The following is a 72,089-nucleotide window of genomic DNA, read 5'->3' as shown; positions in this document are numbered from 1 at the left end:
AACCATGAGAGTATGTTCAATATGAGATCACAGGGAAGGAATGGCAATGGTGGCGCCGACTCATCTCTTTTCTCTCTCGTCATAGCTATCTCAACCCTAACACATATACTATACAAATATATGTGTATTATTGTTTGTGTGTGTATTATTGTATATATAATCCGTACTACGCAAATCTAGCTGTTAAAATTTTGAGACTGTTTCAGGAATATGAAACCCTAATATATCCTTGGAGAAAAAAAAAAAAAAAAAAAAAGTTTCCTATTTGGTTAATCCGTGAATATCAGTGTTATATGTGTATCGTTTAACAAATTTGAAATCCTGATAAATTAGGAAATCTCGAGCGCACCGATTTGGGATTTAAAATAGATTAAAAATAAATAGTTTATCAGGATTACAAATTTGTTGGGATTGAAAATAAATAAAAAGGCCGTTATATAAAGTTCCTGAAAGGGTGGCCCTTACGCTCTGTTTGGAACCAAATCCTTCGGGATTTGGATTTAAAATTGGAAAAGGAATTGGATTGAAATTAAAATGGAATTTCATTTATGTGTTTGGGATAAATTGGAATTTTAACTAAATGAATTACCTTTTTATGTTTGGATACAAAAAAAAAAGAATTGGAATGGAAATATTATTTTTTACCATTTTATCCTTATAGAGAGATGTGTGTACGTATATTTGCATGACATATTGGTACTTAAACCATAATTTTTATTTATAATAATTTTGGCAACTTAAACCACATACTATGAAACGATATTTTAATATACTTCTTTTACTCTTAAATTTTTTATTACTACTATAAATATACATAAATATATACTATAAATATACAAACAATAATATGTTACCATGTATATAAATATTTAAAAAGAGTGAAATAAGCCAATTTGGTCAAATATTCTAAAACATTATGGTCAAACATTATTTGAATTATTAATCAATACTAATAACAAATAAAATATCTAAATGAACTAAAGTATTTTATTTTTCTCTTTGAATTAGCTTCAGCGATTGAACAAAAATAAATAAAATAAAACAAACTAAAAAAAAAAATCCATTCAAGACTTCATAGTCATTTTCCGTAACAACCAATCTTTATGCATATGAACTAGGTATCCAAAAAATCCTTCAACTACTCGATCCGAAATAAGAAAATCATAATTAGCAATAAAAAACTTTTGTCATAATATGTGGTTTAAGTAAAAGAAGATGATATTTTGGTAAAATGAAGATATTTTGAAAAAGAGGATGATATTTTGGTAACTCTAAAAAAAAACTTCTTCTCCCGAATAAAATCATCGTCAAAAAAAGAGGAAAGAGGATGATATTTTGGTAAAATGAAGATATTTTGAAAAAGTTGTTACTCACATCATCACAAATCCCATTAAATTTTACCAATTTTTCCCGGATTTGTTACAACTACGATATTTTCTATCAATTCCGATAAAATCCAATTCCTATTAGAATTCATTCCTTTCCAAACAACATAAATTTAATTCTAAAATCAAATCCCGTGGAATCCTATCATTCCAAACAAAGCCTAAGAGTTTGATGATTGATGATTGGGCTTGAAAGTATACCTGAACCCTTAGGCCCTTTAGAGTCTTAAGATTTTATTTTATTTTTTATTTTTAAACTCAATTTACAAATTCAATGTTGATAATATATTAAAATATATATATATATTTATTTTTTTATTTTCTTGTTTTCTTTTTTTTCTTAGTAGAGATAAGAATTTGTTGCAAGACAACTCACAATTGAGAAGAATCACTAATGACTTCTAAGACAATAGAAGATGAGATGGCCTCCAAAATCAAAAGGCCCTTCTTATGTGTCCCATTTCGAACCCTCAAACACCAATGCATTCCAGGCTTTCCAAATGTACCAACCCAAAAAGCTGATCTTTTTCGCTTTCCCCATGACATAGATTATTCATATTTTTCAAACAAACAACCCAACAGCTATAAATCATTTTTCAAATAAAAAGTGCGCAGAGTAACTTATTTGTATTTTTTTTTTTGAATTTTATGAACTGAAATGCACCTTTTAAAAAAAAAGAAAAATGCAATCTGCACATAACATATATTACACAGGTTTTTCTGCACTTAACCCATATTTATATACCATAATGTATGAGGCTTCATCTAATGATGGCAGAGAAGTTTTGAAGATGAAATCATATTTGAAGCTAGTCACATCAAACTTCAACATCTCCATCGTTGATTTCACAGATGTAATATGTGGTAATCTAATGGAGATCGAGTTGTCGATTTTTTGTCCACTTCGTCTTGGATGCTTGGTTTTCATTTTCATCTTCCATATTCCGAACACTCTTATTGGTCGAAGACTTAGACAACATTGTAGGAAATAGGGGCATTAAAAACATAAACTTTGGATGAGGTTTGGAATAGATTCCGCTAATAATTTTTTGCGGATCTCTAGATGAGCGCGTTTCTCTCCACAAAGAGATGAACGTGGTATATTTACTTTCTCAAATCCGTTTCCAGGTGAATAAAAAATTAGCTCCAAAGTGTGGTGTTTTGATAAACCTAAATGGGTATGCAAAATGTGGGAAGTGTTTCTCCCACATGGAAAAAATGTTGAAACTAATTGAAATTTAAATAAGCCAAACTTGGGCTTGGGCTTGGGCTTGGGCTTGGGCTTGGGATTAGGCCTAATTGTAAAGTTCAATTATTCTTTTTACTAAATGGAATCTTGGATTAGGCCTTTAATTTTGGGCTGGGCTTATTTAAATGGGTAGTTAGTTTTTGAATTTAAATTAAAAGTTAGTTTTTTTTCCCAAAGGATTGCATCTATTTCTAAAGGGTAGCATCTGTTTTTCAAAGAGTTGCATCTGTTTCTAAAGGGTTGCAACTCAAAACCAACAGACATAATTATTCATGTGAACCATTGCAACATATTGGAATGGATGTGTCTATTGGGGAACAGACACCATGTGAACCATTACAACCTATTGGAGTGGATGTGTCTATTGGTGAACAGACACCATGTGAACCTTTGCAACCAATTGGAGTGGATGTGTCCAGTGTGAAGAGACACATATAAATGGTTGTGTCCAATGATGAAGAGATACACCCAATCCGAAAAGGCACATTAATTAAAAACTACTTTTTAGTTTTTTTTCCAAAGGGTTGCACCCAATCCAAAAAGACACCTTGTTGCCTATAAATACCCTCCTTTGGATCATTTGCAAATCATTCATTTTCATTTTCTTCTATCTCCCTCTCTAGACTTGAACCCAACCCAAGTGGGTTCAAACCATAGGTTAAGTGGTCCGAACCACTTAGACCTTAATCCAATTTCATCGAACCATATTAAGATTGGTCCAAACCATTTGGTTCGGATTGCACCCAATTCAGCATTTATATAGTATAGATGCATTTTTGAGTCAGAGAGAGTATTATACGGAGGAGGTTCACCGTATCCACGAGTTTGTAGTGCTGCTACTGGTGGATATAGACCGTTGTATCCTAGGAGATAGACGCCACTGAGTCCGTTAGCACCATAGCGGGGCGAATCTATCTTAAGGACATAGTATCAAATACTAGCCTCGGTCCAGGTTCTTTATTTATCATTATTATTTTATTACTTTATTTTGCATATTTAATTAAATATAGAGTTGCATATTTAATTAATGATTTCTTAGCATGTTGTTAATTATCTCATGACATATTAGTATAAGGTTTATTATATCTTAAATGTCACATGAAGCATATATTTACCAACAATCTTAAGACAGAATCATTCCTTGCGTAGATTTTATTATATGTTTGTATTTAAGATATAAACAAGTAGATATTATACTAATAGTTGAGATATAATAAAATAATGTTTTATACATTATTATATGATAATATGCTAAATATTGATGTGTTCAATATTATATGAAATTGAAGCATGTTATATAAGTAGGATATTGAATTATTTATATAATTCAAAATTAGTTTAATTATATTAATTTTGTAATATGATGTAGTATATTATATTATCTTAAATTTGTATAAACAAGAGTTCGAAAAGGGTACTTCGTTAGTTTTACCAATGATTGCATAAGATACTGTTATGTATATTTGCTATGAAGCAAATATAAAGCCTTAGAAATGTTTTAAACATTACAAAAATGAAGTTAAGAATCAACTTAGCAAAATGATCAAACACTTGTGCTAATATTTGTTCAGAACATGATATCATTTATGAAGACATGATGAATGCTATTTTGATAAATTTTGGTTTAACTCAGAATTTGTGGGGGGAAGTTTTGCTTTGCACAAATTATGTTCTCAATAAAACACCTTAAAACTAATGTGACACCATATGAATTATGGAAAGTTCAAAAACCTTCCGATAAATTCTTAAAAGTGTGGGGGTGTTTAACTAAGGTTGCAATTTCTGCTCCTAAGAAAGTTAAAGTGAGACCTAAAATGTAGCAACCTTATGGGTGGGTGCAAAAGGCACCGACAGGCTACCACACCGGGCGAGCTATAGGTGCACAGTCCCATATCGCATAGGTAAGGGAAATGTGAAGTGCTTTTATGTGGTAGAGTTATCTTCAATTGGTATAAGGTCTCGTGTCCAGAGCAGACAATATCATATCATGTGGTGAAGTGGATTGTTGCATAAAACCTTTGATAGGTTATACTCATAACATCTGTGCATATCATTTTCTTGTGCATAAATAATACAATGAAAATAAGGATGAGCTTAGACGTAACAAGAGGGTTAGAACGTCTAAATCTTTTGGTTCTGGTTTTCTAGCATGTTTATTGGAGAATGAGTCACAAAGGTTTAAGGAAGCAAAGTATTCTCATGAATATTATTATTTCCTAGATTAATTATGTGATATAATTAATCATGTGATATAATTTTGAACTATATAGTTGAATTACTTAGTGTGCATAATAATCAAATTTTACAATATAGTTTATTTAATGTGTGAAATTATTAACTTTGTATATGAGTTCATGACTGGTTTATGTATTTAATACAACAAACAAAAATTGACTAGTCCAACTATGTTAATTCTCCTGATAGTCAAGGGAAAAAGATCTATACTAGTCTCTAAGGCACGTATAACTGTGAATGGGTTGAATAAGAGAAGATTTTTCAATAACTCTAAAGAGTTTAATGGAAAATGTTATGGATACACTAAACAAGTACACTGAGACAAGCTAAATCAAGCTAGTTAGATATAATGTACAATTTAGCTAAAAGTTAAAATGTTACTGAGTTGCAAACTAGTTAGCTTAGCTATAAGCTAACATGATTAATGAGGTGCACAGAACCTAAGAGGAAGATGAAAATCTGTTAGTTGGTTCTTGCTCTCTACTTGGTAGTAAAAAACACGAGAACACGAGAACACGAGGGTGATGAGTAGCCATTTTAACAATAAGCTATTTGAGCTATACATCATATCTGCTCATGTAGGAGTGAATAATACTACTTGTAAAGTAGTAGTTTTTGAAGAATATTCTTCAAAACAAATTACTCTATTAGCAAGGTAAACTACTTATATAAGTGTGTACTAAAGTTAAGAGCTACTAGAATTGATAATTGAGCAAACTTAACTTCAAGCTAATGGTAATAACAGAGAAGTGGGTGCTCATTATAAACTAGTAGTAATTAATGAGAATAGTGTGCTTAACCTAAGCTAGTAATGAGAGCTTAAAAACTCACTTTTAATTAGTAATGAAAGTTGAGAAGTGATTGTTCACTATGTGGTGATATATCCAAAGCTTAAACAATAAGTGAGTTATTTGTTTAAATGATTTTGTGATGTGTGATACATGAAAGGCTATGACATGTTAATATGACTGACCTAACATGAACCTAAACATGAATAACTCAATTCATAAATACAAGAGATGTAGAAGCAAATATTAATTAAAGCCCATTGTAATTAATATCTCTAGTATTAATTCACAGTAATGTCTGCGACATATTATAAGAACAAGCTAGAGATAAAGTGAATACATATACACTAGAGACTGTTATACATGTTTATTGAGAAGCGAATATAGAACCTTGGAAAGGTAGATGGGATGAAATATTTAATATATAGTATTTCATGTATTGGAAAACCATAAGAAATATATCATATATAAATAATTTCAGGATTATCCTAAAGTTGTGGGGGGATATTGTCCATAGATGAAATTTGATACGAGTTACCTCATCAGATAAGAAATACTTATAAATGTGGGGGTTCTTAATCCTAAGAGATTTTGGATAAAACCAAAAATCATTTATAGTATTATAACAATAGTGCATATTATTTCCTACGAGGAAAATATTATGGAATAAGTAGAAGGGTTATTTTTCCAGCTGAAGAGCTAAGTTATTTGTTCTAGTTGAAGAGTCAAATGTGCAAGCTTATAAGTCCTTGAATGGATTAAAGCTACTACCGAGACAATGACATAAATGTGATGCATAAGTCATTATATGCCTTAAAAAATAAATGATATACTAATTGGTATATTTGAAATGAAAGATTTAACATCTGATAACATAATATATTCTCAATAGAGTGAGATTGAGATAATACTAGTTATGATAGCAAAAGTCTAGCTAACTTTTGTAAATGTAAATCTCAAATATAAATACTAGTCAAAGTATATCCTTGGTTGAGATTGCAAGGCATCTTAATAACTGTGTTTAATTACACATTTTCAATTCAGGATCGGATCACTGAAAAATAATAAATTAGGTAGTTAAGATATACCCTAAATCCAATATTACATATATGGGATATTAAATTGGAGGTGTAACAGTGATGCAATCTGGATATGGGATATTAAAGACTTCAAATCCAAGAATGGATACGTCTTTTATATTAAAGGTGTAATTATATTTTCTTAATATAACTCAAAGTTAGAAACTTTGAATAAATCAAATAGGAAAGTCAATAGACTTCACCTAGAAGACATTTCAAAGTAAGTCTACACCTGTGCCACTAAAGAAAATAATTTTAGGGCATAAAGTATACAGTTGCTCTCAACTGGAGAAATCTCTACAGAGTGTAATATTTCTAAACACAACCTTGTGGCCACATATAAAATTGAGGTTGTACTAAAGAGCAATTGTACAGATCATCGAGGGGAATAAGATTAAAAGCCGAAAGCTAACGAGTCACCTTAATGGAAACCCAACCTAGTTGACTGGAGATCCCAAGATCTAGGTTCAAAGGGACAACAGAAATTCTGAGTGACTCACCAGAAGCACTGGGAAGATATAAATCTTCTGCCCATATCTATGATGAGACAGTGCTACCTATAGCGAAGATTAGGATAAACTACACTTTTAATGACTCTTATACCTTGAAAATTCAAGTGGGGTATGGTAAGATACTCTTAATAAGAAGTCACCTATATGAGTGTGAAGTGGGGCCACTTTTATGAGAACTGTAAAGGCTAAGTTTTCTGGAGCACTCATTGAATACCAAGAGTTGTTCAAGGCCAAAATGAACACAACAATGAGAACCAACTTTGTGAGGAAAGGTACTGTGTGTTTGTTATTGTCTTGGTTTACACAAACGGCTGAACAGTTCAAGACATCGCATTCACTGGTTAGCTAGTAAATTCGATAGCAATACACTAGGGAAGGTTCAAAGCCAAAAACTACCTATCCTGATGCAGTAACTTTCCAACTATACTCTCTCTAGTGTTTACACGATCATCTTTTGCATTTTACGCAAATTTCCATTCATGTGGGGGATTGTAGGAAACAGGGGCATTAAAAACATAAACTTTTGATGAGGTTTGGAATAGATTCCGCTAATAATTTTTTGTGGATCTCTAGATGAGCGCGTTTCTCTCCACAAAGAGATGAACGTGGTATATTTACTTTCTCAAATCCGTTTCCAGGTGAATGAAAAACTAGCTCCAAAGTGTGGTGTTTTGATAAGCCTAAATGGGTATGCAAAATGTGAGAAGTGTTTGTCCCACATGGGAAAAATGTTGAAACTAATTGAAATTTAAATAAGCCAAATTTGGGCTTGGGCTTGGGCTTGGGCTTAGGCTTAGGCTTAGGCCTAATTGTAAAGTTCAATTATTCTTTTTACTAAATGGAATCTTGGATTAGACCTTTAATTTTGGGCAGGGCTTATTTAAATAGGTAGTTAGTTTTTGAATTTAAATTAAAAGTTAGTTTTTTTTCCCAAAGGGTTGCATCTATTTCTAAAGGGTTGCATCTATTTTTCAAAGAGTTGCATTTGTTTCTAAAGGGTTGCAACTCAAAACCAACAGACATAACTATTCATGTGAACCATTGTAACCTATTGGAATGGATGTGTCTATTGGTGAACAGACACCATATGAGCCATTGCAACCTATTTGAGTGGATGTGTCTATTGGTGAACAAACACCATATGAACCATTACAACCAATTGGAGTGGATGTGTCTAGTGTGAAGAGACACATATAAATGGTTGTGTACAATGATGAAGAGACACACCCAATCCGAAAAGGCACATTAATTAAAAACTACTTTTTAGTTTTTTTCTAAAGGGTTACACCCAATCCGAAAAGGCACATTAATTAAAAACTACTTTTATTTTTTTTCCAAAGGGTTACACCCAATTCGAAAAGGCACCTTGTTGCCTATAAATACCCCCCTTTGGATCATTTACAAATCATTCATTTTTATTTTCTTCCATCTCCCTCTCTAGACTTGAACCCAACCCAAGTGGGTTCAAACTATAGGTTAAGTGGTCCAAACCACTGAGACCCTAATCCAATTTCATCGAACCATATTAAGATTGGTCCGAACCATTTGGTTCGGATTGCACCCAATTCAGCATTTATATAGTATAGATGCATTTTTGAGTCAGAGAGAGTATTACACGGAGGAGATTCGCCGTATCCACGAGTTTGTAGTGCTACTACTGGTGGATAAAGACCGTTGTATCCTGGGAGATAGACGCCACTGAGTCCGTTAGCACCATAGCAAGGTGAATCTGTCTTAAGGACATAGTATCCAAAACTAGCCTCGGTCCAGGTTCTTTATTTATCATTATTATTTTATTACTTTATTTTGCATATTTAATTAAATATAAAGTTGCATATTTAATTAATAAATTCTTAGCTTGTTGTTAATTATCTCATGATATATTAGTATAAGGTTTATTATATCTTAAATGTCACATAAAGCATATATTTACCAACAAACATCTCCTTGAGCATCTCTTCAATGAGGGAGGCGATGGTGTTTGGCTTGGTTTCTCTGATCTTGTTTAGGTAAATGGCACTAACTATGTAGAGCTGAGGAAACAAAGCTGGTGGTCAAGGAAGGGTTAGGAGTGACTGGCTGTAGCGTCGGCGGAGGTTGGGGAAGATATGATTGCTATTAGGGTTTTCGGCATTAGAGATTTGCTTTAGAAATGGATTTTTTTGTAAACCTGTTTTTACCGGGTTCAATTCATATTCTATTTTATTAATATTTGAAGATACATGTCAACATTTCATTTGGCCAATATCATGTGGAGAAGGAAATTCCTTCTGATGGGGTAGGAGGCAAGTATTTTCCATTTCAAAATAAGAACAACTTGTTTACACTTTAGAAGCATATGCGCTAAAGTTTCAGCATCTACACCACACAAAGGGCAAATGGGATCGATCCACTTGCATACGTCTACAAAAAAGATTTTGTGAGCAGCTACACTATTGTGACAACAACGCCATATGTAATGCTTGATTTTCTCTATTTTGTACCAAAGTAGTTTATCAGGAATATATGTGTTAGGGGAAGGTAGTAGATTAGTTATTGTGAGTTGTGGAATGATGTTGGTAATGGTGGAAGGTGTGATACCCCTCAACTCCGAGACATGAGTTGATCAGGCCCAAGCCCGACCCAAGGGAATATCAAACAATTAAGTAATAAACAAGCATTGAGTACAAAATGAAATAAGAATAAATAAATAAGTCGAAAGAAAACTAAATAATAAATCCTTAAATAAATAATTAAATAATCCTTCAAATGAAAAATCCAAAACCTCTGATATCATTACAACTCGGGAATCCATCTAGTAGACTCTATAAATATCCCAACTAACAATAACTGAACTAAAATCAAATCCAAAACTAAAATAAGAAGAAGAGTCCTACATTATCAGAAAAGTGAATAACTGTCTCTGCTCATCACGAACAAGTTCTAAGATTGGAACTATCAAACACCTGAAAAATAATAGTGAGTTAGACCCACGAACAAGTTCTACTCTACTACAATCCAAACAGAGACTCGATACACGTATACATCCTAGTCAATCCAACAATAACTACATAGTCCGTATATATATATAGGTACACACTAAAAAGGGTCTTACTAGCTATAGAGCAACCTCAACCTAAATAGTTGGTAACATGCAAAACGCACATATAGTGGGCATAAATACATAGACCTACCAGGGTACATAGCGATCCACTATATCTATATAGTCATCCCATGCAATATACGCACCTTAACCATGATCCTGAGACTCAAACTCATATCATGGCACATATCCATATATATATATAATCCATCCTATCTACCGCATAAAATAAAATCCAGTATGTCATGCAATTAATTTAGTGGCCTGACATAAGAATAAGTAGGATTTAACTTTCGAGTTAATCCATTCCCTTATAAATTCGAATAGGTAGGACTTAACCTTTTTAGTAAATCTGTCTCTAAAATGCGACCATCCCATATTGGTGCATTATATCTATAAAATCAAATAATTGATGAAAGAAATAAAACAATACATCAATTAATTCCAAAAGTAAGCATAATAAAAATCAGATAACAGCATGATCATATTATACTGTCAATGCATGATTAAAATCATATAACATCCATTGAGATTGCTAGAATAATGCTAGGCAATTAAACCATCCATTAACATGTAAATTTAATTAAAATTCCATATTATTTATCCATAGCATATAATTATCGATTATGCATTCTAGGTATTTAACATGCTCATTGTAGTCATTTAAAACACCCAAAATAACCTACACAGCCTTGGAATATCCTAAACCTCAAAACAGTAGCCAAAAATCCCAAAATTTCAAAGTACCAGCAATGGAGCATGCTCACCTTTTTAGGGAGCAGGCTTTGCCCACAAGGGAGTCGGCTCTCCCCAAGAGGGAACCGACTCTTGGCCTAAGGGAGCCGGCTCTCTTCACCATGGAGCTGGCTCTCTCCTCTGAGAGCCGTGCCGAAAATAAAAGGGAGCCAGCTCTCAACCTACTGCAACCTTTCTTCTTCATCTCCGGTGACATCCAATCCCTCCATTCTCCACCGCTAAGGTTCCTAATGGTCTGAAACTATATCCCGAATCATCCCAGTAATCTATATAAATTAATTATGCATCATTAACAACAATCAAAACAAATATTCATGTCATAAATTAAAAGATCAATTAATTACAAATAAATTCATCTAACATTATTTTAAATCAGAATTAACATGTATAACTGATCAATTTAAAGTCTAATTAATTATTTTGGAATTAACCTAGTCCTGTATAGAACACGAAGTCTAAGGGAAGGAGTAAGAGAAGAACTTGCCTCAAGTTTTAGATTAAAACTTAATATTCTTCTTCCTAGACTTTTCGGCGACCTCTGATTGCCGTCAAGCCTCTTACTGCTCTAGTTCTAACCCCCGAACAACCCCAACCTTCCTCCTCCTTGGTTTAGCCTGTTTCTCTTAGCTGAACTCTTCCTCTTTTTCTCTCTATTTCCCCTCTTTTTCCCTCTTTGTTATCTCTCATTCTCTAATATATATCACGTAATATATAATATAGCCCCCTCTCATAGACCTATACTTATATATATATAGGCAATATATTGTAACCCTAATCCCAATTTTAGCACAAGTCTGACTACAAGGAAAAATAAAAGAAAAGGTAAAAATATAAAAAGGTAACTAAAATTTATACGTACATATAATCTTATATTTATCTATTATTATATAAATATATATATCAGATTATTCCATATTATTCATATTAATATAAATGTTAAAAAATAACATTAATAATAAATTACTATCCTTGTATATATATATATATATATATATATATACACACACACACATACAACTATCCATGGGTAATTATCCGTACCCAGTAAGACTCCTACCCAAGTAGTCCATGCGACCTAACTAGTTGGTCCATTACTACTATCCATATCCATATTATTTAAAATAAAATAAAACATTTGAAGCTAACAAATAAGTTCACACAATGCACATCATTAAACAAATCAGTTAAATCATTTAGATTCAAATTAATCAAATAAGCACACAAAATACATTTAAACCCTAATTAAATTAAACACCTAAACAAATAGCTAATTAATCACTTAAATAATTAAAAATGCAAATAAAATATTAAATAAATACCGAGAATATCCTTTTAAAATTAGGGGTATTACAAAAGGGAATGACCATGAAGATCCACATATGAATGTACTGAAGTCTTGCTGTCAAATATTGATAAATTGAACTTGTGACTTGACACCTTGAGGTGCAAATGGACAAGGTATCACCAGTTGTCAAACCAAAAATTGGAATTCATTCCATTATCAATTCCTAGTTTGAAAAAAGGTTTAATAGCATGCTTGAGTTGTAGTAACTTTCTGTAAGTCCATCAACATTGGCTAGGGGTACCAATCTCCTATATGCTCCTGTCTTTCAGTAAGTATGTGTTAACCCAAGTGATTCATAACATACCCTTTTTAACCTTTATAATGTTCCATAGATACTTCATAATTGCAGCTCTATTCCAATAGTGAAGTGCAAGTAGTCCAAGCCCTCTAACTCTCTTTGATAGACACACAGATGACCATGCAACTTTTGCACCATGTTTCTTGAGTTCAGGTCCTGTCCGTATAAGAATGCTCTGAAGAAACATGTGAGTTCATTAATGGCACTCATTGGGAGAATGAACTTAGTACTCTAATAGATTTGTGTATTGTGGAGGATGGACCTAATTACTTGTAACCTTCCTGCAAAGGATAACAACTTACTAGACCAGTGCCTAATCCTTCTTGAAATTTTATCAATGAGTGGCTTGCAATCCTCAACTTTCAGCATGGTTGACATCAAAGGTATACCAAGGTATCTTATTGGAAGACTACCATTTAGAAATCTAGCAAGCTCAAGAATTGCATGCTCAGTATGAGGTGTCGCACCAGAGAGAAATATTTGACTTTTGGTGTTATTGATATGCAACCCAGAGATGGTAGAGAATATATTAGTAGCCTTGAGAAGAGTTTAGACTAAAAGTACACTACCATGGAAAAATAACATCACATCATCTGCAAAGATCAAATGTGTAAGGCCAATTCTTTACTTCTTCAGACGAACTTGAATGAATTTGAGGTAGTTATCTTGTATAGGATAGAGGAGAGTACTTGCGTAGCGCACAATAACAAACAAAGATGGTGATAGGGGACCACCTTGCTTAAGCCCCTGAGAAGCCATGAAACGCCTCATTTAAAGAAATAGTGTCTCAGACCCCTCGGATCCGAGACACGGGTTGATCAGGCCCAGGCCCAAACCCGAGGGAATATCAAACAATTAATATTTAACGAACACAGAATAAAAAATGGATTAATAAGAAATAAATAATAAATGGCTGAAAAGAATTCTAATTGAAAATCCTTAAAATATAATTGTTCAAATCCATTAATCCAAAACTCCAAATTATTTAACAACTCGGGAATCCATCTAGCGGACCCCCAATAAAAAATCCCAACTGTAAAATAAAATAACTGTAATCAAAATCCAAAGCTAATAAGGAAGCAGTCCTACGTAGTCAGTGGAATGGAAGTCTGTATCTGCTCTGCACGACCAAGCTCTAACTCTGGAACTGACGAGCACCTGAAAAATAAGAGAGTGGGTCAAGCCCACATCCAAGTCCTGCTCTGCTACAATCCAAACGGGAATCCGATACGCAGATACATCCTAGATAGACTCAACAATATCTAGAGTAGTCCATCTATGTATAAGTACACACTATAGGACGCTCACTAGTCCAATAGGTCTGTCTCAGCCTGAGTAAAGATACCATGCAAATCGCACATAATGTGATCATGTGTACCTAGACCTACCAGGGAACAGCAACTACTGTCCAGCTATGCATCCTAGGCGATATACGCACCTTAACCACGGTCCTGAGACTCAAGCTCATACCATGGTACCATATCATATATATATAAAGTCCGGGTCCTCCTAAGACAAAATATCACCCCTCCAGTATATTGCTTTGATATATGTATAACAATCAATCCCAGAAACCAAATTATGTCATTCAGTTATTTACTGACCTGACACCAATAAGAGTTGGACTTAACCTTTATGGTTAATCCACACCTTAATCCATTTTAGGTAGGACTTAGTGTTGAACTAATCCATACCTAGTATGCCACCATCCCATACCGGTGCATACTAACCTCAAGCTAACATAGTTGACAAAACAGTATAAATATTTATCAACCACATCCCAAAATAAGCATAAATACAGTTTAACATGTGTATAACTAAATTATGCATCCAATAAAAGATTTAGAATCCCAACTCCAGTCCATTAAATTGATAAAGCAAGATTATGCAATTTACCTCTTCAAAAGTACCATAACTGATGCAATACGTAGTAGATTTATTACACCAGTTAATTCCATCAAAGCATACATATACTTAAATAACTATATGCTTATAACATAGTTGAAAACATGATTCATATTTTAGGATCATGCAGAGAAATCAAATTGCTAAAATAATAGGCAATATGAGTCAATTATCCAATCATCCACATACGGGTTCTTTGTTTAAACTTATGTTAATTCTGGCCTTTAAATCTAAATGTAAACATGCTTCCCAACATTTTTATAAGTCTTAAGCAATGAATTACACCATCCAGTAGCTTTTAAACAGCTTTAGAAAAACCCAGTTCAGCCAAACAGACCCTAAAAACAAGTTTTAATGTAATTTAAAGGAGAGAGCAGGCTCTTAAACTTGAGAGCCTGCTCTGTTACAAGGAGAGCCGGCTCCTCAACCTTGGGAGCCGGCTCTAGGCTGTTAAGAGCTGGCTCTCAAACCTAGAGAGCCGGCTCTAGCTTTGTGGGAGTAGGCTCCCTCCCTTTTTGGAGCCTACTCTCACCCCTAAGAGCCGTAGTCCATTCTTTCTCCGTCTTCTTCAACTCCGGTGATTTCCAAGCCTCTGTAGTAATTTTTATTACATGTTTTAAGGTCTATCCCAGTTCCAAATTGATCATAAGACAATAATATACAACCAAGACTTGAATTTAAAACACAAGTTGTTAAGCATCGGCAGCAAGATTACAGGTTGAACTTTTAAAACAACTAAGAACAGATTAGTTCTATGGAAACACATAACGATTAAACAAGCATAAAATATGTATTTAAGCTTTATTTTAATCCCTGGAGTCTACCTAAGCATGCACAAAACACAGATTAAAGAGAAAGAGTATAATAGAGACTTGCCATGAGTTTTAGTTTTGAAACTCTAATCCACCGTCTCTGAATTTTTCGATGAAATCCTCGACTGATGTTCCACCTCTGTTGCTCTTGGTTTCATCTACGAACAACCTCTCTTTCCTCCTCCTTGGTCTAACCTTAGTCTAGACCAAAACCTAGCCTTCCTCTCCTATTTCTCTCTGTGTTGCTCTGTATCTCACTGTCTCTCTGTTTTTTAGAATTACGCCTACTTTTCTAAAACCCTAACCACCGTAATAACTATATTTATAGGCTTAAAACACTATACCCTAATCCTTGTTTAATTAGAGCCAGAGCCCTAATGTAAAATCCTAGTCGGCCCATCCGTGTATTCTAAAGAAAAGAAACCCTAATGTTTACCATTACACTGTTTCTAGTTCAATTCAATTACACCCGTGAGAAATTCCAATAAAATAACAGTGCAACTAACTTCAAATTAAAAACAGAACATTTAATTCATTTAACAAAAATAAAATAAAAAAATACCATTAATTCCATTTAATTAAAAGAAATAATATTAAATAATAAATACACTTAAACCAGTAAACAAACGAAATTAACAATTACCACAATTAAACAAGTATGAAACAATGAAAACAATTAAACAAGCATTAAATACTTAATCAAGAAATTACTCAAATAATCACACAAAAAATAAAATAAACAATAAATAAAATACCGAGACTATCCTTTTAAAATTAGGGGTATTACATTCTTCCCCCCTAACAAAAGGAATTCCGTCCTCGGAATTCGCTCTTACCTTCTTCCAATATTTCAGGGAATTGCAAGCGAATGACATCCTCCCATTCCCAAGTAGACTCTGCCTCATTGTGATGACTCCACTGAACACGTACCAAAGGGATAACCTTTTTACGAAGATTTGATCCCGACAGTCGACAATACGACATGGTGGCTCCAAATAGGTTGCATCCGGTTGTAACTCAATCTCTCCAACATCGATATACTGATACCGATCTTCATCTCATAGAAACTTCCACAACATGGAAGCATGGAACACATTACGATCCAAATTATCCGGAAGTGCCAACCGATAAACGACAGCTCCAACTCGATCCGTAATCATGAATGGACCGACAAACTGCGGTGACAACTTCCCTTTCTTCCCAAAACGCATTACACCCTTCATAGGTGACACTTTGAGTAGAACCTGATCCCCAACTTGAAACTCCAAAGCATGTGTGCGACAATCTGCATAACTCTTCTGCTTACTCTGGGCAGTGCGCATGCGATCCCTAATAAGAGCTATCTTCTCAGAAGTATCCTTGATGAACTCAGAACCCAAGAATCTGTTCTCACCAACCTCCAACAAACAAATAGGTGAACGACACGGTCAGCAATACAATGCCTCAACTGGTGCCATCCCAATAGTCTTCTGAAAACTATTGTTATACGCAAACTCCACAAGTGGCAAATAATCCTCCCAGTGGCCCTTCAAATCCAGAACACACGATCGAAGCATATCTTCCATGATCTAATTAACCCTCTCAGTCTGTCCATCAGTCTGAGGATGATAAACAGTGCTAAGATGCAACTCTGTACCCAAAGCCTGTTGAAAACTCTTCCAGAACCCTAACACAAAGCTCAAATCCCTGTCCGATATAATAGATAATGGAATTCCATGCAACTTCACAATCTCAGTAATATAAAGTCTCGCCAACTGCTTCGAAGTGAAGTCAATGCGAATAGGCAGGAAATGAGCTGTTTTCGTCAATCTATCCACGATGACCCAAATGGAATTGTGATCCTTGAAGGAATTTGGCAACCCTTCCACAAAATCCATAGAAATGTTCTCCCATTTCCACTCCGGTATTGGCAGTGGCTGTAGAGCTCCTAACGGCCTCTAATGATCAATCTTGACCATCTGACAAGTACTACACTGCGAAACAAAAAGAGCAATGTCTTTCTTCATACCTACCTACCAAAATTGCTACTTCATATCCTGATACATCTTGTTTCCTCCGAGATGAACAGAAAACTCAGAGCGGTGAGTCTAAGTCATCACATCCTTCCTCAACTCATCAGCAGAAGGTACCACTAACCATCCCTTGTACCGCAAACCTCCATCAACCCCAATATAGTAGAATGGAACCTTTTCGGAAGCTATCTCTGCAACTTTGTCAATGCACTGCTGATCCGTGAGTTGTGCCTTCAAAACCTTATGAATAATAGAAGGTGTAACCACCATGCAAGCCATGAAAGCATCCGACAACTCATCCACCATCTTCAAAGCATTCCAATTAGTAGTGAATACAGCAGAAAGACTACCAACAGGTCGACGACTGAGTGCGTCTACCACCACATTCACTTTCCCTGGATGGTACTGTATAGAAAAGTTATAGTCTTTTACAAACTCTAACCATTTGTGCTGTCTCATATTTAGTTCCTGTTAAGTGAACAAATACTGCAGACTCTTATGATCGCTGAATAATCTCAAGGACTCACCCAACAGATAATTCCTCCAAATACGTAAGGCAAATACCACAGCTACCAACTTTAAATCACGCGTTGGATAATTAAGCTCGTGAGGCTTAAGCTTACGAGATCCATACGAAATTGGTCGCTCCTTCTGCATCAAAACACATGCAAGACCCTGTAAAGAAGCATCCGTGTAGACAAGATACTCTATTCCGCTCTATGGGGTAGACAAAGTTGGTACAAAAGTCAACTTAGTCTTCAACTCATTAAAATCTTTCTGACAATGTTCATCCCACACGAACCATACACCCTTCTTAGTCAGATGTGAGAACCCCTCGATGAACCTCCCATAATATGCTGCCAAACCGAACTTCGAATCTCAGTAGGTGATGTAGGCTGTCCCCACTCAACCACCGCTGAAACTTTGGCTGGATCCACTGCTATTCCTCTTTCTGACACCACGTGACCTAGAAGCTTCATCTCCCACTGCCAAAATTCACATTTCTCGAACTTGGCATACAACTGGTGCTTACGAAGTGTCTACAAGACTTTCCGAAGTTGTTTAGCATGATCGTCCTCTAACCTTGAGTAAATCAAAATGTCATCTGTGAAGACAATGACAAATTGACCCAAGTAAGCCCTGAAGACTCTGTTCATTAAATCCATGAAAACCGCTGGTTCATTAGTCAACCCGAACGGCATCACCCGAAACTTATAAGATCTATATCTAGTGAGAAATGCCGTCCTCGGAACATCCTGCTCCCGAACCTGAAGTTGATGATATCCAGACCGCATATCAATCTTAGAGAAGTACGTAGCTCCCTTCAATTGATAAAAAAGATCATCTCCTGGGTAACGGATACTTGTTCCGAATAGTAACCTTATTCAACTCCCTGTAATCTATACACAGCCGAAGTGAACTATCATTCTTCTTCACAAACAGAACTGGTGCTCCCCAGGGCGAAGTACTCCTACGAATAAAACCCTGCCTAAGTAATTGTTGAATCTGATCCCTTAGCTCTTGCATCTCCACTGGTGCCCTAGCAATAGGCATAGTGCCTGGAGCTAAGTTTATCACAAAGTCAATCTCGTGACTAGGCAGCAAGCCTAGAATCTCCTGAAATACATCCAGGAAATCCTATACAATTGGTAAGTTATCCAATGCTACAGTAGTCCCTTCCTCCATTTCCTCCTCCACATGGAACAAATAGGTATTAGTGTAACGACCCGGTCATTTGCCTTCCTTTCCTTTTTTCTTGAAATTTTACAAATGAATTTTTTTCGTTTAATTTTCTTTTCTGAGCTCTGTTTCGTGTCGCTTAGTGTCATCTCGAGTGCTCAGAATTGGTTTCTGAGACTCTTTCATGTGAATTGACAACTTCCTTTGAGGACCGAGTCATTTTCGCATTTTTCGTTTTTCGGACACTATGCACTATTTCGTCTTTTCCCTATTCTGTCATTTTTCCTATTTTGTCTTATCTCCGTTTGTCAGTTTTTGGCACAACCTCACTTTTCAAGCTCGGAGTTGGTTTTTGACTTAACGTATCCTTATCGTAAGTGGTTTCCACGAAATACGTATCTTTACTTTTGCAAGAAAGTACTCTGGTTGCTCCCGATGCCCATTGGGGCATGGATGCATAAATCTTTGGAATTAATTTCATTTCTTGGGGTGTTTTTCATAAATATCTTTTGAAGATATTTTATTTCAGGGGCATCTAAGAAAATATCTTTTGGAAGATATTTTCATTCTGGGGCAGTTTTGCAGTTAACCTTTTTTGTAGGGGCCATTGTGCAATTAACGAAAGTTATTGCAAAATGTCTCATCTAGAGCCTGGATCCTCGTATGGGATTCATTTTCACTTTTTGTTGACTTGTAAATTCATAGAATTCTGTTCTGGTCATTTTTCTCTAGTTTCAGAGTTTTTGGACCTAGTTGCTGCCGAACTTGTTCGGGACATAACTTTCTGCTCGGGACTCAGTTTTTGATGTCATTTCTTCCGTTATTCATATTTTCTTATTTTAAATCTTTTTTGTTCACGGAGTTTTGCCGTTTGAGCGCGTTTGCTCAAAATTCACTATTCCGGACCCGGCGGGACCCTTTCAGGGCACTCTTTGAGATTTCTATAAATAGGTTGCCCTAATTTTTAAAATCAGATTTTCAGACCTTCTTCCTTCTCTTGGCTGGCAGCCATGGGCGCCCAAGGGGCTGCCTTCATGTAATACCCCTAATTTTAAAAGGATAGTCTCGGTATTTATTTATTTATTTTTATTGTATTTTTTTTAATTGTTTAATTAATTATTTGACTAATTGTTTATGTGTTTAATTGAATTAAGTGTTACTTGATTAATTGGGTACTTATCTATGTGTTATTTGTATTTTGTCTAGGTGTTATTTGTATTATTTGTTTAATTAGATTGTGTGCTTAAATGATGTATTTAATTAATTGTAATTAATTGTAAATTAAATGATTAAATATTTTATTTTATTTTATTTTATGGTTATGGTTAGTGGTAATGGGCTAACTAATTGGGTCCCATGAACTACTTGGATAGGAGGTTGGATGGGTATGAATAATTACCCATGGATAGTTGTATATGTATATAAATATATATAAAAAGGAAAGTAATTTATTAATATTATAGTAACTTTAGTATTAATAAATAATCTGATGTATATATTTTATATATTTATATAATAAGGATATACATATATTTTATACGTAACATGTTTTAAGTTACCTTTTTAATATTATGGTAACTTTAGTATAAATAAATAATCTGATGTATATATTTTATTTATTTAATGAGGATACAGATGGATTATATACGTAACATGTTTTAAGCTACTTTTTAATATTATGGTAACTTTAGTATAAATAAATAATCTGATATATATATTTTATTTATTTAATGAGGATACAGATAGATTATATACGTAACATGTTTTAAGTTACTTTTTAATATTATGGTAACTTTAGTATAAATAAATAATCTGATGTATATATTTTAGGGTAAAGTGCAAATAACCCCCCTGAACTTTACTCTCTTTCTCAAAGAACCTCCTTGAACTTTTATTTTTAAAGAAAACCCTCTAAAATGAACCAGGGGACACTGTTCCGGTTCATTTTGTCTGTAAAATGAAGGTTGTATTTTGAAAATGGCCGTTTTACCCTTATTACTGTTACAATATGAAATCAATAAAAAGTCCTAATTCAATCCTAATATGTTAATCCTTGCCACATCTTCATCTTTCTATACAGCTCACATCCTCTACAAAACTTTCAAGATGGTATATATATATATATATATATATATATATATATATATATATACACACACACACACACACACACATACACAGACCATATATGTATATGTTATATGGGCAAAACATATTTTAGAATATGAGAATGGCTGAACCTAAGATTTTGGGAGAAAATGAAGGTGCAGGTTGAAGCTGTGTTCATAGAAGACAGAAATAGAAATTGAGATTTTGAAGGGGCTTAGCAATCACAAGAGAGAGAGTGGGTGTGAAAAGATTCTGCAAAAAAGTCAGAATTTTTTGAGGCAGTGGGATGTATTTACGTTACAATTGGAAGACGAAGAGAGACTGAAGGGCATAAATCATCTATAATAGTCATAAGAAGAAGAAATGATGGGTACAATTAATTTGCTATCACTTGATTTAATTAAAACCCCTTTTCTGAGTGATGCTAATCTTCGACAACTTCAATTTTGATGCCAAAGGACCGGCCACGTGCATAAAAAACAATGGCATCTTTGCTTTCGCTCTTGATTTTGACAAAGTACTCCAAATTCCCGTGATATATTTTGATACAATCTCTACTGTTTATCTCTGTATTACCAAAAACAGAGGTTTAGCAAAAAAAACTAAATAAGTAGGTGGTGACTCGTATCACACTCATTAGATTCTAATCTTTGATTCATACCCATTTGCAATAGGAAACAACTTGGACACTCCAATCAAAAATGTACTAGGAGAGCCCAACCTCAGACTTCATGACTGTCGACGAGAAGCTCTACGCATCAACGACGCAATCGCAGTGAAACCGGTGAGAGCCCAACGTCAAACTCCATGACCGCAAGCGAGAAGCTCTAAGCATCAACGGGAAATCGCATCAAACCCAATGAGAGGCCGACCTTAAGCTCCATGACCGCCGACGAAAAGCTATAAGCAACGACGCAATCGCAGTGACCGAACCAGTGAAATCTCATTCTGGTGAACCACAAACAGACACAGGCAATAAACTTTTATGGTGATCATCATATAAACCGTGAACTTCCTTGAAGGCCCGCTGGTCGGTGAAGTTGGCTGCCGGAGGTGATTGGTTGGCAATATCTGTGGCTGCGGGAGACCAAGCTCGTAAGAATAAAGAGAGAAAGAGTTATGCATAAGGCCGTGTTTGGCGCTAAAATATGTATTAGTGTAATCTAATTGGGTCTCTAATTTTTTTTTTTTTTTTTTAAAGTGTTAAGTGGATTATTGTGATAAGGTGATATGCTGTCACAATACTATTGGCTGTTTAGATTGCATTTGCCATGTCAGTAACTTCAGAACTAAAACAATAAAACGACAGAGTTTCATTCAAGGGTAATTTCGTAATCAAACATTTCTGGTGGTCTCTAATGAAAGCAATTTTTGGATTTGTCCTTAAAGTGCACTATGTTGATAGTTTAGGGGGTAATTCTTGATTGAGGGGGGTTTCATGCAATTGACTAATTGTTCAGGGGGGTTTTGTGCACTTTACCCTATATTTTATTTATTTAATGAGGATATAGATAGATTATATACGTAACATGTTTTAAGTTACCTTTTAATATTATGGTAACTTTAGTATTAATAAATAATCTAATGTATATATTTTATTTAATTAATAAGGATATACATAGATTATATACGTAACATATTTTAAGTTACCTTTTTAATATTTTCATTTTTTTATTTTTCTTTATTAAGTTGACTTGGATTGGAAAAAGGAATAGGGTTATTATTTAGCCTATAAATACACAACTATAGGTTGAAAAAGGGGTGAAAATATATCACGTAATATATTCTAGAGAGAGAGAGTTAGAGAGAGAAGGAGAAAGAGGAAGGAATGAGGAGAAAACCCTTTAGAGAGAAGATCAAGGAAGAAGAAGTTTAACTTTCAGTCCGAAAGTTTAAGGCAAGTTCTTCTTCTATCTCTTTCCCTTTGATTCGTGTTTCTGTACATGCCTAGGAAATTCCAGGATTTATTAAACACATAAAATTAAATAATTATGCATGTTTAATTAGGTTAGAACATATGTTTTATGAAATTGGTTCATATCTGTTCTTGTGTTATGAATTGATAAAATGCATGATTTTGATTTGATTTCTTATGTGAATTTTTACATGTTTAAATTATGTATTTTTCATATCTGTAGAATGATGGAACGTAGAAACATGCCTAGGATTCCTGAACATTAAATAGGGACTAGGTTTGGGTTTTAATAAATTTAAATAGACTCAATCACAATGATGCTTGTTATTTGAATGTTTTAAACAAACGAATGGATTTAATGTTTTAAAATATTTTAGTAATTGAGATTAAATGTGTAGGATGAATTGGATATAGAGAATCCTTATTTAATGGTTTAATAAAATATCATCATGTATAAGATTCAGTTTGTGTAGGACATATGATATAGGAAGTTTAAAGAAATAATAAGTCATTCCTATTATGTGATAACTTGATATCATATTTATCATAATTATTTATAGAATGTTTGATGTATTTCCTTAATTGTTACATCAATTTTTGGATTGTGTGGTTTAATACACCGGTATGGGACGGTGGCATTCTAGGGATGGATTAACTTATCAATTAAGTCCTACCTATTTTATATAAGGGAATGGATTAACTAAAATGTTAAGTCCTACTTATATTTGAGTCAGGTCAGCTGAACAAGTTGAATGACTTATGGAGGATTAATTTATTATATAAGGGAATGGATTTACTAAAATGTTAAGTCCTACTTATATTCAAGTCAGGTCAGCTGAACAAGTTGAATGACTTATGGAAGATTAATTTATACTGGATAAGATGGTTACTAGATTATATATATATAAGTATAGTGCCATGATATGAGTTTGAGTCTCAGGATTAATGGTTAGGGCGCGTATATCGCCAGGGATGTGTAGCTAGATATAGTGTAGTTGTGTACCCTGGTTGGTCTAGGTACTCATGCCCACTATATGTGCATTTTGCATGTTGCCTACTATTCAGGTTGAGACAACCCTATAGTCTAGTGAGGTTCCTTTAGTGTGTATATATATATATATACGGACTACTAGTTACTGTTGGATTGACTAGGATATATACGTGTATCGGATCTCTGCTTGGACTGTAGTAGAGTAGAACTTGTTTGTGGGCCTGACCCACCATTATTTTTCAGGTGTTCGTCACAAGTAGAGGTTGTTCGTGCTGAGTGGGGATCAGTCTACTTTATTCTTCCGATGCTACATAGGAGTTCCTTTATGATTCAGTTTCCTATTTTAGATTACTGTCATTTGTTTAGTTTGGATATTCTAGGGGTCCACACAGTATGGATTCCCGAGTTGTATTTTGGAGGATCAGTTGTATCAGAAGAGTTTATTAATTAATGGAAATATATTATGAGGTTTATTATTAGATTATCATTTTAGTTTCTAGTCAGCATTTTATTTATTCTTCTTTATTCTTGTACTCTGTGTTCGTTTATTATCAATTTGTTTTGATATCCTCGGGTATTCGGGCGTGGGCCTGGCCAACCAGCATTCGGAAATTTGGGGGTATCACACTTCACTCTTTCTTCTCCTCCACTTGATTTCCTTGGTAGAAATCCTTCGGCCTTAGCATTTGTTGTTCGCCTCGTCGTGCTCTACCATTACCCCTTATTAGAAATCATTTTTGTCCAAGTTTTGAGTTTGGGTTTGAGGCCAAGTTTGGATTTTCATGGGGCTTCTTGGGGATTCATATAGATCGTGTTGTCCTCGACAAAACCCTTCAGTTTCGGCGGATTCGGAACACTTTTTTTTCGGTGGGCCTTTGAGGTTTTCATCTCAAATTGAGGTAGGAGGTGTTATAGGTTTAATTCTTGTTATATAACATGCTATTGATGCTTATACAACTTGATTGCATGCTTAAATATAAAATCTAAAGATTTTATTATTTAATTTTCTTGTATTGGATTTGATTTTCCCGGTTGCTTATGACTTATTTTAAACATGTAGCATGGTAATATAATACTCTATAATATGGTCATTGACATATATTAAATTGAGGGAATTTGAACAAGTATTAAAGATTTTATTTAATATTTATCTTGAATAAAATAATAAATCATATGGCCTTAACTAGCTTAAAATCAACATATGTTAGCATATTAAATTAGGCCTTAGCATGCTCTCCAACATAGTTGAATTTGAAAGTAATTGGAGGTGTTTTGAAAATTAGTAATTATTAATTAATTTGATTAATTAATTTGCCCCGAGTGCACTATTTACTCTATTTGAATTTCGACTTGATATTCTTGATTTACATGCCATATAGCTTTACATATATTTGATTTATAATATTCGGTTAGGTTTTGAAACCTTTTATTTAATTAAATTCCATGTTTAAGATTTAATCCTCATGGTGATATACAACTTAGAATTGTATTGTGGCATGCTAGAAAATTAAGCTTAGGTATAGTTGTTCACATATATTAAATTGGGATTAATTGCATGAGAATTGCAACTTTTAATTTATATTTAACTTTAGTGAAAGTTTAATTCACATGGTCTTATATTGAATGAAATAAACTTGTAATGTGATATTACATTAGTTCTTGACATGTTTTCCAACATAGGTTAAATTGAGAGCATTTGGTTAAGTTTGAAAATCAAGAGATTTTAATTAAAAGAATTAATTAAAATATATTTTGTGGTCCTATTAGCTTAATTAAGGTTTTAACTTGATATTTGTATTGATCATGACTTGTTTACTTGCATGTATTAATTTGGGACTATTTGAAGTTGTTTTAGAACCTTGGGATTCAAATTAGCATGATTTAATTAAAGTTCTACTTTGTTGTTCCAATAACCTAATTGAATTTTAGAATGGATATAGGTGATGACCATGCCATGTTCTTTAATATGTATTAATTTGAGGTTATTTGGAATTGAATTAGAATCTACGGAATTTAATTATTTTTATTTAATTAAATTCTATCGAATTGAATCATGGATTTAATTGTGTTTGAAAGTCGTTTCTATATCAAAATCCTGGACATGGACTTGTTGTATATTCATTTGGTTATGTTTTGAGCATTGGATAACATAGTTGCTATGTTTATACTCATGAGAATATGTTTTCCTTATTGAATATATTGTTGCCTTGTGTAATGATTTGCAAATTTCGTATTTAACATCATTCATGCATAGCGTGTAACGAATCACACACTGAAGATTCGACATTCATCACATCATATTAGTTGTGGACTTAGAGCATATATTGTATAGGTTTCCAAATTTGGTTGTGCTTGGTAGATAGTTGATTATCTTGCATATTCTTGTTGATATATGCGTTGTTGCACAACTTGTTGATTTTGGAAACTTGGGGATGTCGTTGTTTGACTATGGCTAGGACATGGTCCTAGTACGGGGGATAGTCCCTCTATATGGTCTAGTGCGCACATAGGGAGGTTACCCATGGGCTAGTAACCCTAAAGTAATTATGTTGTCGGTCTGATCCGGCGTGACGTCCGAGTATCCACTTTGTTTGATTTCGCATTTCATTTTCAAGTTGATAACTAGATGATGTTGTAACTTGTTGTTTCTTATTTGTTGTTTCATTTTAAGTTACATGATGTTAACTTTGCGAAATTGTGTTTTATGCGTTGTATTGGAAGTTCCAATGTTGGTTAAATTGCATCGATATTGAAAATCGTGTTATGACGTTTTAATAAAGCTTAGGATTGATCCTATTGATTCATTTATAACATAGACGTTAGATGGCATAAACCACTACTGTTATTTTGTGCTTTAGATTCTAAGTTGATGGCTTTGAGAACTTAAACCTTATTGCATTGTATAACATGCTCTTTTGTTGTTGAATTGCATGGATAATGTGATTCTTGTTAACTTGTATTCAAATACGCTTTTGTCATGTTGTATGGATTCCTCTAGACTTTGTTCAATTACATTGATAATGTTATCCATGGTAACTATAAACTCGTTGTATTAATCGGATTACTCCAACTTTGATTTGTTTCATTCATGTATTTATATCATGATTCTTGTTGCTTTGTATAACATGTTTCTATGTTGTTGAAATGCATGGACGATGTGATTTATGCTAGAAACACTCTAAGGTAGCTTAGGATGCTCCCTGAGTCTCATTTCGATATAGACGTTAGGTGGCATGAACCGCTTTAACATGTTTCACCTTAAGGTGATAAATTTGTAAAATGCTAGGTCGATGCATGCTTATTTTCTACGAGTAGCTTTATGTTACTCACCCCTACGATACTGGGGCATATTTCAGGTACGAAGACTTGGTTCGTGACGCCTAGCATTCCTTGGATGTCGTGTAGCTTTCAAGTTTCCATTTCATGCAAATGTTAGCATGAAATGTCATTTTGTAGACTTATACGTCAAAATATGTATATTTGATTCCATGTATATAATGTGTACTTAAGTACACTCCTTTCAATGTATTTGATATCTATGAGATGAGGCTGGAGGCCAATGACCATTATATTGTATCCTATGTATCTTTGATTTCTTGAAAAGCTATGAAAATCTTGAAAAATCGCAAGTCATTGGTTCACCATAGTTGCATCGGGTGTGGGAATTCCGTTTTCGTTCTTTTATAGGGTCTTATAAATCATGTTTGAAGTGTGGCCAAGGGCCAAACGGTCATTTGACCCCGTTTTGTATTTTTGGATTCCGAGTTTTCATTCCAAGTTCCATTTTTGCCTTTTTGCCCGTTGGGGGGTCGAATTTTGTATCGGTGCAATTTTTAAGTCCTGGACCATTGTAGCACGTCCTAATAGGTAAGTTACGTTTGCGTGCATGGTCGTTTCTGAGCAAAACCTTATCGTTTGTGTTTTGAGCCTCTTGCGAATTCATTTCGCACTTTTTTTTGCATATTCTGATCTAGGGGCATTATAGACTTTTCACGGTGGTTTTATTTCCTTCTTTCAATATGGTTGAATAGAAAACGTGATTTTGGGGGAGGGGGGTTTCTTTTTCATGTTTTTCCAGAAAATGTCGTCTTGGTGCCGGAAATTGATCGCAAAGTTCAGCTTTCAGTTTTCTATTTAGCAGTTTTTTCGACCCTCTGGACCAGATTTCTTGAGAGGGCATTTTGGACATTTTACATTGCGTTTTTTTTTTTTTTTTTTTTAATTCTCCTACGAGTCACGTAGAAAACTCAATTTTGAGGGGGGTTTCTTCTTTGTGTTTTTGCAAAAAAATTCATCTAGGCCTCCAAATTTAGCCTCTGTTCCAGATTTTTCTGAAAAACAAACCCACAGCAGCTTTATGGGCTGCTGCTGCCAGCCTTGTGTGCACCAGCGCGCGCGCGGCGTGCATGGGCCCGCGCATGGGCGTGCACATGGGGCTGTCGTGGCCCCTCGTCGGGCCGCCGCGACATCAATTCTTCTTTTGGGCTTTTCTCCTTTGTCCGGACTCCGATTCAAGTGAATTTTTTTTTAAACTTGACTAATTTTTCGCTGTCTTTCTAACGGTGTGCTTGGTTGTACCCGGTTCTTCCTAGATAAATACCAGTTTACCCTTTTTGCCTTAAGTGCTCGTTTTTCTTTGTCATGCCGTTTCTCCTTCGTCCGGACTCCGAATCATGCGATTCTTGAGTCCATATTGATTAGTTTTTTATTGTCCTTCCAGCGGTGTGCTCGGTGGCACCCGAATCTACAATTTTTAGAAATGACTATTTTGCCCCTGGGGGCTTAATTGTCATATTTTTGATCTTTTGCTTCCGCATCAGTTCTTGTTGAGTTCCACGACCTCATGAAAGGTCACTTTGACTTCTTAGAGTCTTATTTTCTATTTTTGCTTCCGCATATCGGATCCGTTATCGGGTCAATTTTCGGTTCATCACAGGACACGCTGGCCTAAAAACCAGGGTCGTCACAATTAGTGACCCCGTTAGAACGTGGCATAGCGACGACATACATGTCCTGGCCAGGTATGGTAAAAACAACTAACCTATCATAACAATCAACTTGGGCATGGTTGTGACGGCCTAAGTTTTGAAAACCCGGTGCGTCAGTGATGACCAAAAGATGACCCGATAACGGATTCAAAATGCGGAAGCGACAGGTGAAACAACGGTCTCTAGAGATACAATGCGTCTTTAAGACACCAATGTGACCCTCAATGAGGTCATGGAACCCAAAGGAAAACAAATGCGGAAGTGTCGTTTCAAAAACGGACAAAAAGGAACCTAGGGGCAAAATGGTCATTTTGTAAAAAAGTGGATTCAAGTGCTATCAAGCCTACCACTGGGAAGAAAATGAAAAGCTAATCATGATGGACTCAAGAATTTCATTATTCGGATTCCGGACGAAGGAGAAACGACAAAACAAAGAAAAACGAGCAATAAAGCTAAAAGGGGTAAACTGGTAATTATCTAGAAATATATGGGTGCAACCGAGCACACGGTTGGATAGACAATGAAAAATTAATCAACTTCAAAAAAAAAATTCACTTGATTTGGAGTCCGGATGAGGGAGAAAGGTCAAAAACAAAATCGACGTCGCGAAGGCCCGACGAAGGCCGTGACAGCCACAGTGCCGTCAACCCACTACTGCTGCAACTGAGAGTAAAAACGGGCATCTAAACGGAATTTTCTAGAAAAACTCAAAGAAGAAACCCCCTCCTAAAATCATGCTTCCTACCCCACATGCGGACGAAAATAAAAAAAATGTATTGTAAAATGTCTAGAATGCCCCCAAGAAAATCTGATCAAGGGGGTAAAAATTTCTCCGAGCTGCTGCCCAAAGAAAGGAAATAGGGCTTCGAGAGGTTTTTAAATTGCCTAAATTGAAAATGTAATCTTAAAATACACCCACAAGACCCCTGGAAGTTTCGGATCGGTCGTCACACTTTTCAAAAAAAAGTCGATGAATAGTACCAAGTATATTTACACTAAAAATCTGCAAAACCTGGCAGCAAGGATTTTTCGGACAAATATGGATTTTTGAGGGCTAAGATAGAATTTTCTGGAAAAATATAAAGAAGAAACCCCCCTCAAAATTGAGTTTTTTACGTGAGTCATGAAAAAAACACATTATGAAATACCCGAAATGCCCCTGGAACAGAATAGGGTAAAACTCCCTAAAAATGCTACTTAGAGTTTTTGTTTCATCAAGGATGGTGTTGTTTGCCAAAGTGAGTATGCAAGTGCATGCAATATGATAAAATATATGTACCAACATGGCCTAAGGCCTCTTTACATTCCATTAACTAGTTTTAGCATACAAAGCCTCCATTTCTCACAAATAAGCTACAATGGCAATACTTGAGTTTTAGAGGAAACATACTTGTAACCTTTCAAGTTAATAGCCCTTGGCCTCATGTCATACATATAAAATGCATTAAAAGGAGTGTACTTATGTACACTTTATATACGTAGAATCAAAGAATACAAGTTTGATACATAAACCTACCAAACGATCCAAGGCAATGAAATCTTCAAGTCTTGAGTCTTGTACCTAAAATATGCTCCAGTATCGTAGGGGTGAGTAAAATAAAGCTACTCGTAGGAGATGAGCATGCATCGGCCTAGCATTTTATAATTTTATCGCCTTAAGGTGAAACATATCAAAGGGGTTCATGCCACCTAACGTCTATGTCAAAATGAGACTCAAGAAGCATCCTAAGCTACCTTAAAACATTTATAGCATAATCATATTGGTCATGCAATTCAAACAACATGGAAACATGTTATACAAAGCAACAAGATATAGATTTTTAAAGTCTTCAACTTGAAATCCAAGATACGAAAACAACAAGAGTGGGTCATGCCACCTAACGTCTATGTTCAAAGTGAATCTATAGGATCATTCCTAAACTATATTTGAACATCAAAACACAAATTATGATATCGATGCAATTTAACTAACATTGGAACTTCCAATACAACGCTTAAAGCATGATTTCTCAAAGTTAACATCTTGCAACTTAAAATGGGAAATCAAACAAAGAACAACAAGTTACGATATCATCTAGTTATCAACTTGAAATGAAATACGAAATCAAACAAAGTGGATACTCGGACGTCACGCCGGATCAGACCGACAACATAGTTACTCTAGGTTTACTAGCCCATGGGTAACCTCCCTATGTGCGCACTAGACTATATAGAGGGACAATCCCCCATATTAGAACCAAGTCCTAGCCGTAGCCAAACAGACATCCCCAAGTTTCCAAAATCAACAAATTGTGCAACAACGTATATATATATATCAACATGTATATACAAGATATCAACTATTTCCCAAGTACAACCCAATTTTGGAAACTTATACAATACATGCTCAAAGTCTATAACTACTATGGCATGAAAGATGTCAAATACAAAGTGTGCAATTCCTTACACATAGCAACAATATATTCAATAAGGAAAAACATATTCTCATGAATATAAAAGTAACAACTATGCTATCCAATACTCAAAAGTAATCAAGTGAACATACACCAAATCCAAATCCATGATTTAAATATAAAAACAACTTCCAAAATGCAATTAAATCCATGGAGTAATAAAATAGAATTTAATTAGACATAAATACTTAAATTCTCTAAATTCCAAGTTAATCCCAAATAACCTCAATTTAATATATATTGAAGGACATGTCATGGTCATCACATATATAACATCAAATGATAATTTAAGTGATTAAAGCACTTAAAACAAAATTAATCAAGCTAATTAATTAATTTCCTCTACATTTTTAAACAATTCCAAATGCCCTCAATTTAATCTATGTTAGAGAATATGTCAAGACCTATTTAAATATCTTTGAGCATGTTACAATTCAATTCCAAGTCATACATATCTTTGAACATTAAGTCCTTTACAAAGAAATTAATTAAAATTAAATTCCAAGATTTATACAAAGCATGCATACAAGTTGTATAAGCATATATAATCATCAATACAACACAAATGTAATCCTAAGACACCCCCTACCTCAATTTGAGATGAAAATCTCAAAAGCCATCAAAACGAAATGGCTCCGAATCCGACGAAACTCCTAGGTTTTATCGGGGACAACACGATCTATATGAATCTCCAAACTTTGCCTAAATCCCAAATTCAAAATTTGGTCAGAAATGGTTTCTAATAAGGGGTAATGGTAGAGCACGACGAGGCGAGCAACAAATGCAAAAGCCGAAGGATTTTTCACTTAGGAAAAGTAGGTTAAAGGAGGAGAGAGAAGATGGCAGCTCCATGGGCATCCATGGCTGCCTTTGGTCGTGCAAGGAGAGGAGAAAGAAGAAGAAAATCTGATTTTTCTTCTTTAAGGCACCTATTTATAATAAATCACAAAAAGTGCCCCGCCAGGTCCGGAAAAGTGGTTTTTGAGCAAACGCATTCAAACGGCAAAACTCTGTGAACGAAAAAGATTCAAAATGAGAAAATATGAATAACGGAAGAAATGACGTCAAAAACTGAGTCCCGAACAAGTTCGGCGGCAATCGGGTCCAAAAACTTCGAAACTGGAGAAAAATGACCAGAACGGAATTCTATAAATTTATGAGTCAATAAAAAGTGAAAATGAATCCCGTAAGAGGATCTAGGCTCCAGACGAGACATTTTACAATAACTTTCGTTAATTGCACATTGGCCTCTACAAAAAGGGTTAACTGCGAAACTGCCCCAAAATGAAAATATCTTCCAAAAGATATTTTCTTAGATGACCCTGAAATAAAATATCTTCAAAAGATATTTATGAAATACAACCCAAGAAATGAAATTAATTCCAAAGATTTATGCATCCATGCCCCTATGGGCACCGGGAGCAACTAGAGTACTTTCTTGCAAAAGTAAAGATACGTATTTTGTGGAAACCACTCACGATAAGGATACGTGAAGTCAAAAACCAACTCTGAGCACAAGAAGTGAGGTTGTGCCAAAAACTGACAAACGGAGATAAGACAAAATAGGGAAAATGACTGAATAGGGAAAAAACGAAATAGTGCATAGTGTCCAAAAACGAAAAATGCGAAAATGACTCGGTCCTCAAAGGAAGTTGTCAATTCACATGAGGGAGTCTCAGAAACCAATTCTAAGCACTCGAGATAACACTAAACGAAAAAAAACCATCCACAGAAAAGAAAAGACAACGGAAAAAATTTATCTGCAAAATTTGAGGAAAAAAGGAAAAGGAAGAAAATAACTGGGTTATTACAATGGTAATGTGATTACCAATCCATCCCAAGTGTCACATCATAAGTGTGCATGTCCAGGACCAAAAGATTGGCTAGAAATCTGAGTCTACCAATATCTAGTGTCATAGGCCTATCACTCTCATGAAGAATGGCTGTATTGCCTAATGGTGTAAAAATCCCCTATGGTCTACTGCATACCTGAGTCATTATCCCAGACAAAGTAACAAAAGATCTAGCTACAAATGAGTGTGTAGCACCCGTATCAAATAAAACACGTCCATATAAACCATGAATAGGAAACTTACCCATAACAACCTGAGGTGCCTGCATATCCTGTGGCATGGGGTTGTACACCCTGCCATAATGTAGCTGCTGCGGCGCCTGTCCCTGAGGCTGCGGCGGCACTGGTAAAGCCGGATATGTCTGTCCCTGAATCTGCGGAACCTGTGGAGCAGGTTAAGGCACTGGCGCCCTCTGCCCCTGCTGCACATGCTGTCCCTGTCCCTGTATTGCTGTAGGACACTGCCTGGAAGTATGACCATACTCTCCACAAGTGTAGTAACTACCCTGGAAAGTACTAAACGACCTCCTCTGTCGGTTAGCCTGTGGCTGACCCTGTCCTGCCTGTGGTCCCCCATTTTGCTGTCCCTGAATAGGTGCCACATCCCTAGGAGCATCTGAACCACCCTTGTGCTTCTTCCAAGGCTGCTGTCCCTAGAATTTGCCCTTGTCATTCTGTCGTTGTCCATTCCTATTCTATTTCTCAACTGACTGGTTAGCAGAAAATCTGTCACCCCGCTTCTCACCCTTGGCCTGTCTGAAGTCCACGGTCAACTGATACTGCTGTAGAGCGGCGTCTACCACATGAGCATAAGTAGTATAGGCTGGACTGCCTGTAATAGCTCTCTTGATAGACCACATAAGTCTCTTAATGAAACTGTTGTGCTTCTTCTCCTCTGTATCCACCTCCTCCGATGTAAAAAGAGATAAACGCGTGAACTGCTGCTCACTGTCATGTTACCCTGCTGCAGATTAAGAAACTTAGTCTTTATGGCTGCCCTGACTGTATTAGGGAAGTACTTTTCATCAAAGCGTGCACTGAACTGATCATAAGTCAATGCCATCCTCTCCTTTGTGGTGGTACTTGACTTCTACCACTGTAATGCATCCCCGACCAGCTTGAAGGTAGCAATCATCTACTTCTGAACCTCCATGTAATGAACCAAGCGAAGATATCACTCGATGTCCTGTTTCCACTAGTCAGCTGTTTTCGCATCGGTGGAGCCTGTAAACTCAGGTGGGCTCCCCTTTGTGAAAGAACTCCTAGCCTTTTCCCAAGTATCAGTCTGAACCATCGGTGCTGGTAACGGTGCCGGCTGTACCTGAGGCTGATTCTGAAGTGCAGCTGTTACCCCTGCTTCTATAGCCCAAGCAATAAGGTCGTTGATGTGAGGAGGATACTCTAGATCTCTGACCTGATCCTTAGTCTGCTGAACCTCCTCCTGCTCCCCATAGAACTGACCATCATCCTCCTGAAGCTGCCTGCGGGCCGCTTCCCTTCGTCGCTGATTGTTCCATCTAGTTCTTACGTTAACCATTCTGTCAACATAGAAAGATAGACATCAGTACGATTAAACCGAACCATAAAGGAATACAATGAATCCTAAACTTAAGCTCTAAATAATAGAGTACGTTACGCGGAAGTCTTAATACAAAACATCCTAGAGACACTTGAACCTGGGGTGCTCTGATACCAACTGTGAGACCCCTCGAATCTGAGACACGGGTTGATCAGGCCCAGACCCAAACCCGAGGGAATATCAAACAATTAATATATAACGAATATAGATTACAAAATAGATTAATAAGAAATAAATAATAAATGGCTGAAAAGTATTCTAATTGAAAATCCTCAAAATATAATTGTTCAAATCCATTAATCCAAAACCTCCAAATTATTTAACAACTCGGGAATCCATCTAGTGGACCCCTAATAAAAAAATCCCAACTGTAAAATAAAATAATTGTAATCAAAATCCAAAGCTCATAAGGAAGCAGTCCTATGTAGTCGGTGGAATGGAAGTCTGTATCTGCTCTGCATGACCAAGCTCTGACTCTGGAACTGACGAGCACCTGAAAAATAAGAGAGTGGGTTAGGCCCACATGCAAGTCCTGTTCTACTATGATCCAAACAGGAATCTGATACGCAGATACATCCTAGATAGACTCAAAAATTTCTAGAGTAGTCCATATATGTATAAGTACACACTATAGGACACTCACTAGTCCAATAGGTCTGTCTCAGCCTAAGTAGAGATACCATGCAAATCGCATATAATGTGGTCATGTGTACCTAGACCTGTCAGGGAACAGCAACTACTGTCCAGCTATCCATCCTAGGCGATATACACACCCTAACCATGGTCCTGAGACTCAAGCTCATACCATGGTACCATATCATATATATATAAAGTCCGAGTCCTCCTAATACAAAATATCACCTATCCAGTATAGTGGTTTGATATATGTATAACAATCCATCCCAGAAACTAAATTATGTCACTCAGTTATTTACTGACCTGATACCAATAGGAGTTGGACTTAACCTTTATGGTTAATCCATACCTTAATCCATTTTAGGTAGGACTTAGTGTTGAACTAATCCATACTTAGTATGCCACTGTCCCATACCGGTGCATACTATCCTCCAGCTAACATAGTTGATAAAATAGTATAAATATTTATGAACCACGTTCCAAAATAAGCATAAATATAGTTTAACATGTGTATAACTAAATTATGCATCCAATAAATGATTTAGAATCCCAACTTCAGTCCATTAAATTGATAAAGCAAGATTATGCAATTTACCTCCCCAAACAGCACCATAATTGATGCAATACATAACAGATTTAATACACCAGTGAATTCCATCAAAGCATACATATACTTAAAAAACTATATGCTTATAACACAGCTGAAAACATGATTCATAATTTAGGATCATGCAGAGAAATCAAATTGCTAAAACAATAGGGAATATGAGTCAATTATCCATTCATCCACATACGGGTTCTTTGTTTAAACTTATGTTAATTCTAGCCTTTAAATCTAAATGTAAACATGCTTCCCAACATTTTTATAAGTCTTAAGCAATGAATTACACCATCCAGTAGCTTTTGAACAGCTTTAGAAAAACCCAGTTAAGCTAAATAGACCCTAATTAAAAACAAGTTTTAACGCAATTTAAAGGAGAGAGCAGGCTCTTAAACTTGAGAGCCTGCTTTGTTACAATGAGAGCCAGCTTCCCACCCTTGGGAGCCAGTTCTAAGGTATTGAGAGCCGGCTCTCAACCTTAGAGAGCCGTCTCTAGCTTTGTGGGAGCAGGCTCCTTCCCTTTTTGGAGCCTGCTCTCACCCCTAAGAGCCGTAGTCCATTCTTTCTTCGTCTTCTTCAACTCTGGTGATTCCAAGCCTTTGTAGTAATTTTTATTACATGTTTTAAGGTCCATCCCAGTTCTAGATTGATCACAAGACAATAATATACAACCAAGACTTGAATTTAAAACATAAGTTGTTAAGCATCGGCAGCAAGATTACAAGTTGAACTCTTAAAACAATTAAGAACAGATTAATTCTATGGAAACACATAACGATTAAACATGCATAAAATATGTATTTAAGCTTTAGTTTAATCCCTGGAGTCTACCTAAGCATGCATAGAACACAGATTAAAGGGAAAGAGTAGAATAGAGACTTGCCTTGAGTTTCAGTTTTGAAACTCTAATCCATCGTCTCTGAATTTTCCGACGAAATCCCCGACTGAAGTTCCACCTCTGTTGCTCTTGGTTTCACCTACGAACAACCTCTCCTTCCTCCTCTTTAGTCCAACCTTAGTCTAGACCAAAACCTAGCCTTCTTCTCCTATTTCTCCTGTATTGCTCTGTATTTCACCGTCTCTCTGTTTTTCAGAATTATGCTTACTTTTCTAAAACCCTAACCACCGTAATAACTATATTTATAGGCTTAAAACACTAAACCCTAATCCTTGTTTAATTAATGCCAGAGCCCTAATGTGAAATCCTAGTCGGCCCATCCGTGTATTCTAAAGAAAAGAAACCCTAATGTTTATCATTACACTGTTTCTAGTTCAATCCAATTACACCTGTGAGAAATTCCAATAAAATAACAGTGCAACTAACTTCAAATTAAAAACAGAACATTTAATTCATTTAAAAAAAATAAAAAAAAATACCATTAATTCCATTTAATTAAAAAAAATAATATCAAATAATAATTGCACTTAAACCAGTAAACAAACGAAATTAACAATTACCACAATTAAGCAAGTATTAAACAATGAAAACAATTAACCAAGCATTAAATAATTAATCAAGAAATTACGCAAATAATCACACAAAAAATAAAATAAACAATAAATAAAATACCCAGACTATCCTTTTAAAATTAGGGATATTACATAGTGAAAGATAGATGTGATACATGAGTGAACATGAGACGAAAATAGTAGGAAATCCCAAAAGCCTGAGAGTGTCCAGTAAGAAATCCCATGAGATAATATCTAAATCTTTTCTCAGATCAATTTTCATTGTGCTTCTTGGGGAACTACTGAGTCGTGGTATCCATTAAGGAGTTTTTGAGCCATTAGTATGCTATCTTCAATTTGTCTGCTTTGGATGAAGGCTGATTGCGATGGGCAAATGATGGAAGGTAGTATGGGCTTGAGTTTGTTGGCTATTAATTTTGAGATACATTTATAAATGGTAAAGCATTAAGAAATAGGTCTAAACTCATTAAGTGAAGAGGAGTTATAGATTTTAGGAACCAAGGATATATAGGTGTTGTTGACCTTATTTAGTAGTTTTCTAGTGATGAAGAATTCTTTGATAGCTATTATGATGTCCTGCCCAATAATGGGCTAAGCTTTTTTGAAGAAAAGAGCATTGAATCCATTAGGTCCCGGTGTTTTTTCATTGCTCAGTGAAAACATGCATTGGAGAATTTCCTCATTTGAGGGGATTGCCACCAGATCAGGTATGAAATCAAGTTTGATAGTTTAAGTTATAAAGGGAGAGAGAGAGAGAGAGAGAGTTTGTGCCAGGATAGGTGTGGGATTGGATACCAAGTGAAGATTTGAAGTAATTGAGTACCTCATGTTTGTTGAGAACTCATGTATCAATAAGATTTCCATTAGCATCATTGATACTAGTGATCTTGTTCCTGTTATATATCTTGAGGCTATGGTTTTAAAGAAGAAAGTAGTATTTGAATCACCTTCTTTGAGCCATTGTACCCTAGACATCTGTTTGAATTTGAGTTTTTTAGCCACCTTAAGATGCTTGCATGATGAGAAAAGTTCTCTTTTTCTGACTTTAGATAAGGATAATTGGAATGCTATCATGTGCTACCTAATTTGGCAAATATAACCTTCATTTATAAGTCACTAAAATGTTTGGATAACTGTTGTTTAAGAGGATATTGAGGATACTTCAGAGACTTGAGTTTGGTTATGACTTCGAACATTCTGTGACCTCTAACTTGTGAATCCCAAACTGCCTTGACAATAGGTAAGAAACAATCATGTGAATCCAATAGTTGAAGAACCTAAAAGGCATTTTCCTTCTTAGATTGGGTGTTCCCAAAGTGATGATCAGAAATGCCATAGGGAAGGAAATAGCAGTGGAAGAGTGTGAAATTGGCATTCCAGGAATCATTAATGAGCTCCCTATCAAGCTTCCTTGATATGTTTGCCACACCCAAACTACTGTTTGACCAAGAGAAAAATATACCACTAAATTTAAGGTCCTCAAGATTGGCATTATGCAGGCACTCTGAATTCAATCATGGGCTGAGTAGTTCTGTCTGAGACTCCAAAATTTTCATGGGGGGATTTGATAATATTAAAATCACTTGCTAGTATCCATGGTGAAAAAGTAAGGTTGGATAAGAGTATTGAGATATCATTCCAGAGGGCTTTCCTTTCATTAGCCGTATTAGTTCCGAAAACAAATGAAATGAAGAATGAAGTCCTACATCTTAAGATAGTACCAAAGTATGAACCATCTGCCTAGACACATGCATGACCTTGAAATCAATAGATTTATTCCATAGGATCTAAATTCTGCCTAATGGAAAGCACTGATAATTATGGATAATACTCCATGATCTAATACGAAAATTGTGCACCGTATCCACATTGACCAGGTTAACCTTGTTCTCAATAATAGACATTAAATCTATTTTGTTATCCTTTATAGGGCTGCAAGTTGGGCTGGCCCAACCCAGCCCAGCCCCAACCCAACCTTAACCCGAATCGGGTTGGGTTGGCTAGCACGAATTGTACCCAACATGGGTTATGGTCGTAACCCGGATTGAATATTTTCGGGCGGTTGGGTCGGGTTGAGTTTTTTTTTTTATATAATTTTTTTTCTTCAGAAATTTATATATATATATATATTATATTTGATTATATTATTATTAAAAAAAAAAAATTTTATCTGGTATTTATTTTATGTTGGAATTTGGAAGATCGCAGTGACAACTCATAAATTCAAGCTCAACAGACCGGAATGCAGGCTTCTCTCTCTAGAGAAATTTGCATGTCGATAACCCGCTGAATTGAGCGATTTTCTCTATCTATATATTTGTGTGTGTATATATGTATTTGTATATGATATGTTGAATCTTTTCTTAGTATTATTGTATTATTTGTGGGGGTATAAATGATTGCTATGAGGGTAAAGAGCTCCCTCTTCTGAACGCAAGTTGAGGACAGAGACAGAATCGAACCTATAACTTTTTATTGCCACTGCTGAGTAACCCTTTTCCCCAATTTTTGGTTTTATTTATTTATTTTTTTACTTAATTTTTAGTGTTGTAAAAGATCTGTTGGTGTCTTATGTATATATATGTATCTTTAGTCGGAGGTGGGACGGCGGCAGCAGTGGATTAGCGGTTGAGGGTGAGGGACGGCAGTAGAGTCGGAGGTGGGACGGCGGTGGCAGTGGATCGGCGGTTGAGGGCGAGGGGCGGCGACAGAGGGGACAGTGCCAGAGAGAGAAAGAGAGAAGAGAGAGGAGAGAGAAAGGCGAAAAAAAAAAAATTTATTTTTTTATTTTGGGTTTTGTGTTGGATTCGGGTTGAGCCTAGCCCAAACCGAATATGTTTGGATTTTGACAAAACCCAACCCGAATATGTTTGGATTTTGACAAAACCCAACCCGAACATTAACTCGATTTATGAATTTTAAACTCCAATTTCAAATTTTCTCGGTTGGGGTTGGGTTAGGTTGGGCTGGGTTAGTCCGCCCAAGTTGTAGCCCTAATCCGTTATGAGGGTTTTAATCTCATTCTATTTTTCGAGGTTGTTAAGGCCTCTAATGTTCCAAATTGTTAAGAACATTTAACATAGTTGAAAATCTTACCACATGGGAGTACACAATCCCTCTGTTATGTGCAGCTTACCCCTTGGATTTCTTCTTCTTTTTCCTCTGCTTGAGTGGCTTGGGAGAGCTAGAACTGAAATCCTTAGGTAATGAAAAAGTGGATGAAGTCAATGACCAATTTGTCATTACTGCTGAAATCCTTAGATTCAGAGCCTGACGTTTCCTTTTCAGAGTTAGAGAGCAGTGATAATTTATTGTGATCATGAGAACTTTTTGGGTCTGGAGCTTTAAATGTGGCTTCATATATGGAGAGTTGTCCCAGTGGAGTGAAGTCAATGACCAATTTGTTATTACTGCTGAAAAATGAGTGACAACATTCTTGAGTGGTGGTAGATGAGGTGATAATTTCTGTGGAAGGCTGGTAGGGGAAGTGAGGTATTGGTTTCACATGGGAATGGTTAGAGAAGGGCATGATTTTCCAATCTATGGACGGGGATGATGGTGAATTATGAGGATGGGAGGAAGGGCATGACTACATGTTATGACCAAAGTAGTGACATGATGTGCATATAGGAGGGCAATATTGAAGATCTGCTATCAATCTCAATACAAAGCCGAGCAAATATGGTTTTAGTTCTGTCTTCTATAAAAGCATTTGCAAAAAGTGGTTTGCCAATGGCACTGGCAACAAAACTGAGCCCAGGTCCAGTCCTGTAATGAAGGGGGATGCCAAAAAATCTCACCCAGATTGGGATAGAAGTAATAAGCTGATCAAACATAAAATCAGGTTCCCATCTCTTCGAGATGATAGGTTTGTTGGCAAAAAACCAAGGGCCTTAAGCTAGGATAAGATCACACATCTCTGAGGAGGAAAAATGAAACTCAAAATAACCTTTCATTGAACTTGTGACTTTGGGAAGACTACACGCATCGAAAGGAACTACATACAAAGATAAAGAAGAATCTACATTATTATAGCAGAGAAGAATCAGCTTTTATGGCCTCATAAGAACTTCTACTTATGCAATATAACAAACTCATGCGGTGATAATACAAGTCTAGTTTACAGAACGAATTCCACTTACGCAATATTTAATGTCAAAAACTAAGCTGAGACATTCGATCTAGACAAATTATGGGATCCACAAGATATGCTCGGAAGCCTTCTAGCCATCTTCTAGCCATTTTAGAACTAACAAATTAGCCAATTAGGCCCTTTCATATTTAGATTGTTTTGATTTTAGGTGGTCCCTCTAGTTTTGTGATTGGCATTATTTTTAATTCTTTTGTGTTTTTTTAGAAGTTTACTATTTTTAGTAGCTAATATTTTAGGATTTTATTTTATAGTTGTAATGCTTAGGAGTATAATTCATGTCATTTTATTTTATAATTATAATGTACTTCTCCAATATTTTGTTCCTAGTGTTTGGATATTCATTTCTTTACCTTTGGACGTTATTTCTGAAACCTTTTAGTTATAAATCCTTACCTTTGATGCAGTTAGTTAATTTATAATCTCAAAATCATATCTTGAAATGTTAAATATTATTGCACGAGTAACCAGGTTAGCTTTGATGAGACATTAGGCAAGCACCTCAAGAGACCTAACATTTAAACTACAGCAGTATAATCCTACACTAAACAAGCTAGAATAGAGTTCAACTATACAATTGGACACAACAAAAATCATTAGGTACGTGAATAGTCCGCTTTTACGGCCTCAGAATATATAACTGCTACTTATGCAATATAACAAACTCATGCAGTGATAATACAAGTCCATTTTATAAAAGGAATTCCGCTTATGCAATATTTAATATCAAAATTAAGTTGAGACATCAAATCTAGACGAGTTGTGGAATCCATAAGGATATGCTCGGAAGCTTTGCAGCCATTTTTGAACTAGAAAATTCGGACGTTTCTCCCCTACTTATCTTCTCTTTTCTCCAATTCACTCCACTTATCTTTTTCTTTTAAAAGAAATGATTAGAATATCACTAAACCTATTAATGCATCATTCCTTATTTTATAATATCATAAATAACCTACTTTTAACCCATTTTTTTTTTTAAACTTATTTTACTAATATTTATATATTTATTTTTTTCCATTTTATGGAGGTTCTCTCAAAGAAGATAATTTATTCAATAGAAATAAGTTTTGTTTGGCAATCAAAATAATAATTTATTCAATAGTGACTCTTTTTGGATCCTATTTTGCAATAAAGTTAACTTTTTTTCAGGTATTTTATTTAATCAAAAAAGTTAACTTTTTTTTGGTAATTTATTTTCAAAAGACATAATTTATTCAATAAAAATAATCAATTTTTTTTTTTTTTTCCCTTACCAAAAGAGATAATTTATTTAACAAGTCAATAGACCAGTCTCCCTAACATTTGTAGCATGACTCAGACCATTCCCACTCCCATATCAGCTACCTTGGCTTCCACTGGAATCCCTGAATCATGACTTATTCTATGACCCTTAGCTAAGACAGCCATAGAGAGGTATTTTGACCTTAATTAGTTTATAATATGCTTGAATTTTAGTTTAAGAGCATCTCCAACACCAAAAATTCTTACCTAGCTCTAAGAAGATAGGTATGTATCCATTTGCACCATATGGAGCAACCTTCTGATCAAAGTTTGATTAATGGCAGCAACGATTCTTAGGAAGAATAAACAGAGAGGACCTGTCATTTGGATACTCAATCAGTAAAGTGTTTCCTAAATTTAGGCTCTGGATTTCAATAGGATGACTCAACAATCCTATACAATTAACCACCTTTTATATTTACTTTCATTAACAAAAACAACTAAACAATATCAAATGCATATATAAAAATACTATGTATTCCAAGATTTATAAAAAACACTACAAATGGTTTTATTGCCTTCAAATTAATAACTAATAAATTGGTTGGAGTACGTCAAAGTGAAATTATAATATATATATATATATATATATATATATATATATATATATATATATATATATATGCCAGAATCAATATCTATCTAGTACATTAATGTAAGTAGTCTATGGTACTTTTTATGGAGAAACCATGCTCTCCAGGTAAATCTCTGCTTCAATGTTTGTAGTAGGGTTATAGTTCGCTCGATACCTGCTGAATGAATCTTTTTCTACATTGTACCCAACCAACCACCTTTTGTCAACTAAAAATAGATCTTCTTTAGCACTGTTTGAGAAATTCAGTGACTTTATGCTATCAAATCCTATGGTAGACCAAACATTAGTCCAAGACTCTCTCTTCCCATATTCCGTCATCACCCAAAACTCTCTGGAAAACATAAGATCTTGATCCTGAATTATGAAACTAATACAAAGACATCCTCTGAGAACTCCACACGTTAATTTATTAGATAGCGGATCTATTTGAAGATCAGCTGGTAAAGGCATGTATTGAAATTTCTCCTCAACTAAATCAAAACAAGTGATATTGCTCCAATGTGGTCTTAACCAATGAATAACTCCATGTAGAAGTATACCTGAACCCTCAAAAGGCAAAACCTCAAGAGTTCGGTCTTGAATCCTTCTCCAAGAATTTGTTTTTAGTGTATATACACTCGTTATACTCTCGAAATCAGAGACTCCATTGAGGGACGACGAGATTGCCACCACTTTGTAATCATCAATAGACGCAACATAACCAAATCCATAGGAGACTGTAATTTGGTCAATTAGCGAGGGCAAAACTGGTAATCTATTGAATTTTTCAGTTGTAGGATTCAGCAAGTAAAGCCTATTGGAAGCACCCGCACCACCAGTTGCATATAATACCAAGCCATAACTGGAACCTAAGAAGTTGACTTCTATGCCCCTGATTTTAGAATTAATATTGTGAATGGGTTTTGGATCATGATTCTCACATATAACCGAAAAAAAATTGTCAAACTCACATGAAACAATGAGTTTGTGGTTTTGGGATTGACTGAGATGTTTCTTCACAAAGTCAGGGTCGGTGAACAAAGTGAGCCATGACTTACAGACACACTTGAATCGTAAGATAGACTTGACGGGTAACCATGAGAGTATGTTGAATATGAGATCACAGGGAAGGAATGGTAATGGTGGCGCCGACTCATCTCTTTTCTCTCTCTTCATAGCTATCTCAACCCTAACAGGCTAACACATATACTATACTAATATATGTGTGGGTTATTGTTTGTACAATCGGTACTACGCAAATCTCGCTGTTAAAATTTTGAGACTGTTTCTGGAAAAACGCATAAAACGTGTGTGGTGTAATATATGAAACCCTAATCCTTGAAAAACAAACAAAAAAAATTTCCTATTTGGTTAATCCGCGAATTGTTACATGTGTAGTTTAACTGATTCGGTAGCCCTTTGAGTTTGGGCCTAGTAGTTTAACAAATTTGAAATCCTGATAAATTAGGAAAACTCGAGCGCACCGATTTGGGATTAAAAATAGATTAAAAATCAGGATTACAAATTTGGTGGGATTACAAATAAATAAATAAAGGCCCTTAGAGTTTGATGATTGATGATTGGGCTTGAGAAGTATACCTGAACCCTTTAGGCCCTTTGGAGTCTTAAGATTTTTTTTTTTTTTTTTTTTCAAACTCAATTTAAAAATTCAATGTTGATAATTAAAAATATATATATTTATTTCTTTATTTTCTTGTTTTCTTGTTTTTTCTTAGTAGAGATAAGAATTTGTTGCAAGACAATTCACAATTGAGTAGAATCAGTAATGACTTCTAAGACGATAAAAAATGAGATGGCCTCCAAAATCAAAAAGCCCTTCTTATGTGTCCCATTTCGAACCCTCAAACACCACTGCATTCCAGGCTTTCCAAATGTACTAACCCAAACCTGAGGGAGAGAGAATATTTATAGGAGAGGTAAATGGCTAAGGTAGTTTCTATTTTTCTGTTTCGTTTATATCCTGATTTAGCCATGTTGATATGGATTTTCGTTGGTTTTTTACCAATTATTCTGTTAATTTATGGGCTAAATCTGTAATAACTTGGCCGCCGGTTGCTGTTGGAGAACTTGAACCGAACCATGACTGTAATCCAATGCAGTGGTCCCCTGAGGATTTTGAATCTAAATTATTGGTGAGATCTTGTATATTTTACGACAACCAAACACTAGAAAATAAAAAAATATTTTTTGAAAAATATTTTACTTCCAAACAAACGGAATCCATGATTTGTTCCATGGCTAACTTGTCAACTGAAATTCTTTTCTTGGTGAACTGTTAAGTGTTAACCTACAATTTATTATGTTTTACACTTCTGTTTGTCATGGAGTTGCTTTTTAAGTGATCTTTATGCACTTCTGTTTTAAGACAAAATCTTTAGCCAAAATCTTTCCTTTTTCTTTGTGGGACAGCAAAATTGGATTGAAACAATTTTTCTCCACCCCTCCCGCTAGACAAAGGAAAAAAGAAAAAAGATCCTGAATAATTTACTACAAGAGTAGAAGTTTACTCAAAACGTGAGTCCTGTCTACCCACATCATAATGACTTCCAACTTTCATTCAGTCAGTTAGCTTGGAATTGATTCTATCAATTTAGTGCATCTTGTGCTGATACATCTAATTTACTTCAATGATGTTCTTCTTCCAAGTTAAAGTAGCAATGTGACAGTCTGGATTTTTAAGCCTACTAATCATGTTTAGTGATTCTCAATCGTGCTTAGTGTCTCTTAAACGTGCTTAGTGGCTCTTAATTGTGTTTAGTGACTCTTAATCACCATTAGTGACCTTTAATCATGATTAGTGACATTAGATATAAAGTATGATTTATTAAAGTTATGGGAGATTTTTGCTATAATTGAGGATTACTAATGTTTTAATTTTTGGGTCGTTACAAGTAACTTATGCATTTAGTCAATTTGGGATGAAATATGAGTGTGTTTAATCTCGATTATAGAATACTTCTTAGTAAGGCATTGTTTGATGGTAATCCTATCAGATTCAATTGGAAATTATTTGGTTGAGAACATGTATTCAACGAATTTGCTCTAGTGTGCAAAATGGTGCTTGATGGTATTATCTATTCCAGGGTTGAACTTGATTTAAAAAACTCATGCATGCACACTAAATATTTGGACACAAACACACATGTATAATATATAATGCAATTTAGTTTGGAGGGATGCAGTAGTACGTACCTTCCGGTAGTCATGTCCCTGTTAAAGCTATGCTGTATGCTTTTGAAATCATCTCAATTTTTTTTTAGGTTCTTAATTCAGTTAGTCACTTCTTTTTGAAAAATTCACAGTTCTTATTTCATATTATTTGTGCCGAAATCTGTGTTGATGCGATTGCTACATCTTCACTTTTCGTTTTTCCTTGCAGGAATTATTGAAGCAGACGTATCAGAGAGGTCTCAAAGCAGCAGCTGATTTTGGTTATCAGAAAGTGAGTCCAGAGTAACTACTTATACGAGCCACCCCTTTGTCTCTGTCTGTGTACATCAAGCGCAGATTATAGTCCATCTGTAAAAGTTGCCTTATTCCCCAATGGTTATTGCATATTAAAACTTTACAAACTTCAATTAGCCTCCCAAAATATTGTGCCATTAAATTCCATGCGCATCATGCACCATATCCATCCCTTTTGGCGGTCTTTTCTAACTCAAACAATTATTTTGTATGGATGTCTGTAGTTGTTCAATTTGGATTTACTTCCCATTTTAGTTTTAATTTCATTTATTATCACAACAATTTGACTTTTCATCCTATTTAAAACTATGACTTTTCAGCAAAAAAAAAATTAATATTGCTTTCATAAAATGGAAAAACTCATCATAATCCTAGCCTTTCCAAGAAAAACGGGGTTGGTAACATTGAATTATTTTCTTCCAGTCTTTTCCATTACAATCTATCTCTCTTTCAGATCTAATTTCTTAAGGCTTCGTTTGGTTTGATAGAAAAACGGGAATGAAAATTTATGGAAAACTTTCTAACATTTTAAGAGTTTGGATGGCAACAAAAGGAAAATTTTGAGGAAAGTAACTTTCCATAATCATCTAGTTCTCCCATAAAAATTTTCCTCCAGAAAGCACAAGAAATTTTTGCGACGGCAACAAAAGGAAAATTTTGAGGAAAGTAACTTTCCATAATCATCTATTTCTCCCATAAATTTTTTCCTCCAGAAAGCACAAGAAATTTTTGCTTCCTGGAGAAAATTATGTGAAGTTACAATTATAACCTTTTTTAAATCTTTCTAAATAAAGTGTGTTTATGCATAACTTCTTATAAGTATAATATAATGGTCTGTGTCTCTCTCTAAATGTTTACTAAGTATAATATAATGGTCTGTACTGTACCTCTCTAAATGTTTATTCAAAATTAATTATTTAGATTCTTTAAAAATGACCAAAAATATTATTCCGGTAAAAGTTTATTTAGACCTTTTATCAATTTTTATTTTTATTATATAAAAAATAAGGACAATTTAGGTAAAACATAATAATTCCTTTTAACTTTGATTCTTCTAGAGCTTTCACGTTCCGAAAATGTAATCGTGCCTTTGATGCCATTATTTCCCAAACAAATTGTACGATTTCTTTTGCCATTACTCATTTTTTCCAGGATGGTGGTAGTAGTGGCCCACATTAAACTCTTAAAGCTTTTGTTGTATCGTGGCTTCTGCAGAAACCATATCGCATGATTTTAGGAACTTCAATTTGTACGCTGAAATTCCCTAAAGCTGACACGTTCCATTGGTTGAGTGAATCTCCTTACACATGGCTTCTTTTAATGGTGGACTCTTAATAACTGTCCAACTCTCAAAGTCCCTGAAATTGGTCTTGACCCAAACTCTTTCCATGTGTCAGAAATTGGCTTGACCCAAAACTCCTTCTACGTGTATGTTTTACGAGGAGGATGAATTTATACATCTTTTGGCCAAATACATAGTTGATTGGCCAAGTTTTGCACCCAAAAATCACAAGATGTGAATTTGGGATAAATAAAGTACTAACATTTGTTTTCCAAAATTGGAAGAAAAATATTATGACATTTATATTCTTCAAGGTAGAAGAATATACAACGATTGAGAAGCTTGTGCCATTTACGAAGAAAAATCTAACTGTTGAAAATCTTCTTCCAATGGAAGAAGTGATAACGGCTTCCTATGGAAAGGTTTGTCAACCTTCCTCATGGAATGAACTACTTTTGATTGAAGATTTTGCACTGAAGATTCCACCTGAAATGGAACCTGAACTATTGTTGGTGGAATCAACTTCACTGCTGCTGGAATCGACTTCACTATTGCTAAAGGGTTCTGCACCTTAGGTGGAACCTACATCTGTAATGGAAGTGGTGGTGGAATTGACTTCACTACTGGTGGAATCGACTTCACTGTTGCTGAAGGGTTCTGTACCTTAGGTGGAACCTGTATCTGCGATGGAAGTGGTGAGGGAATCGACTTCACTACTGGCAGAATCAACTTCAGTGCTAGTGGAATCGACACCATAGGTTAGGGTAATGAATTTGTATTTTTTAGCCAACCTTTAGGTAGGTTGGATATTAGATGCCCCCCAAACACCACTGGAATTGGGTTTGGGTTTGCCAAAGGAATACTCCTCTGGCGGAATGGATTATTCATTGATCGAGAAATTTCCTTGGAGGGCGTTCCATTTCAAATGCCATTGGAAAGGCCAATAGTGGCCTTGGTGGTGTGTTTGTAGGTTGCTGAATGTTCGAAAGTGGAATATTATGTTGGACCTGAAATTGAAGTTGTTAGATTGCTGCTGGTGGAGGATTATGCACCTCAGGTGGAAACTTTACCTGCGATGGAAGTGGTTGAGCTACTATTAGTCGAAGGTTCTGCATTTGTGGTTCCACTTGAAGTGGAACTTGAACTGGTGGTGGAATCGATACCATAGGTAGTGGTTGTTACTGAACTCGTGGAATGGTTTGTACGCGTACATTTTCGGGAAAATTGCTCACATTTTTCTTCCACCCTTAGGTACCTTTGGTAAAGCTCTTCATGTTCTTTGGCCATCTCTCAGTAGTTTTCGTCACGTTTTTCGTCCCTCTTTCGGTAGAGGTCTGCCAAAGGAATATTCCTCAGGCGGATTGGATTTACTCCTTGATCAGGAGATTTTTTTGGAAGAGGTTGTCCCCCGCCTACCATAGGAAAAACCTGAGGCTGCCTTTGAGGAATGGCAACAGGTGGCTGCACATTTTGTTGAGTAATATTAGGTGGAAAGTACGGCTGACTTCCTGATTGACCAGCCTGAGCCGTACTATGCTGTTCCACTAGAATAGACATCGATTGTGTATATGGCATCTATGTCGTTTGTGCCTGTGGCATGGAATGCACAAGCTGATGAAAAGGACTCCCCTCAACAAACGTACTTGGCATGTTCACCGGAACGGCTAATTGTTGAGTAGTATTGGGTGGAAAGTACGGCTGACTTCCTGATTTACCAGCCTGAGTCATACCCTGACAAGACCTAAAATGATGCAAATTGTTAGTAAAAACATCATGACAAACCTATTGAGGAATTACCACATGATTCTGTACACGTTGTTCCACTGGAATGGGCATCGATTGTGCAAGTGGCACTTGCACTATCTACACCTGCGACATAGCTCAGAAATATTGTTCATGTTCTTTAGCCACACTTAGGTATCTTCGGTAGCACACTTTACGTATGCAGTACATGTCACATTCTTCGGCCCTTTTTCGGTAGTACACTTCACGTTCAAAGCTCAGATATGCCATAAGAAAGATCTTTTCCCAGTTATCCCACCGAGCGTGCCGATACGTTTGCCTGTAAAAGTGGTCGGTTCCGATGGAACTGGATGGGCGTGCCAGGAACTACAGTAGTTCCGAAGACAGATCCAAACAATATTCCAGATGGAAGATTGCGAGACCAGGCGACTGTGATGAGGTTTGAAATGAACACCTCAGGGTTCTTTTTGCCTTTGATAAAGGACTTCGGGAAAGTTAATTGGCTAGGAAGGAACAAATTACTTAAGAAAGTAATTGAATTGACTGTAAAACTATCTACTGAAAAGTGCAGGACTTAGACTAATCATATTGAAAGTGCATTGCAATGAAAATGAAGATTGTATTGAATTACACGTTTGATTTAGCATTGAACAGGCTTATTACGTTACAATATAATGACCTATTTATAAAATGAAAATATAACAGTTAACATAGTAGTTCTAGGCAGTTCCATTGATGCCTTCAGATGTTCTCAAGTAGTCTGGATATCTCTGTGCCATGTGTCCCACTATTCTCTTTGATTCTTCTAGAGCTTCCACGTTCCAAATATGCAATCGTGCCTTTGATGCTGTTATTTCCCAAACAAATTGTATGATTTCTTTTTTCTGATCAATGGCCATTACTCATTTTTTCAGCAGGATGGTGGTATTAGTGGCCCACATTAAAACTCTTAAAGCTTTTGTTGTATCGTGGCTTTTGCGGAAACCATATCGCATGATTTTAGGAACTTCAATTTGAACGCTGAAATTCCCCAAAGCTGAAATTCCCTAAAGCTAACATGTTCTATTGACTGAGTGAATCTCCTTACACGTGGCTTCTCTTAGTGGTGGACTCTTAATAACTTTCCAACTCTCAAAGTCCCTGAAATTGGTCTTGACCCAAACTCCTTCCATGTGTCAGAAATTGGCTTGACCCAAAACTCTTTCCACATGTCTGTTTTTCAATGGGTGAAAATAAGGGTGTAAACACCTATTTGATTTTTTTTTTTTCCTCTCGGAAATTAACCCATTCGATATTCTTTCTTCGATACCTTGTTTGTGTTTTGCGTACCTATTTCAATCCTACTTGTAATATCTATGGTTACAATTATCTATGCGCCCAATGTGCATATGATTTAGCACTAGGCAGGCTGTTAGCTAGTGTGTATCATCTTACGAGAATAGAGTATGGTGTGGATCAACCGGAAGAGGTATGCATAAAAGTATTGCCCCAAGAGGAATCCTAGAATTCCATCTGTTTTCTGGGTTGGAAAAGTGTGGATTTTCAAGAACGGAAATCTTATGATATGTTGGGAATCTCTTATGATAATCATCCACGCTTGAAACACATTTTAATGGCAGAAAGTTGGATAAGGTGGCCCTTACGTAAGGACAATACTCAACACAATTACCAAAAAATATATAGATTCCGTAATATATCTTCTTGCCTTTACTATACATATGATCCTAGATATTGAAACTTATTTTATGTTATCAGTCTTGTGTTTATCCAAGTTTTCATGGGTTTCCCCAAGTGTATATTGAATTATGTCACTAGCAAATAACGTGCTCCATGAAATGTCTATCTTTCGTTATTTCAAATACAATGATTGCGGACAGATTTGGGGGGAAGCATCTATTAAACAATCATTAGTTTCTTCTCATGTAATATGAACTCTTGTCCCTCTACTCCATACGCACAAACTCTAGTTCTTGTATCATTATGCATATACTAGATATATATATTTTGTAAAACTAACTATTTTTCTTTGTTAGGCCACCAAAGTTCATGTCTTGGCTATCATTTGTATTCATTATTGCCGAATCCTAATTTAATGTATAACATCATCATCTGCCTTTATAAATGAAATCTCATCACCATCATCTTCATCATCACCATCATTATTGCCTTTATCCCATATAAACGGAGTTAGCCACATGAATTCTTTTTCTGCATTCTTTTCTATTACAAGTTGTCTCCCTCTTTTATTTTATTTTTTAAAGATCATTTCTAATTACTTCATCCAACGTGGTGAGTTTTGGTTGCCCTCATCTCTTACTTTCTGTTGAAGCAAATCTACTCCATAGGCCTCCGTTGTATATAGCCTTACCACCTAAGTATACTTTATCAATAATAGGTGTCACTTCTTCTACTTCTTCTCTCACATGATTATTAATTCTATCTTTTCTAGTCACTCCTATCATCCATCTTAACATTCTCATTTTAGGTATATGAATGCATTGTTCTTGTTTCTTCTTAAATATTCTCGTTTCAAGTATATGAATGCATTTTTTTGGTTTCTTTTTTAACGCCAAAAATTTCACTACATATGAAATAGTTGGCTTAATAACTATCCTATAAAATTTTCATTTTTTGGAAACTTATGGTTTGAAACATGATGCCTGTAAATAGAATTTGTGCTTTTGCGAGAAAGCATGTCTCACATGGAGGTGAAGATACTGGGGATACATTCACCTTATGGAGGGTGTATTTGGTTTGAAAACTTGTGGATGTAAGCATGAAGCCTGGTGTTCTCTTATAGTGATCATTTAGACAAGTAGCTTTACATATCTAATATTAGTATGTAAAAAGTTGTAGAAAATGACATTAAAGTTGCATCTGAATTCTTTATTATCCCTATTTCTTTAATTTTTGTTCTTCTTTTTATTTTCTCTTTCCTTCCATTTTTTCCTTTGGCAGGCTTTTGGTACATGGAGCAATGATCTCTGCTTTTCAGACTATTGCTCAGGCGATGAGTGATCGATCAAGGGTGTGTATAACATAGTGTTCAAGTAGCCTATTTTCATGCACTTCCAGGCTGGGCCCTTAGTTGCCTCCACTTTTAGATGAGTTAGGAGACATATATGCCCTTATTGGCAGGAAACTGGAGCAATGATATCAACTTATCCCTCGTCTCTGTTTCGTGTGGATTTCAAGATTCATAAGCTGACGACTCTGAATGCTGGGTTATGGCAGGAGATTCATGTAACATATTTGTATTTTTATAGATAGCTAACGTTGGAATAGGCTAATTAGAGGATTGGTATGGAAAAAAGGCCATCAAGTTACTAATAGTCTTTTTTTTTTTTTTTTTGGGTTGAAAGTTGAGTTATTGGTGGTAATTTAGGTAATAGAATAGGGTCAGTGGATGTATTGATTAAAGTATTAATGTCAATGGCCCAATCTTACATGTTGCTATCTTGTGGAAAAGTTTGGACAGTCTTGCTGTAAATAAAATATGTTCTTTATGGACCAGGTTTTCGTGCTCGGAAATTTTCCTAACATTATATTTATCATGCTATATTATGTTATTGGTGTATGTGTATGTGTACACACAAATTTTGTAAGTCTGCAATAGAAACAAAATATGGAGCAAATAGAATGTTATTAATTTATGAATGTGGAGTACAGTCCTTTGTAATATCTTTTACAAAAAAAGAATGGTACTCTGATTCGATCTCCTTGTTTTTGGTTAGTTGGATCCAAAGGCTGCACGAGCTTGTTCTTGAATCACTGTGGAATTTGATGAAGAATGGCACGTTGTTGGATGTGCTTGATGTTCTTCGCTTTTGGGTTTCGATTCTGAATTTGTGTCTGAATTCTGAGTCTCTGGGTTTCTGAGTCTCTGAACTTCTGAATTCTGAATTTGTGTCTGAATTTGTAAACTTCTGAATTCTGAATCTTCTCCCTTTTTCTTCCTCCAAGCCTCTATTTATAGGCTTCTTGGATTAATAGGATGATGACACGTGTCATCTCCTGATAAGGAAAAAAAACTATAATTGGGCCGGGCCGGATATATTATGATAATTATCCTTAAAAATAATTATTCCAAATATATTTTATTAGGAATAATTATTCTTTTTATTTGACCATCTAGACTCTAGACTGGGCTTAATTAAATAATTTAAGTGGACCATACTTGGGCCAATTAAATAACTTAATTAAACATTGGGCCCATATTTAATGGGTCCATTTATCCAAATTAAAGTTCACTAAAATTTTAGTGTCTACAGTATGTATAAATGTGGTTTAAGTATATGTATTTTGGTACAAATGTGATTAGAGTTAGCTTAGAGGTGCTGGCCATATGATTCGGGATTGTCCACGTCGGAGTGGAGGCACTGGCAGGAGATCTCAGCAGAGGCCAGCACAGTCAGCTACGGGGTAGACATGTATTATCTTTATAGATTGTTTATAGTGACTATTGTAATACATCGTCGTTGAAAGAAAACATTACGTTGGGCTCTTTAAATACAAGATATATAGAGTGAATGAATGAGCTAAAAAGCCATGTGCATGGCAAGATTAGATGTTCTGATATGATGGTATTGGATTGAATATATACTCTTCACAAACTTAGCAGATCTGACTATTTCATAATAAACTTGGGCTTTTGCTTTAATAAATGAACATGAGGCAAATGTACGAATTTAATTCATTAAAAAGTGATGCATCAAACCTCTCTCTAACTACAATAGTTATTATTATTTTGTACAACTGATCACAAACATCTAAAAATTATTCTCACAACCCTTTTGATGAGCTTGTAGCCATCCTGTTTCTAAAATTAAAGCTACCATTTCACCTTATAGCTCTTTTTGCACGTCCTCACTCATCTGGAGATATGTATGATAAAGGTGAAGTTATAAATTAGATTTAAGTTGAGCAAAAAAGGAACATGGATGAAGAGTGCAAATTAGTAATTAAACCTGCTTCAGACTCCGTTAATTTCTGATCTGCAATACAAGAAAGAAGCTCACTTCTCTCACCTTCATATAGGTATGGAAGCAAAGCCATTATATATAAACAGGGACAGACCAATAGAGTATTGAAAACAATGAGGAAGAGAGGATAAGAAACAAACAGCTCACAATAGTCCAGCTAGAATAATCAATATAAACTTGAATTGATAATGAGCAAGTAATCAAGGAAAGAAAAGCCACAATGATGGAAAAACATGGTACAATTTGTAGAACAAGAAGGGGAACCAAACCAGGCTCAATGGAAATCTTCATCATAATCTTCAGAATCTTCAACATAATGACCAAAATCTACATCATAATTATCAGAATCTTCATCATAATGACCAAAATCTTCATCAAAATGATCAAAATCTTCATCATAATGACCAAAATCTTCATCATAATCATCAGAATATTCATAATAATTATCAGAAATCGTCTGAATATATGTGTTTGGCAGATGTGGTACTTTTTCTAACGATGAGCACCCCCTGATGTCCAGTTCCTCCAAGGCTTCCAAAGCCTCAAGGCCTTCAATCTCACGTAAGCTCGTACAATGACGGAGCAGCAAGTGTCTCAACATTTTCATGTTTGATAGATTCGGCATTCTTATCATGGATGGGTAACACGACAAATACAAATATTCTAATGATACCAGTATATGTAGTCCTTCGATCTTATTGAGATCATTGCAACCAACAACTTAAATGTTTTTTAACTCGTTTAAGTTGGACCGATCTGGTTTATTTTTAGGGTGTTTGTACCCACTCATCTCTGAGGATGCTAGAGGTGCCGAACATTCGAGATTTCTAAGTCCTTTGATGAGCGCAAAAAAGTACACTTTTAAACTCTTTAAGCTTGAGTATTCTAGGACCTTAATCTATCTTATTTTCCCATTTTAGTACTTATTTGTGTTTTTGTCAATTTCAAGTCAATAATGTTAAAATGGGCCAAAAATGGTTTCTTAAGGCCTTTTTGGAGTCAAACTAAATCTTAGTGATGATCCGGAACGAAAGGAGGCTGATTTGGAGCAAAAAGAGGCTGATCCTAAAAAGCTGCCAAGTGAGATCGATCGCAGAAAGTGAGATCGATCAAAGTTGGATCGATCGAAAATCAAAGTTGGATCGATCGAACTTTTCTCTGATCGATCGAACTTTTGCTAGCAGCGAGCTGTCTTATTCCCGTGCACGCCCAAAAGTCCACCTACCATATAGTACGGGATTAGATATTTTTGGAGCTATATTCCTAATTTAGTGACTAAGAAAAGGACCTTCTATATAAAGGGAAGTGACCCATTTTGTAAAGAAACTTTTATCATTTTATTTTTTACATTGTAATTTATATTTCTCTCTCTAGTAAAGTTAGAGATTCGGGTTAGAAGAAAAGAGGGAAGTGGAGGCACGTCTCTAGACCCATCTCTAGATCCACTCTCTCTCCATCTCTAGAGCTTCAAAGAAGAAGAAGAAGAGGAGGAAGAAGAAGATGGAGCCATGTTTGGAGCTTGATTTCATGACCATATCTACCTCCTCTATGATTGGCTAGGTCTATACTTAGGGCTTGGATGAGCCCTAAGTCTTGTGTAATCTAAACCCTTGTATTTCTATTTTTGGGGATTTATATATATTATTGTGATTAGTACTCTAGCCTTGTGAATTTAATGAATCTTGGTCCATTTCTATGATTTCTATGGTTTAATTCTTCCTATTAATTCTCTAATTTATTTACATGTCTATGTGTGATTAAATTAGGAATTATGTCTCACATGATTCATATGATTTAATTCTTCCTATTGATTCTCTTTGTAATTACATGTTGTCATATGTGTGATTATTTGGGAATTGATCTCTATACTAGTTTTTCTATATTAATTGCATGTCTATGTGTGGTTGATTGAAAATCTAATGATGGCTAAGCATGGGTTTTCATTGAATGGGTTTTTCAATTAATTTGATGGTTTATACTTTTGCTTGATGGTTTGTTCTACAATTTAATTTATACTTGTAAGTAGGTAGGCAATCTATGCTTGCTTAGATATTCCATGGCTTATTATTGCAAATTCCATGATTCCCTAGATTGATGTGTGCTACAATTGTTGCTACTTAGATGGGTCACGCTTAAAATTGATGGGTTGTTCTACATCATTTTCATTTTAATTAATTGCTTTCTAGAGTAATCAACCAATCTCTATCTTTTGCAATCAATTGATACATTAAAGTTGAAGTTAAATTCTAACACGTATAATCCCTTAGGACGATCCTTACTCACTCTTGCTATGTTAGTAGTAGTGTTGGTAGTGGTTTTTATAAATTTAAATTTGACCTAAAAGGCTTCTCTTGAACCGCACATTCACTACATTATTTTGACGTATACAAGCGGCCCCGTCAAATTTTGGTGCCGTTGTCAAGGATTAACGGTTTTGTTGGAATTAAACTAGACAATAGTGTTCATTTGATTGCTTCTATTTTTATTTTATTTTTCATTGTATATTTTTTTTTCTCTTGTTCTCATTATTATTTGTTCAATTAGGTACTTGACTACAAGGAATGCAAACTTTGGAACTTGAAGCAATAATTGGAGTTTAAAGCTAATATTAAAATTTGAAGTTGCTTAAGGACCGTTGTGAGCAATTATTGGAACTCTTGTATTTTAATTGTTTCACTTCTTTGCATGCTTGTGATAGCCCTTGTTGAGGCTTATTTCATTACTTTATTTTAAGTCCAAGCATAGGCCCTTGTTGAGGCCAATATTTTCTTGCATATGGGTTTTAATTGTGAATGGATGAATTGTTTGATCAAAGTTTGGGGGGAAATTATATCCCTTCACCTTATGCTCCTCCATCATATTTTAATCCTTATGAGATTGAGTCCAATTCATTTCATGCATCATCTTATTATGGACTTAATCACTCATTTAATCCTTCTTATGACTATTGCCCTCCCCCACCATTTTATGAAGAACCACCTCCATCACCTTATTCACCCGGATTTGAAGAAAAAGTTTTAGCTTTACTTGATGTGCATATTTCACAAACTTCACTTATTAATTCTCATTCACAAACTTTAGCCAAGCTTGAAGCTTAAGTTGAGCAAATTGCAAGTACTCTTTCTCGTCAAGAGGAGAAGGAAGAGGCAAATGAAAAAATGGCAAGAACTTCAATGTATATAGATGAGGATGATGAAAGTGAAGAGGAGGATGAGACAAGTGAGCTAATGCCTAGCACTCTATCTTGTATAGAGAAGGAAGTGGCAAGTGAGTTAGTGGTTAATCCAATAGAGCATAACATGATTAATGAGGACTTTCCTTGTTTTGATTATAATTTTATCTTGGATATTGTTACTTTAGAGAGTGAGGAAATGTTGACCACACTTGAGGTAGGAGAGAATGAGGAGGAACTTATTGAAGAGGGCCTTCCTTCTATTATCTCCAAAGACCCTTTTGAGGAATTCCTTTTTGAAATGTATAAAAATTGTGGTTTTAACCTTGAAAGCTCTAAAAATGAAATAAACTCTCTAATGGACTCCTTAGTCAACTTGGAAGGTAAGGAGATGGTGATTTTTGAGGAGGAGAAAAAGGATGAGGAGAAGGTGTTCCTTGATATTCCAAATGAGTCTTTGAAAGACATTGACTTGCCAATTCATAAAGGAAGTGATTCTTTGAATACACTTCAAGAGCACAAAATTGGGGCAAGGCTAACCATGATTAATTTTGTTTTCAAGACCGTGGATGAAATGAACAATATCATCTCTTTCATTTCTTTTCAAGTCATTCTTTTGGAGGATGATTTCATTGTTGTAAGTGGGACATTAAATGAGAAAAGTGAAAAGAGGATCAATAAGGATGTTTCATATCCAGTTTTTTATTCTTTTAATTAGTGAGTTGACCCAACGTCTTGCTAGAGACGTTAAACACTAGTATTCGTAGAGTTTTCAACTCTATTCCTCTCCCATTTCTTTTATTATTTATTTTTATTTTTCGTTCTTATGCACATTCTTCTATCCATTTTTCAATCTCTATTTTTGTTACCATCATTGGGGCTTAGCATAGGGTATTCTGCACTTTCAAGTTGAAAATTGAGCATTTTGCATAAGTTCAATCGATCTCAAATGAGAGTTCTATCGATCGAACTTCATTCCTGCAGCAAACCTGCATCCAAATCACTCTCTGTCTCATCGATCCAAGAAAATCTTCAGATCTCAGTTCTCAGTTAGATCGATCAGAAGACCTTCGATCGATCCAAACATCAAGTTCGATTGATCTGTAGTTTTAACACTTAGAAAAATTTTGAGCCTGTATCAACATGCATATTTCAGCTCTCTGTCAGATCGATCGAAAACATTCCTAGATCGACCTAAAGTTCTTCGATCGATCCAACTTCATTGTTGGATCGATCGAGATTCCATACTTAGAAAAAATTTCAAAGCACTACAAATTTCATGCTCTCTATCCCATCGTGTGAGCATAGATCGATCACAGCTTTGCCCATTTGAATTTTTGACTTTTTCCTCTATCTATTTTTATTTTATTTTATTTTATTTAGTTACTTTTCTTAAAATATATATATATATATATATATATATATATATATTATTTCTTTGCATTCTTTACATTTTTACTTCTTACATTTTTATTTACTTGCCTTTTTATATTTGTTTACGTACATATTTGTTTTGTCTAAAAAAAAAAAAATTTGATTTTTCAAAGAAGCATTCCGTCTTGCTAGAGACGTTAAACTTAGCACCCACATGACACATTGTGTCATTTATCTCTTGTATCATACATGTTCATTTTTATTTTTATTTTTATTTCTTTATTTTTTCTTACATTTTGTTTCATTGTACATACTATCAAAAAAAAAAAAAAAAAATTGCATTCTTTATTTCATTGCATTTTCATTTATTGCATTTTTATTTCTTTGCATTTTATTGTGTGTGTGTGTACATACTTGTTATGTCATAAAAAAAATAAAAAATAAAAAATAATAAAATGAAAAACAAAAAGTAAAAAATTTTTGTATATACTTGTATTGTATATATTGTTTTTCATTTCTTACATTGTACATATTCTTTCATTACATTTTGTCTTCTTTATTTTTCTTTCTGCATTTTATTCATTCATCATAATCTTTGTTTTTGTTGCATTTTGTCTATACATGCTTTCATAAAATGAAAAATATAAAAACTTATGTGTAGTCATGCATACTTTATGCTTTAGCTAAGGCTTAATGTCATATCTCTCTTTCATCTTGTGCTATATTGCCTTAGATTGCATGATTTGATTATTCTTATTCCATTTGATATTTGATGTGAGTTTGCTAGTGTGGTATTTAAGTAGGTTGTTGATTCTAAGTTTGGGGGAGACGTCTTTCGAATTGAATCGCCGGGCTTCATGTCTTTTCCACCACGGTATACTCTTTCCATCTTTTCCATTGTTCTCATTGCATATTGAGGACAATGTGCGGTTTAAGTTTGGGGGTAAGGTGTCTTTGTTGCATTCTACTTAAGTTTGAGACTTAAATGCATGATTAAGATTTGAGATTGATGTTAGCGATGATTTTGATTTTTTGAGGACTATATTACTTAAAATTTAAAAATTGCATGAATTGAGAGTTCAATACTCCTTGTATGCCTTGTAGGTGCCATTTAGGAGTAAATTTTTCAAAAAATTGATATCTTGCTTACACTTGTGGTCCACATCATCTTGATTCTGTGATTGTTTTGAGATTCACTTTGGGATTCTACACTAGCACAGGTGCACACTAGCATTCATTTGTGGGGTACATGCTTTGTTGATTATTGAATTGGTTATATCCCAATTGGACTAGTAGTGCATTGGAAGCTTTTATTCTTGATAAAGGTGGATAACAACCCCTTTTCACTAAGTAGCCGAGATTCTAGCCTTATCAAGCACTGAACTTCTTGCGCCGAAAAGTGGAGGTCCCAAACTCTAGGTTAATAATTGAAAAAAAAAAAAAATTGAATATATAAAAAAAAAAAAAAAAAGAAGAAGAAGAAAAGAAAAAGAAAAATTTGCAAAAGTAATAAAAAAGTGAGGACTTCTGCCAAGAAGTGAGAAGTGGGAAATGATTAGATGGAGGTTGTCTTGATTTGTAGTCTAGTTGATTTGAGCTTGTAAGTCCGTAGGGGTGTTTGAACACCTAATGCCCTAAACCTGTCTGGTTTAGGAGTCATTGACCTAACGCTCGACCTCATGAATCGCTAGAAAGCTTAATAGATCAACACATTGCACCATGCTTCCATCTTTGATCCTTAGGATTAGAAAAAAAAAAAAAAAATGATGAGTGAAAAGAATAAGTGCACCTAGATCAATAAAGCTTTAATAAAAAGTCCACTTTTTGTCTAAATGATCGGTATGAGATTTGTGTGCTAGTTTGAGGGTAAGGATGTGATCATTTCTTTAGTTGGCTAAGATAGCAACATATTTGATGCCGGTCCACTCAAAAAGGATTCTAGAGTTGTTTTGATTTGCATGATCATTGTCTTGATGTGTGGTGGACCATACTTGCTTGCTCGATGTTAAAATTTTGGGAGATTGTTAAGAAATGGTTGAAAAATTGCATACTTGAAGTAGTTTTCTCCCAATGTTTGTTTGCAATATTGGTGCCTCTTTTGAAAGAATGAGCTTAATATTTGTGGGTATCATTTCTGGAAACCCTCACGAGACTTCATTCGTCCACTAGAGGTAACCTAGGGGTTTAAAAGGTTTGTTGCATGTGCGAAGTGCAATTGTGTTCCCTACGAAAGTGGTGTTATCCATTTATTGCTTTCTAGTTGTAGTTGTTTAGTTGTTCATTTCATTTCTTTACTTCATAGTTCATTGTTAGGGACTAGCAATATTTAAGCTTGGGGGTGTGATGAGCGCTGAAAAGTACACTTTTAAACCCCTTAAGCTTGAGTATTCTAGAACCTTTATCTATCTTATTTTCCCATTTTAGTACTTATTTGTGTTTTTGTCTATTTCAGGTCAATAATGTTAAAATGGGCTAAAAATGGTTTCTTAAGGCCTTTTTGGAGACAAACTAAGTCTTAGTGATGATCCGGAGCGAAAGGAGGCTGATTTGGAGCAAAAAGAGGCTGATCCTGAAAAGCTGCCAAGTGAGATCAATCATGAGATCGATCGCAGAAAGTGAGATCGATCAAAGTTGGATCGATTGAAAATTAAAGTTGGATTGATCGAACTTTTCTGTGATCGATGGTGATGCTCTTCCTCTAAGTGTGCACAAAATAATGCACAACACCTTGAGATTGGAAAGTAGTGTCAAGTGGGCATCATAGTTGAATTTATAAACCACTAAACACCTATACTATGTAGTATGAGTGAGAAGGGGTCGTCCCAAGGGATTAGAGTTGTACTTGAATGTGAAAATGAAACTAGGGTCAGTAGGTCGAGTGATCAACAAATGGTTGGTTGGTCAAGCAAACTAGAGAGCAACTAAATTAAACTAAGTGATTGAATGTAACAAGAGTAAGCGAGAGAGAGAGAGAGATCATAGGGTTTAGAGGTCACCACCAAGCAATGCTTTTCTACACTTCCAACTAGTGACTAAAGAGGGTAAAGTGTGTTACAATATTTGTGTGTATGTGCTTGGTTGATTCAATTAGCAGGGGTGACCAATTTAAGCATACATTGTCTAATCAAGATGTGAAAAGCACAATATATCTAGCAATTAAGTATATATTGTCTAAATAGCATGTGAGAAGCACAACATATCTAGCAAGTCATTAATCCTTCCATTAAGTTCACAAGCCAAACACACCACAAGGTTAGAGACATATGCTACTTGCATTCAAAAGTATGGAACATCAAACAACTAGCATGGATTGTCCTCTCATCTAACAATTATGTTATCACTACACTACAATTAAACTAGTGGCATGAAATTAAATTAACTAAGCTAAGGGAGAGGCATAATCCATCAAGAAGTGAGCATAGACCATCTAAAAAATCACAAGAGCATTCATTTAAGCACAATGTTTTGACAATCCCTAAACCCATAGCATTAATACACATAGACATGCATTAATTACACAAGAAATAGAGGTAAACATATGAACATCTATTCTAGCATACATAGACATATGGATAGAATGAGATGATTGATTGGAAGCATTAAACCACATAAATCATTGAATAAACAAGATATATATGTATAAAAGTGTCAAAACATTAACTACAACACTAATCCCTCAATAATACACAAGATTATGATATAGAAAGCATGCTTGGGGCTAACTCTAGCCCCAAGAGGATGTCTAGCCACTCATGGTGATGATGCTCTAACCCTCAAGGGCTAACTTCATGGTTGAAATCTGCTCCTTGTTGATGAAGAGTCTCCAATGGTGTCTCTAGCTTCCTCCTCCTCTAAGCTTCCTCTCCAAGAGATGATATGAAAGTAATGTTGGCTCCCCTTCTTGAAAAAGCAATCCTTATCCTTATATAGGTAGGTCAAAATGACACCCAAAATAAGCTGGGGTCATGCACATAATATTCCCTAAAGATTGGATAAAGGACAACTTTCAATGAGATGGAATTTTAACTTTTTCGCACTAGAGGAAGTTCGATTGATCGAAAGTAAGTGAGATCGATCGAACTTAGGCTGGATCGATCCAACTGGCTGAGTTTTTGGAAAAAGATAAATCCGAGATATTTATGAGAGATGTTTATGGGAAAAGGACAAAAGTGGATAGTGGGTGGTACAGTTGTGGATATGATCAATCATTTGAATAAGGACAAATTTGTTCGATCGATCGAAGGATGGTGTTGAATCGATAGAACTTTATGCTTTTGGGTCAAGGCTTAGATTTATCTTGAAGTGCTGAGATCGATCATTATTCGATCGATCGAACCTTGAACTTGGATCGATCGAACTTTGCTGCTTGCCACCTTTGGCTTCATTTGCTTCATTCTTTCTCCACTTTGCTCTTTTCTTTGATTAATCCCAGAATTGCTTCAATTAAGCTCTTATTTGGCTGAATTAGCTTATTTTCGGGATAAGTGCCTGAAAATGGAAATAATACGAAATCAATCTAAAATGGTAAAGTAAGATAGATAAAGGTACTAGAATGCCTAAGCGTAAGGGGTTTAAATGCGCACTTTTCAATGCTCATCAATCGATCGAACTTTTTCTCTGATCGATCAAACTTTTGCTGGCAGTGACCTGTCTAATTCCCGTGCGCGCCTAAAAGTCCACCTACCACATAGTACGAGATTAGATATTTTTAGAGCTATATTCCTGACTTAGTGACTAAGAAAAGGACCTTCTATATAAAGGGAAGTGACCCATTTTGTAAATAAGCTTTTATCATTTTATTTTTTACATTGTAATTTATATTTCTCTCTTTAGTAAAGTTAGAGATCAGGGTTAGAAGAAAAGAGGGAAGTAGAGGCACGTCTCAAGACCCATCTCTAGATCCACTCTCTCTCTATCTCTAGAGCTTCAAAGAAGAAGAAGAAGAAAAAAAAAAGAAGATGGACCCATGTTTGGAGCTTGATTTCATGACCACATCTACCTCCTCCATGATTGGCTAGATCTATACTTAGGGCTTGGATAAGCCTCAAGTCTTGTGTAATTTAAACCCTTGTATTTTTATTTTTGGGGATTTATATATATTGTTGTGATTAGTGCTCTAGCCTTGTGAATTTAATGAATCTTGGTCCATTTCTATAATTTCTATGGTTTAATTCTTCCATTAATTCTTTAGTTTATTTATGTGTCTATGTGTGATTAAATTAGGAATTATGTCTCACATGATTCATATGATTTAATTCTTCCTATTGATTCTCTTTGTAATTACATGTTGTCTTATGTGTGATTATTTGGGAATTGATCTCTACACTAGTTTTTCTATATTAATTGTATGTCTATGTGTGGTTGATTGAAAATCTAGTGATGGCTAGGCATGGGTTTTCATTGAATGGGTTTGTCAATTAATTTGATGGTTTATACTTATGCTTGATGGGTTGTTCTACAATTTAATTCATGCTTGTAGGTAAGTAGACAATCTATGCTTGCTTAGATATTCCATGGCTTATTATTGCAAATTCCATGATTCTCTAGATTGATGTGTGCTACAATTGTTGCTACTTAGATGGGTCATGCTTAAAATTGATAGGTTGTGCTACACTTAGTTTAGGTAGACAATTCATACATAAATTAGATGGTCCATGCTTAATATTGCAATTGGTAGTCGCATTTTGTTCATAACAATATACTCCCCATTAATGGAAAGCAAGTGGTTAATTACACGAGCTTAGTGGAGATTCCAACACCCTAAGTCCTCTATTCATATATCTTAAATCCCTATCTCTAATTAGTTTTATTTCACTTTCATTTTAATTAATTACTTTATAGAGTAATCAACCAATCTCTATCTTTTGCAATCAATTAATACATTAAAGTTGAAGTTAAATTCCAACACGTATAATCCCATGGGACGATCCCTACTCACTCTTACTATGTTAGTAATAGTGTTGGTAGTGGTTTTTATAAATTTAAATTTGACCTAAAAGGCTTTTCTTGAACCACACATTCACTACATTATTTTGACGTGGACAAGCGGCCTCGTCATCTTTCAATCTCTGTCAGCCGAAAGCACTGATCTATTCTCAAACTTTCCAGCAATTCTAGATTTCTAAGTCCTTCAATCTCTGTCAGATTAGTACAAAGTTCTATTCTCAAACTCGTCAATGATTTTAGTTTGCCAAGCCCTTGAATCTTTTTCAGATTATAGCACTCAGAAAGTCGCAATTCCAATAAGAGCTTCAAATTTGACAGATCCGGTAATCTTTCTAATGATGGACCACCAACAATATATAATCCAACCAGATTGGGAGGTAAACCCAATATACATTGAAGTTCTTCGCATGATTGTAGATTGAGGAATTTGAGCTAAGAAAGGGCATCAATCTCTTTCGGTAGGGTCATAATATTGCTCCATCCAAAGTCCAACCTCTGCAATTTGGATGATTTAGCAATATCACTTAAAATTATCTGATTCATGTTGTCAGGAATCTGATAACACCGCAGGGATTGTAGATTAACTAGATTTACAAGATTAGGGGTAACATGCAATCCCCACAACTCTACATGCAGAAATTGTAAACTTGAGGGAAGCTCTGGCAATGCTTCGACATCATCACAGTTTCCTAAGTGAAGGGTACGAATGCTTGTTGGTAGGCTTCGAATTCCTGTAGAATAAAAGCTGCTTAAGTATCTTAAACATGATAATCTCCTCTCCCAATGCAACTTGGAATGTTACCTGTCAATCTAGAACAATGTGCATCTATAATTTCCAGCTTCTTTAACGTCCTAATTTCATCAGGTAGCTCCCGTATTTTAGTGGATGAAATGTCAAGCATTTTTAAGTTACTTGCCATCTATTTACAAGATACATAAAAACATAGAAACAATCATACATATGTTCCAATATGTATGTATGTATGTATGTATGTATGTATGTAATGGGAGATGAGAAATGAATTGAGATTAAGAGAGTAGAGATTTTAAAATATATGTAGTATATACCTTAATTTGACTCCAACCATTCTAGTTCTCTGGGATCGTACTACCGCTTAGATCAATTATGACTAGTTTCTTCATATGAAAATTGGTTGCTTCAAAATGCAGAGGGGAATTTTGCCAACAAAGCCATCTTAAGTTTAATAAGCGATGCTTGAAATCCCTAACAACAAGTTCAGCTCCATCTATTTAGAGATACCGCAGTTTAGATCATTCTGTGAATTTGTCATACTCACATGTCATTCCAGCAACATCAAGATTTAGGAGTTGGACCTTTTCAGTTACCTATCAGTGAAAAAAATCATAAAAATAAGTAAGCAAATAAAAGAAACGATTTGCCACGTGCTAAAAAAGGAATTATTAATATTAGATATCGATTATTATTCTTATTTTTTTAAAAAAAATACCCATTCTTAATGACTTCTCTATTGAGTGTGCGCAGCGGAATGGTTGTGCAATATATTATATGGATAGATAATCTAGGGAGATGGTAAATAGATTCAACTTGCTCTTTTATCTAATTTTTACTTATTTTAATTTTACCGAAATAAAACTAAAATCAAACCACAAAGCAAAAATAAAGTGCAAGTAAAGTAAATAGAGTTCGAGAGATGACACCAGGATTTTATCGAGGAAACCCCAATTGGTAAAATAGACCAATTGTAACAGGAAAAACCTCGTTGGACTTCGCAGTCCTGAGATAAACGATCCACTATGTTTGAAGCAAAGTATACCGAACTTTGACTCAGTCTCACACCCTATCGTTCTACCAAAAACCAATTGCTAACAATCCCTGGCTTTGCGACTCCCCCGTCCAACAGCTCTCGACCTCAGGCTTACTCTCGATCTCTGTAGAAGAGTTGCAGGTAGATCAGACAACACTCCACGAATGCTCTGACCCCTTTAAAGTGTGATTGCTTCACCCCTTTTCTTCTAGATCTGAATTTGACGAAGAATGAATGAATTCTACTTTTCCAGAATTTCTGAATCTTCAATTATGCTTTAATTCCGATGAGATAGAGAACAACACTTCTAAATCACTCTTGCGTTTATGTGTGTGCTCTCAAAAATAAAATCAGAAAAATTAGATTGATTTTCTGAATGAATAAAAAATATCTCTCAAAAGGCTCTCTCAAAGATCTGAAATTTTGTATGCAAAAGCCGTGTCTAAACTAATGTGTATGACAAGGTTTATATAGAGTTTAGAAAGTCCTAATCCCTCAGAAAATATGATAAAATTCGTGCATAGGATTTGGAAGGAAGTTGGGGTTAAAAAGGAAACATTCAGAAGAAGGAAACTGAAGTTAGAATACTACAAGGACTTCTTGAACCTGTTCGATAAATCTTGAACCGGTTCAAGATGGACAGACTCTAAAATCTCCACTCTGGTGAAGTTAAACCTGTTCGATAAATCTTGAACTAGTTCAAGTTGAACCTATTCAATTATTCTTGAACCAGTTCAAGATGGACAGAATGTAAAATCTTGTTCCGAACAAAATGGAAAGTGTAGAATGTGTCCAACCTTTTTTAGAATCCTTCCTAATGTGTTGTTCTTACCTTCTTCAAAAAAAATCTCAGTTATGGTAACTTTGAACAACCTTTCCTTTCCGCAGTCGCTGTTGATCCAGATATAGTTACTTGAATTTACAACTGACTAGGACTTGTTTGACACCTAAAGTTTCCAATAACTGGATATATATTATTTACAATCTTCCCAAAATATATATCTCACAATCTCCCCCTTTGGTAATTTCGTGACAAAACCCTAAAGGTAACATGTAATCTACCTAAGTAGAAAAAACAAATTACAATGATTGTCAAAGAAATAAAATGGAACTCTTCTTGAACATCATGAAGCTTCAATATATGTAGCAATCTGTAATCTGCACATTAGCTCAACAAAACTACCCGTGAAACTTAATCAAGAAAGATCAACAATCAACATATATCAATATGTGAATATCAATGTATATGTATCTTCCTCTCAATTGTAGAAACTCTCCCCCTCAATTATGCACATTCTCCCCCTTTTTGTTACAAATTGACAAATAAAGCTCAACAAAGAAGGAAAAGAAATAATATGGAAGAATTAACAAGAAAAAAAAAAAACCTAAAAGGAAAATCTTTTTGGATTTATTTTTCCATTTTTCAATTTTTTCATGTTTATGACATTGTAACAAAAAATATGAGATAGCAATTTTCATGAATTTCAAGCATATATGAGATCCAAAAATTTCTGAAGAATTCAAGAGAATTTTAAAACACAATTTTTAGGCCCCACAAATTATTCAATCAAATCAATTCTCAAGCATGCAATGACAACATGAAATTCAACTTGCAATTTTTATAAAAATTTAGAAATTTGTCTAACAAGTGCACATGTGTGTGTGTGCCATCCAATCTCATCAAATTTCAATCAAATCACACTGACCAACTATCTAAATCATATTGATAAAAAAGCATCACGATAAGACTGTTTTGAGCAAATTTTTCTAAGCTAGGCGGCTTTCACTCTAAAGAGTAGACAGCAATTCCCTATTTCGACTTGTCTCTTCCTTTGTTTTTACTCAGTTAGCTCCTCTTCAAAGTCTAGTAGGAGCTTTCAAAATAGTCTCAATAGGTAGCCTTTTCCTTAGCAAAGATTTTCAGCGTTCTTTTGATTTTTCTTTTCTTTTTATGCTGAAATTTTTTATAATTTTTTTAAACACATGCTCTCTATTTTTTTTTTTAAAACAATAACCTTTATAGCTTTAATAAGCAATATGACCTAGTCAACTTCATAATGCTTTCCAATTAATTTCTCAGAGTTGGACTAGTGCACAAGAAAATTATGAACTCAAGAGACACATCTCTAAAAAGAAATAAACAAAGCAAATTGTCTTTCAACATATAAATTACACATCAAGAACCTTTTCAACAAATAATCATGTGTCCCCAATTTGTATTCAAAAATAATTAATTCAAGAGAAATAAGTATCACTCATGCATTGATAAGAAAAATATGATCATCACTTTCTCATAAAAGAAAAACAACATAAATCCTAAACTACAAGATATGGTCCAATGAAAACAAGATATTCATCAAAGCATAGTCCATGACCATAAAAACTCTTTAGGACTTAGTTAGGGGGGTTTGCACCCATAGACCTAATAGGAACAAGTCCCATAGCATCAACAGGCACATAATTAACCAAGTCTTCCTTTTTGTTCCACACAGTCTTTACATTCAACTTTTAAAAAGACTTTTCAATTTCAACCTTTTTCTTGTTTGAGTAATTCTTAGCATGAAAATTTTTGGGTTGATTAACAAAATTTTTCTTTTTAACATGAACCATATTCTTAGCATAAGAACCAAAAGTATGAAATTCAGAAATAGATTCTCTTCTCTTCCTAAAGTAATAATATTGGTTATATGTAAGATCCTTAATTTCAAAAGGATAGTCCTGGTATTTATTATATTGTTTGCATTTGCATTGCATTTATTTTTGTTTAATTGTGTATTTGATTATTTATTTAATTGTTGTTATTTGTTTTTTTATTTAACTGGTGGTTTGCTTATATTTGCATTATTTGAAATTGTTTATATTTGCATAAATTGTATTAAATTAATTATTAGATAATTGTTTTACTGATGTAATTTAGTTGTTTTAATTGAATTAAGTTAATTATATTTAAATTGTTTTAACGTGACTGTATGGAGGCACATATGTATTTATATTAGGGTTTTGTTTACACGGATGTAGCCAACTTAGGGTTGGTTTTGTATTAGAATTAGGGTTGTGCTAAAGCCTATAAATACAGTATTATATGTTGGTTTAGGGTTACATAGAAAAACCCTATTCACTGATACATATACCGTGAGACAGAGAGATACAGATAGTGAAAACTGGTAAAGTTAACGAAGAGGTTCAAGGATACACTGGACAGAGTGCTTCTGGATTGAACCAAGAGCACTTGAGATTTAGAACAGGAGTCTCGAACGTGGACAGAAGCTTCAGAGACGGTGGTTTAGAGTTTCAAAACTGAAACTCAAGGCAAGTCACTATTTTATTCCTTCCCTTTAATTTGTGTTCTGTGCATGCCTATTTAGACCCCAAGGATTAATCAAGCATTAAAACAGATTAAATTAAAGTTAACATTGATCTTGTAAGCATGTTTGAATCAATTTTTAAATCATTGCATAAATCTGTTTTTGTGTAAGAAGTTATTCTTGTTTAAGAATCTGCTTGCACTGGTTGTAATCTTGCTTAACCTTTGTGTATTTAGGATTGAATGCATGCTTTTAATTAATTCTAGGACATCAATTGAACCCTAGAATAAGTTTTAAAAACTGTACAGTGACTCTGGACTTCGCCAGAGGCGAAGAAGACGAATAGGTTAGGGGATACGGCTCTCAAAAGAGGAGAGCAGGCTCATCAAAAAGGTGGAGCAGGCTCCAGGGCTTGTAGAGCTGGCTCTACAAGGGGTAGAGCCAGCTCCACATAAGGTGGAGGTGGCTCCAATGTTCTGAAGGCGGCTCCAACCCTATTTTCCTCCGGTTTTGTGATTTTTTTCGATGGTTTGGGGTTCTGTTGTGTAGTTTGGATTAATTTTAAGTTGTTTAGATTTCAGTTTATGGTCTATATAATTGTTATAAGCATGTAGAAATACTGGGAAGCATGTTAATATAATTATGTTGTAGCATGAAACAACATAAGGTTAAACAGGAAGCTTGCATGTGGAGGGTTGGACAGTTACTTTAAATGGCTTACTGAAATTTGTTTAGCAGTTTATGTTTACATGATTTAATACTGTTAATCGTGTTGTAACACTGTATTGAGCATAGTTAGTTACTTGAAATATTTATGCTGAATTTGGAGTGCTTGATGTGGAAATATACATAACTATGTAAATCTATGGACTGGTTGGAGGAGTTAAATGCGTAGTTGTACTTCGTTAATTTAAAGGATTGGAACAGGATTTTTAAATCTATTATTGGATGCATGATTCAGTTTTACGCATGTTAGATTGTAATTGTGCTTATTTTGGAATGTAGTTGATAACTATTTAATTGTTTTGTCAACTATGGTAAATGGAGGATGGTGTGCATCGGTATGGGACGGTTGCATACTAGGTACGGACTAGTTTAGACACTAAGCCTATCTAATCTGGATTGAGGTTCGGATTAACAATAAAAGTTAAGTCTGACTTCTGTTGGTGTTAGGTCAGTAAATAACTGAATGACACAATCATATTTTTGGGATGAATTGTTATACAGATATCACGTCACTATATCAGATGGATGATATTCTGTATTAGAAGGATA

General features: G+C 35.0%; 3 protein-coding genes and 1 non-coding gene across 4 annotated transcripts in view; 1 reads left to right on the top strand and 3 right to left on the bottom strand.

Annotated features, from left to right (window-relative positions):
• The window catches only part of LOC132271779 (F-box/kelch-repeat protein At3g06240-like), a 1,101-nt gene extending 1,018 nt beyond the window's left edge, over positions 1-83 (bottom strand). Inside the window, exon 1 of the mRNA XM_059773258.1 lies at positions 1-83. This exon is cut by the window's left edge and continues 1,018 nt beyond it. Within this exon, the coding sequence (XP_059629241.1) occupies positions 1-83 (83 nt within the window).
• Positions 84-39,932: 39,849 nt separating this feature from the next.
• LOC132284528 (small nucleolar RNA Z107/R87) lies at positions 39,933-40,033 on the top strand. Its single transcript, XR_009472306.1, has one exon. It is a non-coding gene; the product is annotated as a small nucleolar RNA Z107/R87 (small nucleolar RNA).
• A 3,806-nt stretch (positions 40,034-43,839) lies between these two features.
• LOC132271771 (F-box/kelch-repeat protein At3g06240-like) lies at positions 43,840-44,913 on the bottom strand. The gene has a single exon (XM_059773247.1). It carries the CDS (start codon positions 44,911-44,913, stop codon positions 43,840-43,842), a length of 1,074 nt encoding a protein of 357 aa, XP_059629230.1.
• Positions 44,914-66,154: 21,241 nt separating this feature from the next.
• Positions 66,155-66,642, bottom strand: LOC132271764 (uncharacterized). Its single transcript, XM_059773238.1, has 2 exons — positions 66,525-66,642; positions 66,155-66,453 (listed from the first exon to the last, which is right to left on the bottom strand). Exons 1-2 carry the CDS (start codon positions 66,640-66,642, stop codon positions 66,155-66,157), a joined length of 417 nt encoding a protein of 138 aa, XP_059629221.1.
• Between the last annotated feature and the right edge of the window lie 5,447 nt (positions 66,643-72,089).

Source organism: Cornus florida, unplaced genomic scaffold (genome assembly GCF_030987335.1).
Source record: "Cornus florida cultivar Cherokee Brave unplaced genomic scaffold, ASM3098733v1 CherokeeBrave_3.0.0_Hap2_Chr01, whole genome shotgun sequence".
Classification (NCBI taxonomy): domain Eukaryota; kingdom Viridiplantae; phylum Streptophyta; class Magnoliopsida; order Cornales; family Cornaceae; genus Cornus; species Cornus florida.
This window is presented reverse-complemented; position numbering and strand designations above follow the sequence as displayed.

Excerpts from the sequence above, each read along its gene's own strand:
- LOC132271771 (XM_059773247.1), bottom strand. The coding sequence starts at position 44,913 with ATGAAGAGAGAGAAAAGAGATGAGTCGGCGCCACCATTACCATTCCTT.
- LOC132271764 (XM_059773238.1), bottom strand. The coding sequence starts at position 66,642 with ATGGCAAGTAACTTAAAAATGCTTGACATTTCATCCACTAAAATACGG. Across the intron at positions 66,454-66,524 it reads ACATTGTTCTAGATTGACAG|GAATTCGAAGCCTACCAACA; the intron begins GTAACATTCCAA and ends TTTATTCTACAG.